General features: G+C 45.1%; 8 protein-coding genes across 11 annotated transcripts in view; 2 read left to right on the plus strand and 6 right to left on the minus strand.

Moving 5' to 3' along the window:
• The window catches only part of ddr2l (discoidin domain receptor family, member 2, like), a 14,545-nt gene extending 14,377 nt beyond the window's left edge, over nucleotides 1-168 (minus strand). For both annotated transcript variants that reach the window (XM_037483397.2, XM_037483396.2), the window contains exon 1: nucleotides 1-168. This exon is cut by the window's left edge and continues 93 nt beyond it. The gene's annotated coding sequence lies outside the window, so the exon portion shown is untranslated.
• Nucleotides 169-9,438: 9,270 nt separating this feature from the next.
• Nucleotides 9,439-10,708, minus strand: ier3 (immediate early response 3). The gene has a single exon (XM_037482964.2). It carries the CDS (start codon nucleotides 10,223-10,225, stop codon nucleotides 9,779-9,781), a length of 447 nt encoding a protein of 148 aa, XP_037338861.1. The 5' UTR covers nucleotides 10,226-10,708; the 3' UTR covers nucleotides 9,439-9,778.
• A 7,328-nt stretch (nucleotides 10,709-18,036) lies between these two features.
• On the plus strand, nucleotides 18,037-21,475 carry LOC119225156 (cilia- and flagella-associated protein 157-like). Its single transcript, XM_037482835.2, has 8 exons — nucleotides 18,037-18,392; nucleotides 18,779-19,050; nucleotides 19,619-19,781; nucleotides 19,870-20,110; nucleotides 20,449-20,549; nucleotides 20,635-20,785; nucleotides 20,891-21,018; nucleotides 21,256-21,475. The coding sequence occupies exons 1-8, from the start codon at nucleotides 18,307-18,309 to the stop codon at nucleotides 21,473-21,475; spliced, it is 1,362 nt and encodes a 453-aa protein (XP_037338732.2). The 5' UTR covers nucleotides 18,037-18,306.
• A 441-nt stretch (nucleotides 21,476-21,916) lies between these two features.
• LOC119224479 (RING finger protein 223) lies at nucleotides 21,917-26,018 on the minus strand. Of its 2 annotated transcripts, none has more exons than XM_037481453.2 (3): nucleotides 25,289-26,018; nucleotides 22,818-23,520; nucleotides 21,917-22,650 (listed from the first exon to the last, which is right to left on the minus strand). In XM_037481453.2, exons 2-3 carry the CDS (start codon nucleotides 23,450-23,452, stop codon nucleotides 22,401-22,403), a joined length of 885 nt encoding a protein of 294 aa, XP_037337350.2. In that variant the 5' UTR covers nucleotides 23,453-23,520; nucleotides 25,289-26,018; the 3' UTR covers nucleotides 21,917-22,400. The 2 variants fall into 2 exon arrangements, with proteins under 2 accessions (XP_037337350.2, XP_037337353.2); XM_037481456.2 differs by lacking the exon at nucleotides 25,289-26,018 and adding an exon at nucleotides 25,125-25,240.
• A 3,323-nt stretch (nucleotides 26,019-29,341) lies between these two features.
• On the plus strand, nucleotides 29,342-41,569 carry LOC119225159 (GTPase IMAP family member 8-like). Its single transcript, XM_062562204.1, has 8 exons — nucleotides 29,342-29,565; nucleotides 29,714-29,807; nucleotides 30,220-30,606; nucleotides 32,256-32,309; nucleotides 32,399-32,934; nucleotides 37,927-38,026; nucleotides 39,313-39,366; nucleotides 39,456-41,569. Exons 2-8 carry the CDS (start codon nucleotides 29,777-29,779, stop codon nucleotides 40,631-40,633), a joined length of 2,340 nt encoding a protein of 779 aa, XP_062418188.1. The 5' UTR covers nucleotides 29,342-29,565; nucleotides 29,714-29,776; the 3' UTR covers nucleotides 40,634-41,569.
• Nucleotides 41,570-42,611: 1,042 nt separating this feature from the next.
• Nucleotides 42,612-46,134, minus strand: LOC119224673 (actin, cytoplasmic 3-like). Its single transcript, XM_037481880.2, has 9 exons — nucleotides 45,977-46,134; nucleotides 44,800-44,924; nucleotides 44,590-44,718; nucleotides 44,393-44,503; nucleotides 44,191-44,275; nucleotides 43,879-44,040; nucleotides 43,585-43,776; nucleotides 43,178-43,359; nucleotides 42,612-43,094 (listed from the first exon to the last, which is right to left on the minus strand). Exons 2-9 carry the CDS (start codon nucleotides 44,920-44,922, stop codon nucleotides 42,951-42,953), a joined length of 1,128 nt encoding a protein of 375 aa, XP_037337777.1. The 5' UTR covers nucleotides 44,923-44,924; nucleotides 45,977-46,134; the 3' UTR covers nucleotides 42,612-42,950.
• A 3,117-nt stretch (nucleotides 46,135-49,251) lies between these two features.
• LOC119224674 (actin, cytoplasmic 3-like) lies at nucleotides 49,252-52,583 on the minus strand. The gene is made up of 9 exons (XM_037481882.2): nucleotides 52,512-52,583; nucleotides 51,437-51,561; nucleotides 51,228-51,356; nucleotides 51,033-51,143; nucleotides 50,831-50,915; nucleotides 50,519-50,680; nucleotides 50,225-50,416; nucleotides 49,822-50,003; nucleotides 49,252-49,741 (listed from the first exon to the last, which is right to left on the minus strand). Exons 2-9 carry the CDS (start codon nucleotides 51,557-51,559, stop codon nucleotides 49,598-49,600), a joined length of 1,128 nt encoding a protein of 375 aa, XP_037337779.1. The 5' UTR covers nucleotides 51,560-51,561; nucleotides 52,512-52,583; the 3' UTR covers nucleotides 49,252-49,597.
• Nucleotides 52,584-59,834: 7,251 nt separating this feature from the next.
• LOC119224670 (uncharacterized) overlaps nucleotides 59,835-69,115 on the minus strand; it is a 10,393-nt gene continuing 1,112 nt past the window's right edge. Inside the window, exons 2-8 of one of the 2 annotated variants that reach the window (XM_062562642.1) lie at nucleotides 68,459-68,534; nucleotides 68,097-68,144; nucleotides 65,433-65,486; nucleotides 64,756-65,343; nucleotides 64,607-64,669; nucleotides 62,683-63,843; nucleotides 59,835-62,569 (exon numbers count right to left, since the gene is read on the minus strand). In XM_062562642.1, the coding sequence (XP_062418626.1) occupies nucleotides 60,513-62,569; nucleotides 62,683-63,843; nucleotides 64,607-64,669; nucleotides 64,756-65,343; nucleotides 65,433-65,486; nucleotides 68,097-68,118 (3,945 nt within the window). In that variant the 5' untranslated portion in view covers nucleotides 68,119-68,144; nucleotides 68,459-68,534 and the 3' untranslated portion in view covers nucleotides 59,835-60,512. The remainder of the gene's footprint in view (nucleotides 62,570-62,682; nucleotides 63,844-64,606; nucleotides 64,670-64,755; nucleotides 65,344-65,432; nucleotides 65,487-68,096; nucleotides 68,145-68,458; nucleotides 68,535-69,115) is intronic. The other variant, XM_062562643.1, reaches the window with a different exon arrangement.

The following is a 69,115-nucleotide window of genomic DNA, read 5'->3' on the forward strand; positions in this document are numbered from 1 at the left end:
GAGCAGCTTACAGGATCATGGCGGAGGAAAGTAACGGCGGCTTCTCCTTCTCTCAACGCTCCTTCTCCCAGTTGGACTTCAGGAAGAAGAGGAGGAGGAGGAAGAGGAGCTCCAAAGACAGCGGAACGGACAGAAAAGAAAAAGTTTCTGTGTATTTACCTCACATCCCGTTTAGAGGAGGAGGAGGAGGAGGAGGAGGAGGAGGAGGAGGAGGAGGAAGGCAACATGAGCCCCCGGAGGGTCTGACATCTGAGAAGGAGCTCCGGAGAAAACACGGGACATTTCTTCCGTCAAGTTTAACTTCTACAACACATCTAACATACAAATACAAAACTATAATACATTTGAAAAAAAACATATATTTATGTATAAAAACATGTAATATTTCCAAATATATATTTAAAATATTATACATATATATTGTTTAGTTATATTTATATTTGATTTATTGTAGACATTAAACACATAACTTCATGTATCAATCCAGTTGAAAAGCCAATAAATAAAAGATAATATATTAAATAATAAAATATAACAAAGACTCGGTTAAAGAGATATTAATGTATTATTGTGTGTGGGGTGAATAAAAGCTGAGTGAACTAATTGTTGTTGCACTAAATTAAATGTTTATTCAATCATTTTAAAGCTTTTTAGCACTTAATTATAAAGTTAATATAAGACATTAATAGTCCCATTTAATTACTTTAATCATTAATACGTTTATTATCCTCTTAGAAAAAAAAATATTAGATACAAATTATTTTGATTATTGATTTAACTTTCAGAGACTAAACAAATAAATTTAGAAGTAAAAACAACTAATAATATAATTAATCAATATAATAATAACCTTAGTAATTACTATGTACTATGACTGTGTGTGTGTGTGTGTTTAAGACAGCAGGGGGCAGCAGAGTTTCAAAATAAAACAGGAAGTTTCAAAAACTGCAGAAAGTCAGTCTCTTCTTTCAAATTAGAGTCACTGAGGTGATGAAAGTCAGGTGATGGTGATGAGGTGATGAAAGTTAAGTGATGAAGATGAGGTGATGAAGGTGAGGTGATGACTGAGTGAAGTGAAGTAAAGGAAGTGGCGCCATGATGAGAACTGTTCTATTCTCTGATGCTAAGGAAAGGAGCCTCAATGCTTCCTTGCTTAGCTCCTTTAGGAACCACTGGACCTTCCTTTACCGAAGGAAAGGAGCTCATTCTGTCCCACAAGTGTACACTCTGTAACGACACTCTGTAACGACACTCTGTAACGACACTCTGTAACGACACTCTGTAACGACACTCTGTAACGACACTCTGTAACGACACTCTGTAACGACACTCTGTAACGACACTCTGTAACGACACTCTGTAACGACACTCTGTAACGACACATGAAGGCATCTCAGAGGCTTCTTTGTAGCCGCTGCCGACCGGCGTCACCAACATGCGTCTCCTCCATCACAACTAAGCAGTGGAAGTGTTGGTTCCCTAAACACTGCATTTCTCTCTTCCTAACTCCTCAGGAACTCTCCTAAGCATCTTTCCTAGACCCTGTGACGTTTTCCTCAGAGGTCAAGGAAAGGCGGTGAGGACGAGTGGTTAGGAGGCCATCAATTGACCATTCGAATCCAGCCCAAATCTTCCTGCAGAGAGCGCCGTTTCTCTCTCGGTGTCATTATGCCTCTGGTGACATCACTTCCTGCCTACGGCTCCTCGCATCCATCCAGCGGCGACCGGTTTGAGGCTCTTCCTCGTGACGCAAGAGGCCCCCTCTAGTGCCGAGGAACTGTGTACGCAACAACAGAGATGGTAATGAGAGGTGATTACACACACACAGACACGCAAACACATGACAGTGTAAAGGTGCTGCAAGAGAACAGTTTGAAATACGTCATTCAATACTAAGCATGTTAGCAATGTGACATTAGCATGTTAGCAATGTGACAATAGTATATCAGCAATGTGACGTTACATTACATTACATGTTATTTAGCAGACACTTTTATCCAAAGCGACTTAGATTGCATTATAACCCATGCGTTACGTTTTGCCTGGGGAGCAGTTAGGGGTCAGGTGTCTTGCTCAGGGACACGTTGACATGGGACGTGGAGCAGCTGGGATTCGAACCGCCAATCTTGCGGCAACAGCCTACCACGCTACTCCATGCGCCACCATCAGCATGTTAGCAATGTGACATCAGCATGTTAGCAATGTGACGTATTAGGATGTTAGCAATGTGATGAATTAGCATGTTTGTAATGTGATGAATTAGCATGTTTGTAATGTGACATTAGACCCTGTAACGTTTTCCTCAGAAAATGTCAACAATGTGACTTTAGCATGTTAACAATGTGACTTTAACATGTTAGCAATGTGACATCAGCATGTTAGCAATGTGACATCAGCATGTTAGCAATGTGACATTAGAATGTCAGCAATGTGACTTTAGCATGTTAGCAATGTGACATTAGAATGTCAGCAATGTGACTTTAGCATGTTAGCAATGTGACATTAGAATGTTAGCAATGTGACATTAGCATGTTAGCAATGTGACATTAGAATGTCTGGATTATGACTCTAATCCTGAGGGGAACACGAGTAAAGAACAATCCAACAGTTAATGTCCCACTTCAAAAGTCAACCTCATGGAGGTCTGTTGGGTTCATCCTCTTGGGAACATGAACGTAGCGTAATCAAATGTTTGTATTGTAGTAAAATTTTTATTCTACGTGAGCTTTTCAATTAATATTTATCAATTAAAAGAACGGAAGCTGTGCTCAGCCTCATGCAGAGGAAGTGATGTCACCGCTGGAGGTGATGTCACAACAAAAGCCCAGCGTTACTTAAAGCTGGTGTTTCATCACAGGAAAGTTCATCCTACTGACCGCATTGACTTAAGGAGCAGATTCACCCTCGTCACTGCATGATGAAGAGCATTTATTGAATTAAAGAGTAGATATCAATGTGAAACTTCACCACTTCATCACTATATTAAGAGGAGCGTTTATTGTGGTAGAAGCTCTCATAAAATAGTGTGTTTGAACATGCAAATGAGGGACCATGTAATTCGTTGTGGTGGATTTAGGAGCCACATTGTTTCTGAATCCGATGCTTTCATAATGAAAAGCTGATGATTTAACAGGTGAATCCTTTGGGTGAATCAGACGGAAAAGCACAGTGACGTGAACATATACACAGGATGGACGACACGAAATACTGAGTGGAGGGTCATCATCACATTTACAACAGGAAGTCCTTCCACTGGGCCTCTGCATTGCGTCACAGGGGAAGTTCTCCAGTGGGCGAGAGATGTGATGCTTCCTTCCTCATCGGGTTTTTTCTTGGAGAGGAGATAATGTCGTTCTGTAATTCCTTCCGTTTGACTTGATGAACCTTCATCGTGTGTTTAATTCTACACCATGAGTCAATAGAAACGTTTCCACTGGAGGTGGTGAGTTTACTTGTTATAAATAAAGTCCATTTCATGTTAAAATAGTCACATGTTAGGATTCTGATAATAAACTTTCTTTCTTCATCTACTCCTTTCTAAACGGTTGGATTTTTCCCATCGTCCTCCTCCTTCCTTCTTTTTGTACTTTTCCACGTGTCTCTGCAGGCGGAGGAATGAAGGCCTCCGTCTGAAGGGTGGAGACGATGAGCTCATCTGCTCGGCGTGTCTGGACGTCTCTCCGGCTCTCTGCTCACATTCCTGTTCCTCAGGAGCTCAACGAGGCAAAAGGAAGAGGAAGAGGAAGAGGGGAGAAAGTGGGAGAGGAGGAGGTCACCCAGCAGGAAGTGGCACCTCTAACAGGAAGTGGCTGGTCTCTAATACGTGACCTTTGACCTGGATCAACATGAAACAACAAATCCTACTGTTTCAGTAATGAATAGTACTGTGACAGGTCTGGGTTCTGGGGAGGGTTCCAGAATGATGAGGACTACAGTAATTTTTACTGGGTTTTTAATGAGCCTCCTCCTGGTACCGCCCCCCCGCCCCTCTGCAGCCGAGCCCAAAACCACAAGAATTAACAAATCTGTAAGTACGGCCAAATGAGTTTAGAATTTTCTATCCAACATATTAATATTAGCCAAATAGTATGAATATTCTTATAATAATCAATAAATGATACTAATATAGATGATAATAACATAGCTAGTATTATATTTATATCTGTATGTACTGTCAAGTCAGCTCAGAAATGTAATTTTTTAATTATATCACAACAAGCACTTGTACCCATGAATAAGAGTGAAGATAATAGTGTGAGGATGGATCTGTGTAGAAATGCTTCCTTTGAGTGAACAGAACTTGATCTGAAGGAAACAGAACCTTCACATTCATCTTTGTCTGGAAACGGTTTCATCACAGCAGAAACTTGTGTTGAGTCAGACTTCCTGTTTCACTCCTCTCATCACAGGGTGGGGGGGCCTTCTGAGGAATGGTGGCAGACTTTAACCTGCTGATCTGCTGTGTGAAGCTATTGTTGGAAGCATCCACCCACTGGGGCCTCGTGGCGTTGGCAGGACGAGCTGAAGGTGGTGACTACGTCACCCTTTGCCTCCACAGACAGTCTAAAGCGCTTCAGACTGCAGACAGAGTCTCGTGGTGGAAAATGTGTCCCTTCTGTGTCGCAGCGAGTGACATCACGGCGCACCTCCCTTTGTGCGATGTGTGCGCTGTGGCATGCGCGGCATGTGTGTGTGAGCGCTGGGAGCCGAGCTCCGCGAGGCCAGGTGGAGCCCGGCCAGGTGAAACTGCACCTGGCCGAGCCTCTGGGCGTTCCTCACCACGCAAATACTTAGAATTCTCCAAATAGCTTTCTAATCCGGGTTTAGTTCTCACTCATAACTCCTTACAGATGTGACTCATGTGACATGATGGCGGGTCCAGCTGCAAGTGCAACTCAGTCAGTGTTGCACGATGGATCCCGTCGTGCACTTCTGCTCTTCACCCCAGAGGGCACAGGAATGAGGGGGGGGGGGGGGTGTATTTTAAGCCTCAGTCACGCGGTGTGGAGCCACAGGAATGTGTGAAACTGCTCCGACAGGAAGGTCATGAGGTCAGAACACCTGAACAGGATGTCTGAGTGAATAAAAAGGTAAATAGGTCGTCGTCAGAGAGGAAGTGGCTCAAATTACTGGTAACCTTCACGTTGGGGAGTCACTAGGACACGCAAAACGACCACAAAGACGCACAATGTCTACTAACACACTAAATGTGAGTGAATATGTGTGACCGAGTCGTCTCCAAGAGCCTCATCGTGAGGATCTTCTCTCATTCAGAGCATCACAGACCACAAAGAGTTCTGATGGAGAATCTTCCTCTGATTCCTCTGAGAGGAGAAGGTTTCAGCCTCGGTCCTCCTCCCACTCCCCCCCCCCCCCCCCCCCCCACCTCCCGGGTGCTGCCAGCGATGAGTCAGATCCCTGGTATGTGGAGGGAGAAGGTGGAGGAGGTGTCTCTAAAACCTGCTCCTGTCAGGCCGGCTCTGCTCCTCTGATCCACACGAGAGTTATTGAACTTATTGAGAGTTTACTTTTCCCACCATTTATAAAAGTAAGTATTTATACACGATACTCTCTACTGTCGTCATTAGTGGTAGTAGTCATGAGTACTGTGACACCACTTCTACTTTTGTTAATATTGTTGATCTACTACATCAATACAGCTGTAAACAGTAGTATTATTAGTTTTTACATCATTATTATGCTGACTGCTACTTATATTGAAGAAGTTGGTGAGCTACACAGGAATGGAAGCAAAATTACTGTAAAGGGACTCACAAAGACTCAAAGACTCATAAAGACTCACAAAGACTCAAAGACTCATGAAGACTCACAAAGACTCATAAAGACTCACAAAGACTCATAAAGACTCACAAAAACTCACAAAGACTCATAAAGACTCACAAAGACTCAAAGACTCATGAAGACTCACAAAGACTCATAAAGACTCACAAAGACTCATAAAGACTCACAAAGACTCACGAAGACTCATAAAGACTCACAAAGACTCACAAAAACTCACAAAGACTCATAAAGACTCACAAAGACTCAAAGACTCATGAAGACTCACAAAGACTCATAAAGACTCACACAGACTCATAAAGACTCACAAAGACTCACAAAGACTCACAAAGACTCATAAAGACTCATAGACTCAAAGACTCACAAAGACACAACGCGCAAAATCCAATAATACTAGTGTGCAATACACTAATATATGTATACTAGTATTACACACTTTTATTTTAAAGTTATCAGAACAATATTAGAGGCACTCGGAGCAACAGTGAGTTGTGGTAAGTGATAAGTGGTACTTCAGGCTCGTAGTACTTCAGGCTTGCAGTACTTCAGGCTCACAGTACTTCAGGCTCGTAGTACTTCAGGCTCACAGTACTTCAGGCTCGTAGTACTTCAGGCTGACAGTACTCCAGTGATAAGATACTCACTGGTTACAAATAGCTTAGCTTTAGTCGTCTGGTAGTGATGGAAATGTCGTTTCAGGGCTCGGTTACTGTGCAGCACTGTGAAGCCCCTCCCACTGCAAAGACAGAAGAAGAAGTTAACGCATTACACGTCCTTGTTGGCGTTAACGCATCAGAAGTGTGTTAACGCCAACGAGGACGTGTAATGACCCTGTTTGTTTGGGATAGAAGGATGAGCAGCGCACAACGTTGTGTTTCTGCTGCACCTCCTCCATCTCAGCACGGAGCACCAGCTGTTCACTGTTTACAGGGACGGGTCTCTGTGTTTAAAGGACCGTCACGCTACCGGCAGAGACTTTCCACTGAGGTTTACAGTGGGTGCGCCTGTGTGTGCGTGTGTGTGTGCGTGTGTGTGTGCGTGTTTGTGTGCGGGTGGCTGACTACAACCACAACCTCTGGTTGTTATCAGCTGGTTGAGGTGACCTCCAGCATTATTAAAAGACTTCCTTTAATGCAAACACCCTCACAACCTGTGTGTGTGTGTGTGTGTGTGTGTGTGTGTGTGTTTGTGTTATCTCCCTGTGGTTGGACCTCACTGGATCAGAAGCAGCTGCTCTTCTCGTGCTCAGAGGACCTGATCTGCTGGGATGAAACTTGTTGGTGTTTTTTGTCATTTAAACAACAAAGCTGATTATTTCAGTCACTGTGTTTGTAGTAATATATTAATGATAATAATAATACTCATATGATAGACAAGCATGGGTAGAATTGGTTTCTGTCAGAGTGTACAGAAACCTACTGATTATTTTAACCACGCGCTCCACCTGGTTCTGATGTAACCTTTGACCCAATAACCATGGAGCCGGAATCTTCTCCATGCTTATCTGATGGATGTTCATCTGATAGTAGATGTTTACTGGATTCCGCCGTAGACACCTTCAAAGAACTGATTTCAGTTCAGTGTCCAGTCTCAAGACATCAGAGGACTGCTGTGAGAACCTCAGCCCGTCCCAGATCCACCATCTTGTCGATGCTCTTTGAGAGTGGAGCTGGACGCTATTGCTCCTCTGGAAAGAAGAATGGCAACAAGAAGGAAGTTCTCTCCTTGGTTTGACCCTCAAACCCAGAACACAGTAAACTGTGCGGAAGCTCGAACGTTTATGGCGTTCCACCCAATCAGAAGGATCTAGGCTAGTTTGGCAAGACAGCGTTAAAACATATAAGAAGGCTCTATGTAACACAAGAGCATCTTTTTACTCTTCATTAATCAAGAAAAATAAAAACAACGGAAGGGTTTCTCTTCCATCAACCTTGATCACCTGACTTCTACAATTTTGAAATCCAACTCTTCCACTTGTCTCCTGGATCCGATTCCAACTAAGCTGCTTAAGGAAGTTTTTCCGTTAATTAGCACCTTCTTTACTGGATATTATGAATCTGTCTTTGTTTACAGGACATGTACCACAGTCCTTCAAGGTAGCTGTAATTAAACCTCTTCTTAAGAAACCTACTCTAGCTCCAGAGGTGTTGGCTAACTACAGACCCATCTCTAATCTTCCCTTCCTCGCTAAGATCCTGGAGAAATCTGTCGCGAATCAATTATGTGACTTTCTACAAAACAATGCTTTGTTTGAGGATTTCCAGTCAGGATTTCGAATGCATCACAGCACAGAAACGTCACTGGTGAAAATTACAAATGATCTTCTACTTGCATCGGACCAAGGACTTGTATCTTTTCTTGTATTGCTGGACCTCAGTGCTGCATTTGACACCATCGACCACCGTATCCTGCTGCAGAGACTGGAACACTCGATTGGCATCAAAGGAACTGCACTCAGCTGTTTAAATCTTATTTATCGGATCGATCCCAGTTTGAGAACGGTGAATCATCAAGGACCACCAATGTTGGTACCTGATGGAGGTTCTACCTGATGGAGGTTCACCCAAACCTGAAATGAGTTTGACCCCCCTGGGCGAGGGACCGACTCTGGCGCACAGTGACCCCCGTCTGAGGTAAAGTGTCTGCTGCAGAGGGCTCCCATAGATATATGAGTGCTCCCCTTTTTAATGCCTGAATCCATGTTCCTCAAACGATGAGGTATGAGGAAGCAGGAGGGTGGAGTTGAGTTTCCACTGGTTAGGGAGGTGTTCACACTGATCTGGTATCTGTTTCAGTCTCAGATGAACATGGGAGAAGAAGAGGACTCATAATCATGTTGAAACATCAGAAGCTCCTCACATGAAGGGTTTCTGTCTGCATGTTGGATCCTTTGATCTCTTTGCAGTTTTTCCCTGGAGGACAACAAACATTCAAACATGAGGATTCACATGTTTAGTTCCAGATTATTAATGATGAACATCTTTAGTTTGATATTGTCCACATTATTGAAGACCGTTGTGTCATCAATAATCCTGCAAAATGAACCCTGGACATGAGGGCTGGAACCAAGTGAGGAAGGTGATGATGATGATGACGATATGTTGCTGCACTCTCATCATTCATCGGTATCTTTTGAAACTTACAAAGCATCCCAGAAACAAATTATTAATAATATATTAATAACATGTGAAGCTTCAGGTATGAAATCTGTATTAGTTATTCATTCACTTAACCACTTCATGTCATATATTCTTCCTTTAGCCCGTTACCATGGAGACGTGTCTCCACCATAGCGAGGACATTTTAAACTACTCAAAGGAAAGTGAGTCTTTATGTGAGTCTTATCATGTATGTGAGTATTCATCAACTTGCCCCCCCTTCATTGCTCTTTAGCTTGTTGTTCTCCTCGTGATCAGCTGATGCTGAAGTGCAGGAAGCTTCCTGCAGAGATGTACGAACCAACTGAAGACACATCAGCAGTAAAGTGTTCTACAACACTTGGAATATGACTATATTTATACTATATATTATTTTAACTGCAACCAAGGCTTGTTTTAAATATGTACGACATGGAGCAGAAACATCCATGAAACACCATGTTCAGAAGAATCAAACAGTGAAAAGGCGGCAAACGGAAACTGCTTTTAGACATTGTTTTATTATTAAAATTATGAATCAATAAATAGCAAATAGAATAAATAACTAAATAAGACATTAAGACAACAGATATTAACAGATATTAACATTGAGTGCAGTCAGGGTGCCGGTCCCAGTTCAAGTGTCCTTTAGTTCAAGTTTCAGTGTTCAAGTTCTTTGTTCGTTATTCTTTCAGGCTGGGTCCTCCCCGCGGGGGGGCAGAAGGAGCCCTCTGCCCGGCTTCCCCTGCAGTTGGATCGAGTCCCGCCCGGTGCACCGGGCACACGGGGCGTCCAGGCCCGCCCGGGATGACTCTCTCGTTCCCCTGGGGGAGCCGCCGTCCTCAGACCGCCGGCGCGGTGGAGAGGAGCCCGGGTCCGGGCCCCAGCTCCGCCCGCTGCTGCTCCTCCGCGGACTGGTGGGGGTACGCGTAGCTCTGGAAGTCGCTGACCGACACGGGGCCGTCGGCGCTGCCCGGTGCCAGCGCGTCGGCGCCGCAGGGCTCCTCGGTGTAGATCTGCCACAGCACCACCAGGCACAGCACCAGCAGCCAGCGCTTGGCGGCGCTCCTCTCCGGCGGCGGGAGGTGCATGCGCACTTTGGCCGGGTACATCACCCGCGTGCAGCGCTTCCTGGGCCGGATCGGCACGTAGGACAGCACCGCGGTGGCCTGAGTCGGAACCCGCTCGAAGGTGAAGACCTCGGGCTCCGTGCTGCGGGTGGAGCCGCCGGCGAAGCCGAAGCTCTGCCGCGGCACCGTCAGAGTCACGCTGTTGGATCGGGAGTACATGGTGCTGGTCTCTGGGTCTCGGGTGTTCCGTGGAGTCGGGTAAGTGTCTGGCGGCGCGCGGCTCCCGCTTTATATGCTCCTGCCCAGGTTTGTGTGCTTTAAGAGCCGCCCAGCAGCCAGCTGGCCCCTCCCTGGGCGACGACGTGTTGCTTAACGGGGAAAACACCGGAGCTGAATCACCGGGACCGTCCGGTGATCGGCGCTGGGAGGAGGAAGAGCATTTCATCATCACCTTCATACCAAGTTCCATCGAACTACTTTTTACTGGATCAATGTGTTTCTGCACACATGATACTTAAATAATCATAAGAATAATCAAATATATATATTTATTATCATTGTGTGATTTCTGTGTCCAAGTCACAGTGGGAGACACTTGTACTTGTACTTGTACTCTGTGTAGTATAGTGAGAAGTATACATAGTATTTATATTACATTACATGTCATCTAAGCAAATTACAATAAGTGCATTTCAACCAGCAGGATAAACACCTGTGTACTTTAATTAGTTCTTTGTAAAGCACTTGAATAGGTTCCATAGAAATGTGCTGCGGTGGAATGAAGAAGAGACCGTGAGGGGGGAGGAGAGGAGACGAGGAGCCTTACTAGGGAACGACTGTTGGCTCTCAGGTAACTTCTGTTTCCTCCTCCAGGTGAGCGCTCATGCCAGAGGGAACACAGAGTTTCACCTCAGGTAACGACATCGCATCCCATCATGCACTGCTTTCTTTCACTGACATCTGATTACACCCCCCCCCCCCCCCCGAGCTATCTATAGAACAGGGAGGTTTGTTTTCATTGTCTTCACATATAAATAGAAAGAGGAACGAGATCAGAGGACAAAGACGTCTGAAGACTCGATGAAGGAGGAAATGTTCTCTGCTTCATGGAAACATCTCAGTTTCATCTGTGATTGTATTTATTTACAGTCGCTCCGTCTCGTCCTGTTACCTTTAAATAACCTGTGACCCTGTGACCCTGTGACCCTGTGACCCCTGTGACTTCTGTGAACATGTGACCCAGTGACCCTGTGACCCCCTGGAGGTCCTGTGACCCTGTGACTCCTGTGACCCCTGGGAGTCCTGTGACCCTGTGACCCCTGTGACTTCTGTGAACATGTGACCCAGTGACCCCTGGGAGTCCTGTGACCGTGTTGACCATGTGACCCTGTGACCCGTGGGATTCGTGTGACCCAGTGACCCTGTGACCCCCTGGAGGTCCTGTGACCCCGTTGACCCTGTGACCCCTGTGACCCGTGGGATTCCTGTGACCCCTGTGACCATGTGACCCCTGGGAGTCCTGTGACCCTGTGACCCCTGTGACCATGTGACCTAGTGACCCCCTGGGAGTCCTGTGACCCAGTGACCCTGTGACCCTGTGACCCCCTGGGAGTCCTGTGGCCCCTGTGACCTAGTGACCCCCTGGGAGTCATGTGACCCTGTGAGCCTGTAACCCTGTCTGAGAGTCTCTGCTTCTGAACCTCCTCCACCTTTATGGTTCCGTGTTTGAATATCTGGAAGAATCTGAAGTGAACACACACACACACAGACACACAGACACACACACACAGACACACAGACACACACACACAGACACACACACACACACAGACACACACACACAGACACACAGACACACACACACAGACACACACACACACACACACAGACACACACACACAGACACACACACACACACACACACACACACACACACACACACACAGACACACACACACAGACACACAGACACACACACACACACACACACACACACAGACACAGACACACACACACACAGACACACACAGACACACACACACACAGACACAGACACACACACACACACACACACACACACACACACACACACACACACACACACAGACACACACAGACACACACACACACACACACACACACACACAGACACAGACACACACACACACACACACAGACACAGACACACACACACACAGACACACACACACAGACAGAAAGACAGACAGACAGACACACACACACACACACACATTTTTCATCCTTTGCTCCCTCACACAGCCGTTCAGACACGTGCGCGGCGCCTCCACGACAGGCTTGTGCACGTGTATCTCAGGGCAGTGTGTGTGTGTGTGTGTCTGTGTGTGTGTCTGTGTGTGTGGTTTCTCTCAGCTCAGTCGGACAATCGTCACGTGTTGCACAGACAGAGTTATGTAACAGTTTACAGAGTCCACCCAGCTGGAGGAATCAGGGGGGGGGGTCTGAGTGGGGGGGACTGAGGGACATGGTGGGGGGGGGGTGAATGGGGGACACACACTGCACACCAGTGTGATACCGCTGTGATTTTCCTTCATTGAATACTTTAACATTTGAGGCCACGACGTCCGTCCACAGGTTCATTTTTAACACACAGGTCACTAAAGGTCTCAGTGATGCTGCTTTTCATCACGAGGATGCTGAGGCAGCAGGAGGAGTGTCCTCACAGTGTCCTCACAGTGTCCTCACGGTGTCCTCACAGTGTCCTCACAGTGTCCTCACAGTGTCCTCACAGTGTCCTCACGGTGTCCTCACAGTGTCCTCACGGTGTCCTCACAGTGTCCTCACAGGGTCCTCATGTCCTCACAGTGTGGGGGGGCTTCTTTCCAGCAGCGTCTTTACTGGTGTTTCTTCAGTTGGATCCTGTTCACTTTCATTTGACCACAACGAGTCAGCCGGACTCGGGTCGTCATGGCGACCGTATGATGTGGGTCACCGGTGTGCGGTAATTGTGCGGCTGGTTGGTGGTCCGTCGCCACGGCAACAGGCCTACGTGCAGAACGGGGCAGCCTGTCTCTCCCTCACGGAGGCCCCTCCCACAACCAAGTCACATGTTCCCTTCCGCATGATGCGTCGCCGCGGTTGCATTGTTTGAGTTCATCCATCGTTTCATTCGCCTTGTTTGTGTTGTTGTTTTCCCATCCGACCTGATCCCAGGACAGAGGAACAGAGGGACAGAGGGACATTTGTGTTTTTGGTTCTTCGGCCTGTAGTCGAGAAGACAAAGACTTCAGAAGCCTCAGAGGTCACACGGAGGAAGACCACAAGGAGTGATTGACAGTTGTTCACAGTCTGATTCATACATCAATAAACACACAAAGGTCTTATTATTCCTTCATCACTACCGTGTTGCTAGGATACAATAAATGATTAGAAAGTCACTTTCACTACTTAATGTCCATCAAATGTAAATGTCCTCATCACTTTAGGCTTGTTTGTTTGTTTGAAAGCATTTGTTGCAGCTGTAGATTAAATAGCATTAAAGTCTTTGTTGTACAAATGTGATTCATAGAAATCCTCCTTTGAACACACGGAATGCAACAATATAATAAATGTATTATTATAAATCCTCCATTACCTCCCCACGTTCTACTGTAAATGGAAAGAAAGAAGCTTCTGGTTCATCATAAACATTCACTGTATTAACGTCACTTTTATGGAATATTAAAGGAAACTTTCTGCAACAAAATAAACTTCCCCTGAAACATCAAACAAATAAACAGCTGACTCTATTTGGACTCCTTTTGAATATTAACGATTGATTATTGGTTGGAACGGTGATGTCATGTTGACATGAAGGACAATGAAGTACATAAGACCCTAAATGCCTTTGTTTTATTTATTTTCAAACGGTACTTTATTTTGAAGGCGTGACTTCCTCCCACGGTCCATTAAGGGGTTAAATGTGGCTGCCAGATGGTTCTGGACCTTCTGCTCTGATCGTCATTTTCCACCTACACGTGATTGGTCCAGCGTGGTCTGGAGAGGGGGGGGGGGCTCCTGGCCAATCCCAGCTGTGCTTGGTTTGAGGAGTAAAACAAACAGCGCTTCCTGTCTCTGAGTAACCGGGTGACCACGGCTGGACGTCAGCAGGACGTCCTCGTCTCCGTCTTCCTGTAATATTCCTTTCTGGAGGCCTGTGGGCCCCGAGCGACTGCCCCCCCCCCCCCCCATGGACAATCAAACGCTCTGTCCCTGACTCATGAGCCGTGATGTCACAGCAGCGGGGAAAGTGGTGAAGGATTTGATTCATCTCTCCGTGTGTGATGACCTCCAGCATGTCCTCCTGTGAGACACCACACAACGTCTCTCTGTCCATTTCTACATTTCATTGGACACGTGAACAAAGAGTAAATATTTGTTACAAAATGTGACCATGAAAATGACACAACATTGATGGTGACAGTGAAAGGTGGTGATGGTGGAGGACATGCAGCTTGTCTCCGGGGGACGTCCCTCAGACATCACGTCTGGGTTCTTCCACCATTCACAAGCAGAATGAACTAAATGGATGCTGCAGAATGTGGGCATCGATCCCATAACCTCTGGTGCTGGTCCACCACCAGCTAGGTCCCCTCTGGGTCTTCACTTCAAAGGTGAACATCTGAAAGTGGTCCCACAGGCCGGTAGGTGGACCCTTCCAAACTCCCTGTGAGCAGGTGAGATGGAGCCTCACTGGTTCCTCACTGGTTCCTCACTGGTTCCTCGCTGTGACAAAGACACCTTCTGTGGTTCCGTCTCTTGGTCCTTCATTTAACCGTCGTACCCTCACAGCGCATTCTCCTTTGAAGTGACCTCGGCAGGGTTTAGAAAATCTCCATGGCAACCACGTCGCAGCACACACACACACACACACACACACACACACACACACACACGTACACACACACACGGCTCTGAGGTGACCTCACGTCTTCTTCTCACGGAGTTGAACCTTTAGTCACCTCAGGAGTCACTCACACAATCCTTTACACCTGCCCCCCCCCCCCCAGGTCCATTTATCAAGTTATTGATTTTATTTTTATTTTTTTCTGGTTTAATGTTAATTATCAGCCTGATGATCAATAAAGTCTGATCCTAAGTCTATAACACACACACACACACACACGCACACACACACACACACACACACCCTGAGGTGTGTTCACACACACCTTTGTTTTCTCACCAGGGATTACCTCCACTGTGAGTCACCCTCACATCAAAGCCCCCCCCCCCCTCACCCTGTCACACACACACACTTTGTGTTTCTAATGTTTCTGGTTCATGCTGAGCTCACAGTGCCCACTAGTGGTGAGAGGCGTGTTCACACCTTTACTCTCAAAGGGTTACAGCCAATCACTGAGTGATCGTTTGATCATTTGGACACAATTAGAAGATAAAACAATGTAATACAAATAAAAATCTATTTTGGGGATGAATATAGTTTTGACTGTTCTTTTTTTGTAATATATATATTTTTGTTATATGCGGTATTGTATTTTTTGGTTGCCAATGTTATATTTTTATCAAATCTATATTTAAGTTTCAGATCTTTTTTTCACTTTCAAATCATTTTAATTTAAACTTTCAGATCTGTTTTTCGAATGATCAAATCTTTCATCTTGGGTTTAGCTCCATAGTACTACATCAAATACGTATTATTACTGTATTACAGTACAAGTACAAGAGGTATAGTGCAATGTACTCAAAGTACTAGTGTTCAAAGTACAATATCTGCTGAATGTAAAATAAAGTCTGCAGGAGGAGGAGCAGAACATGGTTAATGTCTCCTGGTCTCCTTCACATCATCTTTAAGATGTGAAGGAGGTGTCATCAGCTCGCCTAAGCCCCGCCCACTTCTGACTTCTTTGTTGTTGTGGTTTGGAAATTAATTTTAGACACACGAAACCCTGACCCCCCCCCCTCTTCACCCTCCTCCCCCCACACCCAAGGAAACTCCTCCACCTTCTCCTCCTCCTCCTCTTGTCCCTGAGGGACCTTTCAATGAATCCAAAGCTCTAGCTCGTCTCTCCTTGTTTCCTCTCCTCACATTGTCTCTTCTTCTGTCTTTTCCTTAACTCCTTTCCTTCTTCTCCGCTCCTCTGATGCTCTTGTCACCTCTCTTTCTTCACCCTCCTTCCATCATCATCATCATCATCATCATCATCATCCCACTCAGAGCGCCGTGTGTTGTTTCTCATCGCCATGGTGACGGCCCTCACGTCGGGGCTTGAAGCTCTCGGTGATTAGCGGCTGACACCCACCTGGAGCCTCACTGTCTGTGAGAAGATCAGCGCCTGAGGGGCGTGGCTTCAACTCTCCAATTACCCTGATTCAGGAATTTAAACGGAGGAACGATAATAATTTCACCCAGAACATGCTGCACCCTCACACCCTGCTCTCCATCTCAGTGCTTCTCCACCTGGGCCAACAAACACCTGTGGTTGGAAGCTCTCACCATTGGGCCACAGACAGGAAGTCAGTGTCTCACACAACAAATTGGACGACACATTATCTTCCTGCATGAAGTCCTCTTCAGGAGAGGGACTCTGGACGTACTTTCCTTAACTCCTTTCCTTCTACTCCACTCCTCGGATGCTCTTGTCCCCTCTCGTCTGTTTTTATTTCCTGCACCCTCCCTTCCATCCTCTGTCCTTGTGTCCTCCCTTTACTCTCCTTGCCTCCTTTCCTTTCCTCTCCTGCTTTCCTAAGAGCAGCTTAATTAAACTATAGACACCGAACCTGCTTTATGAGTAACTCTTCTCTTCCTCTTTGTGGGAATATAGAATATCTTTGATGTTCAGGTTGATTATTCAGGATTTTTTTTCCATATTTGTTTTGGTTCATACATTTTGCTTTAATGCTGCTGTTCTTAAGAAGTATAAATGTCACCATGTTGTCAAAGTAAAATAACTGCAGATGTGACAGCTTTCCTCTCGTTGTTCTGGCAGCACGCTGAAGAAACATGGCGCCCCCCCCCCCCCCCCCCCCCCTCTCGTGCAAAGAGCACATTACTTAAGAGACAAAAGACATCAGCCTCCCCCGGGCCCTGTGGGAAAATAAGGGACTGTACCTGAAGGCATCTCCACTCAGGTGGATGGTGAGAAGAGAGCTGAGCTTCTGAGGACTTCATGCTAACAGGCTAATGTGAGATGGTGAACCTCTAAGATACTAGGATTCAAATACACTCCTTCATCTTGTTTCATACAAATGAGGCAAAACAAATCCAATACATATTCTTTGGTATTTGACTGTTTTTTGTGTGTGTGTGTGTGCGTATGTGTGTGTGTGTGTGTGTGTGTGTGTGTGTGTGTGTGTGTCACTGAGGTCATACAGTTATAGACGTAGGATCAGACTTTAATGATCATCAGGCTGATAATCAACGTTAAACCAGAAAAAAACCTCATTACAATAAAAATAAAATCAATAACTTGATGAATGGACCTGAAATAAACATTTCATTCAGTGACGTAAAGACGTGTCTATGGACAACAAAGCAGGGGGGGGGGGGGGGGGGACAGGCAGCACAATGTCATGCTGGATGTGTAATATTTTCGCCGAATGTTACGCACTGTTGCTCCACAATAACATCATCACTTCTGAAAGGGAATCTGGGGGGGGGGGGTTGTAAAGGATTGTGTGAGTGACTCCTGAGGTGACTAAAGGTTCAACTGCGTGAGAAGAAGACGTGAGGTCACCTCAGAGCCGTGTGTACGTGTGTGTGTGTGCGTGTGGGCGTGTGTGTGTGTGCATGCGTGTGGGTGTGTGTGTGTGGGGGGGGGGTGCGTGTGTGGGTGTGTGTGTGTGTTAAACGCAGTAATTACACACACTTTGGAGGGAACACCTCTATGAGGCTCGGCTCGGTATTAATAGAGCGCCGGGCTCCATGTCTTTAAGAAACTGGCTGCTCATATTAACACTGATATGTGTACATTATATTCATACTATATTATATTGTCTTATTATATTATAGAGAATATGAACAGTTAGATATTTTAGGGTCAACTTTCCAAGCATTCCCTCAACAACGAGTCTAATACGATATATCATGTTATATCATCTTATTTTATCTTATGTTACATTAAACTATATTTTTAAGGTCAGAATAGTTTTAAAGTGTTAACTTTCCCACCAGTCCCTGAAGGCAGCGTTCCCTAGCAGCAGATGCACTCTAGTCAGCTTCTAGGACATTTTTCTGTGAACCTTCTTTGAAAAATGCCCCAATAAATGAGTCGATATAAACAAAGATAAGCAAGAAATTTAGAGTTTAAGATAAATATACAATGATGGGAGATATAATCGGTTCAGACGACAAAGAGAAGTTGATATATTCGATGCAAATTAAATATCTGGATCAGCAGTTGGAGAGGTAAGACTGAGTTAGCTTAATGCTAATGTAACGTTACTACGCTCTGCTCTAGATTAAGATTGTGTTCTAACACATAAGTACACATAAAAATAGATAAACGTCACATTAAATGCTGTACGTTTGCTGTCTAACATTAGCACTGTAACGTTAGCTCTGTAACGTTGGCTTTGTAACGCTTGCTGTGTAACGTTAGCTGTGGAACAATAGCTCTAGATAAAGAATAAATAAAGAATAGTAAGAATGAAAAAATAAAGAATTTGTGGTTGTGGTGGATCAGCCAGAGACCCTTTTTTATAAAACAAAGTGTTAACTGGATGTATCGTGACCTCCTGGTTCCCATAACGCATATTAGTCCCTTAACCCCCCCTCCATTGACGTGTCTTCAGGCTTCAGCTCCGGTGTGACGAGCTGGAGCAGCACAACCAAGACCTGGCCTCCGGCTGCGTCGCCATGACGACAGACAAGGCGGACGTCGCCGGGTACTTGAAGATCGCAGCGGCCGAAGCTCAGGTGAAGCTGGCGGAGCTGGTGGAGCTGGTGGAGAGCCAATCGGCGGCCAGCGACCGAAACACAGAGGCCCTGAAGCTGCAGCACAGCCGGCGGGAGACGGAGCTCCAAGACCGGATCAACAAGCAGAACTCAGACAACACGAAGCTGGGTGAGAGAACACATCGCAGACAGCAACCCTAACCCTAATAGTAGAAGTGATAAACATACTGTAGCGGCTAAGCCAAAGTTAAAGCCACTGAGGGGCTGCGTAGACGGGTTAAAAGTAGTTTTTGACGCGCTGGCCACTGCACAACCACACTTTGTGTCCTGTGAAACAAAACCACTTACGCCTCTGCTTCTTCGTTTAAATGCATATTTTATTCCTCACAAGTCCATTCAACACACACAAAAACTGTGTGCTCCTCCGTCTAGCAACACCTCCACCTGGCTGAAAGATAAAATGTGCACCATGACGACACCTACTGGCCCAATGTGGTACCTTCCTCCCAATGATAATTACAACTGGCTCCTACACACACTCTGAAAACCCTACTAATAATTATAATAAATCCCTCATCTGAGCACTTTGACGCTTCCTCTCCTCCTCTCCTCTCATTGTTCCCTCGTCTCCTCTCGTTTACTCTTCTTACCTCGTCTCGTCTTTTCATCTCCTCTCCTCGTCCCTCAACTTGTTTCCTCTCCTCATCTTGTCTCCTCCTCTCTCCTTCTTCCCTCAGCGGCAGCGTTGGAGGACCAGCAGGTGCTGGAGGAGCAGCTGACGGAGCTGACGGAGCAGCAGTGTGACGTGGAGGCGGTGAAGGAGAAGCTGTTGTATCTGAGGGAGGAGCTTGAACTCACCGTCTTCACCTTGGAGGAGGACGCAGAGTCGGAGTGGCAGAAGTAAAGACTGTTTGACCTCGGTCTCCTCCTGTGATGTTTGACCTTACTTCTTTTGTCAAAGACATCTGTGCCCCCCCCCCCCCCCCAGGGAGCTGCAGGAGAGGCGCTCCATGGAGGAGGAGCAGATGGAGAAGAAGATCCAGAACACGGTCCAGGAGGAGAGGGCTCAGCACCAGGAGATCCGTCAGAAGGTGTGGCTGCTGGTGGAGGAGGAAAGCGCTCTGCTGGAGGAGATAATCCAGCTGCAGCAGAGCGCCGTGGAGTCGCAGGTGGAGGACTCGCAGAGAGAGGTGGAGGCGCTCAGGGGGAGGAGCCTGGCCTGCAGGAAGGTCAGAGGTCAAATGAACATCTACTACAGCAAATCGCTACGCAGCTGGGACATTTTATTATTTTATTATAAAGTTTTGTGGGGGCTTTTGAGTTCTTTCCTCGACACACTGATTTAAGAAATCAATATATATATATATATTGGATATTTATTATAGTTACATTATGGTAGTTATATTCATTGGTATACTGGCTCATAGTGGGATGCTCAGGCCCTTCCAAAGACAAATCCATCAGCCGCCACTCATATTTATATTAATTTAAAAGGAAAGACCCTCATGTTAGTGCTTCTCCTACAAGGTCGATCATCTTTTACCTTTAAAACAACTTGGTGCTTCAGGGCCTGGAGGAGATGAGGAAGACGAGTCACCAGCTGAAGGTGAAGCTGCAGGATGGTGGCACCACCAACGAGAGGCTGCAGCTGGAGGTAGAGGCTCTCAGGTACAAGTTTACTCTCTCTGAGATGTAGTACAGTTAAAAGTACTACATGTACCCGGTTACAGTTTAGTGTGCGTCGTGTCGTCAGACACCTCCTAACCCAAACCACCGAGAAGGAGCGCCAGAGGACATCGGAGGCCGAGGAGCTGAGGGCGGAGCTCCGGAGGGGGAGGAGCAGCAGGAGGAGCCTAGAGGCCGTCCTCCAGGAATCAGCCGTCGTCCTCAGCCACACGCTGAAGGTAAGAAACGGACCCTGGACCAGCAGCACCAGGACACACTGACCCTGGACCAGCAGCACCAGGACACTCAGATCTCCTCGCTCAGTGGCCTTCTAACCTCTGCAGGCCTCGGTGGGGACCTCCAGCTATCGGGGGGAGATGCTGAGGCTGCTGGAGATCCTGCAAAGCGCCGCCCCCCACGGACCAGGACCCACGCCCGAGGAGCTCGACAGAGGACAGAGACCTCAGACCAGGTAGCCCCAAACAGCAGGTACCGGGATGCCCCCCCCCCCACCCGGGAGGTTCAGGACTCTCAGCATGGTGAGCTGGATCAGAGTCCCACTAGAACCTGGTGCCACCCGGATTCTTGAGAAGTTTCTATGATGACTCCTTTGTGCAGCATCTCCATTTTGTTTCTCTAGGGGTCTCTTTGAGGGGGGGGCGGGGGGGGGGGCTGACCGGTCCGTAATCCGTCCCTGTGTGTCCCACAGAACTCAGACCCCTGATCCCTTGTTCCTGATGGCCTGCTACAGACCAGGTGACCTGGGCCTCGTGCCCCGCCCCTCATGGAAACAAGACCCCGCCCTCCCTGAGACTCCGCCCCCTCCCAGCAGACCTGTGAGGAAGGATTCCTCGTACATGAGACACGTGTCCTCTCAGAACTCTGCTCCCCGTCCCTCAGGGAGCTCTGAGGGTCCAGATCATGAATGAAAGGTTTTAACACTTCTGTGTTCATTGATCTGTAAACAAATGTTTAAAGGGATTGAAACAGAAAATCTACTTTCTGTATTTTATTTAGAAGACGAACCAGTTCAGTCACTTTTATAAACTAGTTTTATCCCCATGATATTCATTCATTCATCTCCTCTGATGGAGTTTATTAATAATCAAGATGCTCCCATCACCTTCTTCTATTGATCCTTTTATTTCTGCTTGAGTTTAATTTTGAGAACAAAAAACATTTGAGAAGCTGAAACAAAAAAAGTGAACAATTCAATATTTATTTATTTATTTATTTATTAAAGTTCAAACATGGCGACAGGCCAAGCTTTGCTAAAATGGTTATAAATATATAAAATAATTTACATTTTAGGTCAAATCCTAAAAACAAAGTACACATCAGATTTAAAACATTTATAATGAACTCTATTTAACACAAAGTCTCTGGTGCTTTTGGGGGAAAGTTCCTTTGTGATCAGATAAAAACACGTCCTGCTTCTGAAAAACGTCCAGGTGATTAAATGATCAGATTTCTGCCTCCACACGAACATTATGGAGGACGTTAAATACAAAGTGAGAAGAAACTGAGACGCGTCTTTAGGACGAGTTTCATGTGAGGAAATATTCAACCTTCTGGACGTCTGAAAGCGTTCAACGTTTCATCTGCGTCACGCAGTAAAGTGCAGATTAATAAAAGCAACATGGATGCTGCAGCACAGCTTCCCCCCCCCCACCAGAGACCGTCTTCTTTTACATCATCGTCAGTCGAGAAATTAAAACAATGTGAGATTAAAGTTGCCGTGGCAACCACCAGAAAAGCCCTCCGCACATCTGGATCCTCGCCACGGTGCAGACGTTTGACCTCCGCCACGGGAACATCACAAGAAAAGGAGCGCGGGACAGGAAGTGATGTCACTCACGCGCCTGGGAAGGCCAGCAGGAAGACGATGATGCCCGTCAGCAGCGCCATCATCATCACCACGGCGATGAGGAGGGAGGCGCGGCACGCCGGCCGGCCCGTCAGTCTGAACAGAGCCTCGCCCAGCCCGCCCTCGCGGCTCACCCCCCCCTCGGCGCGGGCCCCCGGCGGCGGGCTGGGGAGCCCCACGTCCAGAGAGTGGTTGGCCGACCTCAGAGACGTCAGCGACATCTGACCCCCGGATGACCTTCAAGAGGGAAAGAGTTTGTATTCAAAGTGAAACTTAATACGAATGTTACAAAGGATCACGTCTCTAAATCTGCCTCCAGTTTGCGATGGAATCCCACTTTGTGTTTTTATACATTAACAAACTACACCCTGAATGAAAGTAAAAGGTCCCTCAAAGGACGCCACCTTTTGACCTGCAGCCGGCCCTTGCTGCGCAGGAAGCGGACGCTGTAGACGCGCTGCATGGCGGCCGGCAGGTAGGACAGCAGGTCGCGGTTGGTGGCGAGTCTCGGCAGGCCGAGGGGGGGCAGCGCCGTCAGGCCGCGGCACAGCGGGCACTGGATGGCGTCCGGCTCGGCCGACTTGACGTTGATGCGCGCCAGGCACTCCAGGCAGAAGGTGTGGTGGCACTGCAGCATCTTGGGGCAGCGGAACACGTTGTTGAACTGGCTGAAGCAGATGGAGCACTCCAGGTCCGGGGAGCACTCCTCGGCGCACCGGCTCGGGGGGGGGGACGGGCGGAGGTCCGGGGACGGGACGATGACGGAGACCTGGCAGGAGAAGGGGGTGGCGGGGGGAGGGGGCGGCAGGGGGGGGGACGGGCCTGGAGCGAGGCTGGACCGGGGCGTGAGGACTAAGGCCGAGTCGGGAGGCGGGGCCAGCTGGTGACCATCGACCTGATGGACCGACACGGAGCTGTGACCCGTCTGGATGAGAGAGGGGGAGGGGAGGGAGGTGGCCGACAGAGGGGCATTGTGGGTAATGTCGTAAGGGTTAGAGGGCAAGGTCGGAGGTGGTCTGGTGTTTGAGTAAGGATTCATGACGAGACGGAAGAGATGAACACGTGCAGGATGACGAAGATGTGATGAAGATGCTGCTGGCGCCTCGTCTCCAAATGAAGAAAAAAACATGGATTAACTTCAGCCTCCAGGAGACAAACCTCTGATCTGATGATGTATTCTGTGTAGTGACCAGCAGGGGGCGACTCCTCTGCTCCCATAGACGTCTATGAGGAAATGACTCTACTTCTGTGTAGTGACCAGCAGGGGGCGACTCCTCTGCTCCCATAGACGTCTATGAGGAAATGACTCTACTTCTGTGTAGTGACCAGCAGGGTGCGACTCCTCTGCTCCCATAGACGTCTATGAGGAAATGACTCTACTTCTGTGTAGTGACCAGCAGGGGGCGACTCCTCTGCTCCCATAGACGTCTATGAGGAAATGACTCTACTTCTGTGTAGTGACCAGCAGGGGGCGACTCCTCTGCTCCCATAGACGTCTATGAGGAAATGACTCTACTTCTGTGTAGTGACCAGCAGGGGGCGACTCCTCTGCTCCCATAGACGTCTATGAGGAAATGACTCTACTTCTGTGTAGTGACCAGCAGGGGGCGACTCCTCTGCTCCCATAGACGTCTATGGGAAATGACTCTACTTCTGTGTAGTGTCCAGCAGGGGGCGACTCCTCTGCTCCCATAGACGTCTATGAGGAAATGACTCACTGAACTATTTCAACACAACGTTCTAAATATTAGGAGATCTTCAGGTACATTGGGGGGGGGGACAAACACGCGACTAACAGTCACTTTGTTGCACCTGAGCTTCTGCAGGAGGCCGCTGTGCAGACCATCCAGGTGAGCTCCTACCTGCCCTGGCTCCTGCACAGGTGTGCACGCATACGGTCTGATCAGGCTGAACAGAAGGGACCTGCAGTGGCTCCAGTCTAACTGGACACACTTTGCATTGTCCGCTCCACTTCAGAAGGGAAATGAGATGCAAATCCAGAGTGGTGATGAAGAGGAGCATCCAGCAGGGGTCACCTGAGAGATCCCCTCTGCACCACCCACTGAGCACCGTCACAAGGTGTAGTCAATAATATGTTACATCCTCACCTGCAAACTTGATCACTTATGGATTAAAGCGCATGGAGCTTTTCATAATGATCGATTCTGCTTTTAATGTTAGTGAATAACTAAAAGAACTAATTTCATCATAAAGCCTCCTTTGATTCTTCTTTTTCCTCCTGATGTTCGAGTGAACCCACAAATGGAAGGACTACTTCCTGTCACTCAAACAGGACGTCAGAGTGAAGAGGGTTTCATGAGAAACACATAAAGGCCCTTTGTGTGGTCCTCATGTAAATTACATGCAGCTGAACATCCCTGATGTCCTGCTTCTCCTTAAAGTACAACGGTGGACCATGAAACGGGGTTTAGTGACTCTATCGAGCCTAAAATCACAAATACAGTGCGGTTCCAAACATTTACATGTAAAATTACAATAGAAAAAACTTTCACAAGGGGGACTTAACTACGACCGTAAATCACTTATGACGTCATTAGTAAAATATAAAGAGCTCAAAGAGTGCGGAATAAATACTTAAATTCAGCTCATAAACCGCGTGCGTCTCCGCTCAACGCGCACACCTGTCAGATCTTTTCTGTGATCAAAGATCAAAAAACAACTGTTCAACGTATTAAACATGAGACACAAACCGATTCAGGTGTGAAGAAGCAACAGGAAGCGCAAAGTGCCGAATTCACCTTCCGGTCCTTTTAACGTGTGAAACACAAAATAACGAGACTTTACGGCACGTGTCTTCAGATCCGAATAGAAAGGTGAAGGCTGCCGTGAGGGGGCGGAGCCTGGAGCCGCTTACCTTCACGATCACCGGTGATGGACGGCCCGTGTCACCCCGCGCTGCAGCATCACCTGTCCGGGCTTCCCTCTCAGACCCCGCCGCTCAGGTGCAGCTGCCCGAGGTGCGTGCTCGTGTCTCGGCCTCGAAGTCTCTCGCGTCCTCGGCGCGTGTCCGAGTTTGACGCGTTTGAGAAGTCGAATGAAAAAACTAGGAAACGGATTATTCAAATCACCTGTCGGCCTGTGACGCGCGAGGACGAACACACCTGAGCAGAGGGCCGCGGGACTGTGACGTCACGAGGGTGAACACACCTGAGCAGAGTGATGCGGGCCTGTGACGTCACGAGGATGAACACACCTGTGAGTGCTGGTGATTGACAGCCCTTATGAGAGTCTTATGAGAGCTTTTCAATTCACTCGCTCACTCTTTCTTCTAATGATTGATCATAATCCAGAAACGTTGCATATTACCACTGGGCCACAGGTCAGGTGATGTCCTCCACATGAGTGGACGTATGTGAATGAGTGAACTCACACCTGTACACATCTGGACACATCAGCAGGACTCAAAGTCATTTACTAAAACTGATTTATAATTACTTTCAGCTGAAAGATTCACCTTCAGCTTGATGATTCTCTATAAAACACCTAAATGTAAAGTTTAGAATCACACAACTAAACTAAAGGAGTTTCTTTGTGTATTTATTGTGTGACGTTAGTGACTTAGAACGTGATGTTTCAGGTTCATAACGTGTCTGTCTGAGCTCACTTTGATCCATTTCTGATCATAATAAAGTATAAACCATAAAACCACAGCGTCGGCCTCTAAAACGTCAAAGTCTAGTCATTAAAGTGACTTTTCACTAATGACTGCAGGTGGATGCGTTATCACTAAGAGCAGTTTGTTCTAAAGTCTTAAAAACACGACATCAGTTACCAACATCACGTTAAGATGTGCTGTTATATATTCTATTATAACATTTCTATCTGTAGATATTTGAGTGAACTCTGTTTCTTAACGTCACATTTAAAAGTGAACTGTTGGATCACCTGCCTCATTAAATCCTCCTCGCCCCGCACTGCATGCTGGGACATGCTGGGCCGCTGTCATGAATCAGACCTCCGTGGTTCTCTCTGAAGGCCACCAGAGGGCACCCTCACCTGAGGGTTGACTTTCCAGGGACTGCATTTCCCATGGGGGGTGGCCCACTCAGTCCTTTAGACAACAATGCATGTTTTAGTCACATTTAAAAGCCACATTAAACTCCTTTCTTCCCTTCTCAGGCCCAGGGACCCTCTGTGTTGTGTCTTTACCTTCACAATAGTCTACTTACAGTATTAAGTTGTCCATAAGATGTCCCTCCTAGGACAGGTCTATAACAGGGGGGGGCGGGGGGGGGAACAAATGGTGTGTTTGTGTGAGCTGATTTAAATGACATGAAAGGATTTGGCTTCTAACAAGTAGCAAAGCATTACTTTGGTGAGCAGTCCAGGGACAGTTGATTACCTTTCAATATGTTTCCTCAAGTCACTCTTGACTCTCATCTGCTGTGGGCTTGGTTGAGAGAACCCTTGGATTTGTCCTCCTGTCCCGCTGAAGACCATATTTAGTCCATATTTATCTCTGAATAGAAGTTAAGTAAAAAGCTTAATGAGACCCTGACTCTAACCTCAGGTACTTGAATCCACCTGCAGTGGACAGTGTCTTCTTAGTTAAAGATAACTGAAGCAGTCGTGGACTCCTCACCCCGAGTTTTATTGTTTATTATAACCTGATTACAGTCTTTATGGGTCACCGGTGAAGGTTGGAGTTTCTAAATGATTCACTAACGTTTAAAAGTTCATATCTTCATTTGTTACAAATCGAGTTTCATTGCTTTCATTTTGGTTAAATCACTTTGTGGTCTTCTTCTCAGTGTCTGAGCTGAGGGTCTCAGAGGAGCTCAGTGGGGAACTTCATCCTGAAGAAGAACCAGACTGCTGTCTGAGAGCCTCAGGAGGATTCAAGGAGAAGCAGATAGTTCTGATCAACACTCCAGACCTGCTGCAGCCCAACATCTCTGAAGACAAGCTGACTCAACATGTAGAAGACTGAAGGAGTCTCTGTGGTCCTGGACCTCATGTGTTCCTGCTGGTTCTACAGATCGGGAGCTTGCTCCGCTTCGCGTGATCGTCAGCATGTTTATTTATTATTTCATCTGGGTTTTATTTCATTATTTGGTTCATCGATGTTGAGAGAAAGATGTTTGTTTGAGTGTGTTACGCTAGAAGGTCGCCTTGGTCTCCTTTAGGAAGAGCTGCTGTTACCATAGCGACTCACCCTGAGCTTTAGTTCCCTCCCTCCCAGAGTTCCCTCTTCTCAGGGTGAACACTGAACCTGCTTCTTCAGACGGACCCTGAAGGCCCCTGTTCCTCCTACGTGGTTCAACTAAGTCAACACACACAGGACCCCGCCCCCATGTCACTCACATGCCGCATTCACTGGACAGGCGCACAGTAGGAAACCAGAGCATCAGAACGTTGTCCCACACAGCAGCAGACCGCAGTGGATACGATATAAAACCCAGGGCCGCACCAACATTAAACTTTCAAATTAAGGTGGGGGCCACAAAATGTCGAGTTGGAGACCCCTGCTTTAAAGTGTCTTTGAGTACCATGTAAAGCGCTATATAAATAAAATGTATTTTTATTAATATTATTACTGAAGGATTTTGCTGACAAATCTTAATGTACAATATGGTAAATATATGAAATCCACACAATATGGTGTCTGGATTGTATTTAAGGTCATGTAAATAGTAGATACATGTGAATACATGTTTATTGTGGTGCTATGGAATGATTATATTATTTTATATTTTAAGATGTCAAGATGCACTCCAGAAACTTTTGCAGAGACCTCCTGCAGAAAGCTCAGCTGACCCCCAGGTTCACCTCTGAACCTTGTACATTTTTATTTATTATAGTTATTGGTGGTAGTAATAGTTTTAGTAGATGAAGTAGCAGTCTATTAATGCATATTAATAAAGCTATAATAATAATATACAGTAAACACTTGACCATATCTGGTAACTGGGGAAAGGAGAAGTATGATCCTCTGTCAGGACAGAGGCCCTAATGAGGCAGAATAGAGAAGTACAAAAATACATCTTGTAAAACGAACCAGTTCTGACCCGTTCTGAAGGTGTGAGGAACATGACGACATTCAGAGGCCTGACGCTAAGACGATGAAACCCTGGGAAGGGAGAAAAGGAGTTTCATTTGGTTATTAATTGTAACTAAAACTAGACTAAAATGTAATAAGTTTTCGTCGACTAAAACTAAGAAAGATTAAAATGACTAAAAGTGACTAAAACTAATATGCATTTTTGTTTAAAGACTAAATCAAAAATAGCTGCCACAGTTAATACTGTTCTGATAGCAGCCAGCCAATGACACAGCGTTCAAACAAGTATTTATCTGGAAATGACAATAAATCATCAATAATCAATAATCAGGGCTCAATATGAATGAGGAAATGAAAGCACGCCGTGTCATTGGCTGGCTGCTGTCAGGGGGAGGAGCCTGTGAAAGAACCAGGTGAGGTTCACAGGCTTAGTTACCATAGCAACTGACCCTGAGCTTTAGTTACCTCCCTCCCAGAGTTCCCTCCTCTCAAGGTGAACAGAGTTCACACTGAAGCTGCTTCTTCAAACGGACCCTGAAGGCCACAAATAACTTCATAACAGGCTGCACAGTGAAGGCCTCCACACATCCAGATCAGTTGTGACCTTTGTTAGCCAAACCTTTAGGACTGAGAAGTATGATTGTCCTGACATTAGCAGAGAAGATACCCAGCTACACACATGTAGGATTATAGAACATAAGCATTGATGCACAACATAACCACATGACTTCATTTGAATGTTGATTTATTTTACACACTGAGAAGAGGTGAGTGGATTTAATAGCTTCAGTAAACCGAACCATCCTCCCCCCCCCCCCTGGAAGACGCTGAAGAGTAGAAGGAAATGTTAAACATTAACTCTGTGAGGCGTGTCCATTTACCTGCAGACACCTACGTGGGGAACAAAAGTCCATCTGGAGCCTGCAGCAGAGAAGCAGCGAGTCGAAACAAACTCAAACCTGAACCAACAGATGTGTGTCGCTGTGAAGAAGACAAGAGAAAAGCAGATTGTAATCCTCGGATTGGGACATCCCTGATTTAATGATGATCCTTTCTGGTCATTACTTTAGTATTAATACGCAGGTCAAAGGTCGAGTCTTACTAAAAGTGGAGTGTGACGATCTCACCTGGTAAGTACAAACAAACTCTCCATTAAACAAACTCATGTGATTTTCATGAAGTCGTCAGATTGATGAGTGAACTGTTCATTATTGATCCTCATGTGTTTGCTGAATGATCAGGTTATTAACTGGAACCAAATCCCTGTTCGTTACCAAGGTAACCACCTAAACTGAGCCCAAAAGAAGTCCTGCTTTCTTGAAATTAACCTTTAAATCCACAATGGGAGACAAACCCCCGACAGCCACATCAGGTGAGTGATGACGCGTTTAATCACTCTGTTGCTCAACGTTACAGCAGCTAGACCATAAAAGTACACCTGCAGGTTGAACTCTGACCTTTCATAGAGTGAAGGTGGGTCAAAAACTCATTTAGTAACTGATTCATCAAATAAACAAAGGAGTGACTTGATCGCAGACAAAAGCTTATCTTTGACTCAGTGACCAATGATAGCAGCAATAGACTCCTCCCCTCACACATGAACCTGATTCAGTCAATCAATAGATAGAAACTGTTCATGATGATCATATTTTATAAAACAAAAACGCTGCTGAATAAATGAAAATATAACTTGGTTTGGTTTCTCTTAGGAAGTCTGCTGATAGCAATTCAAGTAATTTTCTGGATTATGTGAATGAAAATGTCCATTTTCTATATCCCTACAGGAAGTGGCGGTGGTGACGGGCGGAAGTGGCGGAACCCCGTGCCAGTCAGAGCTGCGATCGGGGCTGCGGTCGGGGCTGCGGTCGGGTCATTGACCGGACTGATAGCCGGCCTGGCGGCCGGAGCGGGGGCCGCTGGCGCGGCGGTTGGGGGGGCGACAGGAGCCGTGACGGGCGCGGCGGCCGGAGCGGCAGCCGGAGCGGCAGCGGGAACGGCAGCGGGGGCACTGGCAGGAGCGGCGGTCGGAGTGGCGGCAGGAGCGGCGGCTGGAGCTCTGGCGCTGGCGGTGGCGGCAGCGGCGGTGGCGGTTGCCGTGCCGGTGGTGGTGATTGGCGTGTCTTTGGCAGCTGGCAAACGCACCGCTTGTGACGGAAAAAGTAGCAGTAAAGGTAAATATACCGAACTGAGTAAAGAAATATTTTCGTCTAGATTCTTTTCAAATTTAATGAAATATTTTAGCAAATCCTAATATTTAACTTAATGCTGCAATGATTCGCCCTAATCTACTCAGTTACCCATGCTTTAAACATAAATCAGCATTTTAAACAAAAGTAAATAAAATCTCACTGACCATTGGAGTCTTTGGAGCGAACCGTAGAGTAACCTGTGTGTCTTCTCAGCTGTGCCTGTTTAAAAAGGGAATGAGGACCTCTACACAGGTGCTCCACAGTTACAGGGATTGCTGCTGGTGCACTCTGGGAAGTGTAGTCAAGATTCAGCTCAACACCTAATAATATATATATATTAGGGCTGTCAAAATAGCGCGTTAATGACGTTAATTAGTTGTTTGTTGTTAGTTACGTCAATTTTTTTAACACATTTCACGCATGCGCAGTGTGACAAATTATTCAGGTCAGTAAAGTGCCTCTTCCTCTAGGGAATGCACTTCATCCTATACAACACATTACTGCCACCTGCAGGCATATGTCAGGCCGTCAGGTTCAGCAAGTCGTTTGCGCCACTCCACGCTGAATATTGTGGACCGGGGGGGTGCGGGTCCTAGCGGTCAACGGGGGGGGGGGAGGGGGGGTGCTAGCGGTTTTCTTTGCAGTGCCAGTCGTTCTAATTGCCGCGCTGGACTTCAAGGTGTAACCTTTATTATTGTTCGGTCTGAAACGGCGCGCCCAGTGACGGGTGGTGCAGCAATATTGTTGTTCGGGTGGAAATCAGGAGAAATTCGGGAGAAAGGTCGGTCCGGGAGATTTTCGGGAGGGGCTTTGAAACATCGGGAGGGTTGACATGTCTGGTCATCGCGGCCCGCAGGAGCACAAACTCACAGCAGAGTGGGATAAACTGCAGAGGCTGGAGACCCTTCTAGAGCCATGCAGGGAAATCAGTCTGTAACTTATCAAATAACATTGATTTGATTATTTTCTGGAATGAATTAAAAAATCAAATATCAATAACGTGTATTTATGTAAAAAATAATAATGATGATAATAATAATGATAATTATGTATCTGTGTCCTGTTATTTATCTTTAGTATGCATTTCAGAAAGAAAAAATGGTTAGGATTCAGGTGTGATTAATCATGATTAATCCACTGAAAATTCTGATTAATTTGATTAAAATTTTTAATCATTTGACAGCCCTAGTATATATATATGTACATATACATATACTATTACCATTAACAAACAAAAACATATTTGTAGGTTGACTATGATGCTGCATTATTCTAAAATGGTTTTGGAAGCGCTGATCAAAGTGTTGTACAAAGGAAAAGTGGATCAGGTGGTTTGTGGTTTCCTGTTGAACCGGTTTGCTTCTTCTCCGTTTATTTTTAGGTATTTTACTGCTTCTACTTGTTGCAATATCAATTATCCATGTATTACATCGATCTGTTGGTTGATGTCATAAAATCCCCTCTTCATGTTTCAACCACATATTGACTGATTCATCTCAAATGAATAAAAGTGGAGTAAAAAAGCGACCCTCACTCTAACCTCAAAAAACCTTAAATAAGACGCTGTGTGATGAAAATACCTTTTAAATTAAAGTTTACCTGCAAGTAAATCCACGCTTTTCTAAAATCAGGTGATCTTCAGCCTGTGAAGCGGAGCCAGAGTTTTGATTTGCTTCCACCAAACCGTGAGTTTAACTTCTGCTTCCTATGATCTGAGTACAGTGATCACTTTAATCCACCTTCTAACACCTTTGACCTGTGGTCTTCTTCTCAGTGTCTGAGCTGAGGGTCGTTCTGCTGGGGAACAGCTGGTCTCAGAGGAGCTCAGTGGGGAACTTCATCCTGGCAGAGTGTCTTCACTTCAATCAGTTCAAGTCTGAGGAAGAACCAGAGTGTATAAAACAAAGAGGATGGTTGAAAGGGAAAGAAGTTGTCCTGATCAACACTCCAGACCTGCTGCTTTCCTGGAGGTCCCATCACAGCCTGTGTGAAGCATGTAGGAGTCTCTCTGATCCTGGACCTCATGTGTTCCTGCTGGTTCTGCAGCCTGAAGACTTCACTGAGGAACACAAAGAGAAGCTCTGCAGTTTCCTTGAACTCTACAGTGACCGATCGTTTGACCATGCACTGGTTCTGATGTCCACAGCCGAAGAGGAGAGTTCAGCTTTCATGGAAAGATGTTTGCAACACCCGCCCTTAAAAGAGATGATTGAGAAATGTAGATCCAGGTTTGTGTGGAGGGGAAACCTTGAACTTGCAGAGCTGTTAAAACGTCTGGAACAAGTTGTGAAGGAGAACAATGGAGAGCATGTTTGAGCAGAAATACACAACAACATGAAAATAGGTTTCTACAGCTGGTGTAGATCTTAACCAAAGACTCTGTGTGTTTGTTTTGTGAGCGTGAACCTCGTTGTGTGTCCACTAACATCTGGTCCCAACGTGGAGTCCACTCCTCATGCTGATGATTTTGCTGGGGCGCTCCTGACGATCTGACCGGCTGGCGGGGCGTTGGCGGCGCGGCTGTCCCCCGGCGGGCCGCACGCTCTCCGGCGGCGGGACGGATGTACGTAAGCTGGTCCGTGTCCACATATACGGACACATGCGCTACTAATAACGTGTTACTGACGTCCAGGGCCGGGTCTAGACAGGCATGTATGAGGGGGCAGCCACAAATCTTGAGGGGGCATTGTGCTCCAGCACCTTTTACCATGTCTAATTGACAATTTAGTTTGAGGGGGCACAACATTTATTTGAGGGGGCCAGGCCCCCTCTTGCCCCTGCCTAGACCCGGCCCTGCTGGCATCACTGCTGATCTGAGACCTGAGACCTGGGTGTTTCCTGCTGAGTGTTTTCTATGACGTCGTCGAGTCGATGCCCCGCGTACATCGAGTTGGACGAGTTGGACATTTAATGTTGTGACATTTTAACATTGTTTAGTGACATTTAGTGTTAAAGCCCTTTTCAATTCAATTCAATTCATTTTATTTTGTATAGCCCAAAATCGCAAATTACAAATTTGCCTCAGAGGGCTTTACAGTCTGTACACATGCAACATCCTCTGTCCCGAAACCCTCACATCGGCACAGGAAAAACTCCCCAAAATATGAAAAAACCCTTCAATGGGGAAAAAAGGGAAGAAACCTTAGGGAGAACGTCAGAGGAGGGATCCCTCTCCCGGGATGGACAGACTGCAATGGATGTCATGTGTACAGAATCAACAATGTAAAAGATGTACAATACATTCAATTTCTCTAACTGAAATGATACAAGTAATTGCAAGTAGCAGAACAAGTGTACGGCAGGACCACTGCAGGGACAACCTCCATCAGATCGAACCACCATCCACAGAGGCTTCTGTGGGGAGGGAGAGCAGAAAGATGTTGGTTTTTGATGACAGTAATATGAATCATATTTAAAGTAATGATGATGGCAGCAGCAGGTGTCAGCAGAGCCATGAGCCAGGAGTCAGAACCGGGGTCCGCACGAAACTATGATCCACGGAGACCTGCTAGGCGAGAAAGCACAAAAAACTCCCGGAAAGAAGCTTAATCAGTGATGTACATTAATAAAGCATGGATGATTGTGGGAGGAGAGAGTGAGAGTGAGAGAGGGGCTCGGTGTGTCCTAAGTCGTCCCCCAGCAGTCTAAGCCTAGAGCAGCTTAACTAAGGGCTGGTCCAGGCTAACCTGAGCCAGCCCTAACTATAAGCAATATCAAAGAGGAACGTTTTAAGCTTTATCTTAAATGAACTGACCGAGTCTGCCCCCCGGACTGAAAGTGGAAGCTGGTTCCACAAAAGAGGAGCTTGATAACTGAAGGCTCTGGCCCCCATCCTACTTTTTAAAACTCTAGGAACCACAAGTAGCCCAGCATCTATGGAGCGTAGATGCCTTGTAGGACAATACGGTGTAACAAGCTCTTTAAGATAAGACGGTGCCTCACCAGCAAGTGCCTTGTAGGTGAGGAGAAGTACCTTAAATTCTATTCTTGATTTAACAGGAAGCCAGTGCAGAGAAGTTAATACAGGAGTTATATGATCCCATTTCTTAGTTCTTGTTAATACACGTGCTGCAGCATTCTGAATCAGTTGGAGAGGTTTAAGCGATTTACAAGAGCAGCCTGATAACAAAGAATTACAGTAATCCAGTCTAGAAGTAACAAATGCATGAACTAGTTTTTCTGCATCACTTTGAGACAGGAAGTTCCTGATTTTTGATATATTCCGTAGATGAAAAAAGGCAGTCCTTGAAGTCTTCTTTATATGAGAGTTGAAGGACATATCCTGGTCGAAGAGAACTCCAAGATTTCTGACGGTGCTGTTGGATACCAGAGCAATTCCATCCATAGAGACTGTATCACGTGACAGCTGACTTCGAAGGTGCTCTGGGCCTATCATGATAACTTCCGTTTTTTCCGAGTTTAACATCAGGAAGTTGCAGGTCATCCAAGTTGTGATGTCTCCAAGACAGTCCTGAAGTCTAACAAGTTGGTTGGTGTCTTCTGGCTTGATCGATAGATACAGTTGAGTATCGTCTGCATAACAATGGAAGTTTATGCGGTGTTTTCTGATAACGTCGCCCAAAGGAAGCATGTACAGGGTAAATAGAATCGGTCCAAGCACAGAACCTTGTGGGACTCCGTGACCAACATTTGTGGTCCTCGATGATTCACCGTTCACAAACACAAACTGGGATCGATCCGATAAATAAGATTTAAACCAGCTGAGTGCAGTTCCTTTGATGCCAATCAAGTGTTCCAGTCTCTGCAGCAGGATACGGTGATCGATGGTGTCAAATGCAGCACTGAGGTCCAGCAATACAAGAAAAGATACAAGTCCTTGGTCCGATGCAAGTAGAAGATCATTTGTAATTTTCACCAGTGCCGTTTCTGTGCTGTGATGCATTCGAAATCCTGACTGGAAATCCTCAAACAAAGCATTGTTTTGTAGAAAGTCACATAATTGATTCGCGACAGATTTCTCCAGGATCTTAGCGAGGAAGGGAAGATTAGAGATGGGTCTGTAGTTAGCCAACACCTCTGGAGCTAGGGTAGGTTTCTTCAGAAGAGGTTTAATTACAGCTACCTCGAAGGACTGTGGTACATGTCCTGTCAACAAAGACAGATTCATAATATCCAGTAGGGATGTGCTAATTAACGGGAAAACTTCCTTAAGCAGCTTAGTTGGAATCGGATCCAGGAGACAAGTGGAAGAGTTGGATTTCAAAATTGTAGAAGTCAGTTGATCAAGGTTGATGGAAGAGAAACCATCCAAGTAGGTATCAGGGCCCACGGCTGCATCCAAGGATCCTACATCCGCGGACGGGTTGGCTCCGGTTGGGGGTAGTAGACCATCAATTTTCTCTTTGATAGTCAGAATCTTATTATTGAAGAAGTTCATAAAGTCGTTACTACTGAGGTCCACAGGAATACACGGCTCGACAGCGCTGTGACTCTCTGTCAGTCTGGCTACAGTGCTGAAGAGAAACCTGGAGTTGTTTTTATTTTTCTCGATTAATGATGAGTAATAAGATGCTCTTGCGTTACGGAGAGCCTTCTTATATGTTTTAACGCTGTCTTGCCAAGTTAGCCTAGATCCTTCTGATTTGGTGGAACGCCATAACCGCTCAAGTTTCCGCACAGTTTGCTTTAGGTTCCGGGTTTGAGAGTTATACCAAGGGGCGAACTTCCTTCTTGTTGCCATTCTTCTTTTGAGGGGAGCAATACCGTCCAGCGCCATTCTCAAAGAGCCTGTGGCAGTATCGACAAGATGGTCGATTTGTGACGGACTGAAGTTTTCACAGGAGTCTTCTGATATCTTGAGACAGGACACTGAACTTAGAGCAGAGGGAATGGTTTCTTTAAATGAGGCTACAGCGGTGTCCGATAAACATCGACTGTAGAAACCCTTTTCTGTATGTTCATAACTTTTCTACTTTTAATAACTGCACTGCTGTTGGGTTTTGTTCAGGTCCTGTTCAATTATACATTTGGTTTTGATCAGACGTGTTTAGTTTAGTTCATCAATGTGGTTAAAACTGGTAAACCAAGAAATGTACAACACTCTACGATGTAATCAGAGTCACAGACTTTATGGATGGTGAATAAATAGAAACTTGTTGAAGTTAAATTACTGCATTTTGAGCATTTTCTGACTATTGATGTTGAAATGTATCATTCTTTTCTTTTGGATCCTCAAATAGTTTATTTTAAGGCCTTCACCCCTCATAGTAAACCACAGACATGTCTAAATAGTTCATCATTCATAGATGCACGATTATGGAAATGCAGCCGTCCTCCTGAGGAAACCATTTTGGCGCCTGGTTCCTGTGGCCTAGTTCTTTCTTTTGTTTTGTTCAGGTCATGACGCCTCCTTCATGGCCACAGGTGAGGGTGTAGGAATGAAGACCAACCGGTAGGTCAAGAGCTTTGCATTCCGACTCAGCTCTCTTTTGGTTACAACTCGTCCTCGTGTTCCTCCTGATCCTGAATCCACTAGAGTACCACACGGCCATCTATAGAGTACCACTATGTATCAGGAAGAACATAAAGTGATCTGTTGAGTCACACGATGTTCAAACATGACTTATTAAATAAAACCAAAGGAGTTGTGATGATTTTCTTGTTGCTGATTGACGGTTACGGAAAAAGGTTCATTCCTGTCACATTTTATATTATCCAGTCACCTGTTATTGCAGCTGTAATACCATAATATAATATAATATAAAAATGACTACATTTCACATTCACCGAGCCCTGGGGGGCTAGGGTGTCACGGGGAAGGGGGTGTGTCAGAGTCACATGATGCACCAGGAAGGGAAACTGTTTCTACCGAAGCAGAGACAGCAGCAGCAGGAAGGTTTGTTCATGATCACAAGAAGAAAATCCACCCAAAGCTGGACGTCCCACTTCTTTCCCGAGTTACCGACTGGAATTCTGCATCAGGGAACGTTGGATGTAAGTTCTGTTTTGATGTTTGTTCTTCTTTATTCATTGATGGGTCGTCTTTGGTTTCGACACACTTTGTTGAACCGTTGACTGGTTCTACTGGTTCTACTGGTTCTACTGGAATGAAGCTCAGTCACACCTTAAATCTTTATCTCCTCTTACTTACTAACCCATAGCTTTAGCTTTAGCGTTCTAACCCATAGCATATATTTTATTATACTTTTATTTTATTTTTATCTTATTGCTGCACTATGTCGTCATTATTGTCTCGTCATGCACCAACCGCCAAGACATTTTCCATGTATGTCCAACATATTATGGCAATAAACGTTTCCTGACTCCTTCACTCCCCCACAGACCGGACCTTCAACACCAGGGACAGAAAACCTGATCCACTGGAGACAGACGATGGTTGCTGTTCAGCCTCTTCTTCTGGAAACCAAGCAACACGTTGAGAGTGAAGCAGTGTGACGTTAACAGCACCTTTAGAGGGTCACAACACACAAACCTGACATGTTGAGTCACATGTTTGTGACATGAGGAACTCACACATGTAAACTAATACGTAAGTTAACAAATAACACTAAAAATACACATGCATAAACACGATCCTTTATGAAAGACCCCTTCTCTTCTTCTTTAGATCCTAAAGTTAAGGTGACATCATGGCGACTGAAACACGCGGTGAGTCCATTACACGTGTTTCCTCGTTCTGTCCGTGTGATTCTCTGCTGGGTTCCTGCTGTCGTCTTTGGATCCCTCTTCTTAAGATCAGTTTTCCACTTAGCTATTTGTGTCACAAAACTGACGTTAAAATCCCTTCAGCTGTTTAAAAAAACAACGATCTCAAACCAGTGACAAGTCAGTCTGTGGCAGAACCTGTAGTTTATGCTTCAGCCCAAGCCAGGTTTCGCTCATGAATACTGTCTGCTAGATCCGAGGAGAACCAGGATCATCACGTCCCTGAACTCTGGATCTTATGAAAAGGACGTGTGTAGATCCAGGCTGATCAGCTCTATTCTTAAAATTTGGATGAGTGGGTGAATTTATTAACTCTGGGAGTTGAGTACTTTACACACTTGACCTGAAGAGGACGACTCAGTTATTGTCAGAGAAATCGTCATAATATATATATATATATATATATATATATTTGAGGTTAACTAAACCCAGGTTTAGATCTTTGGCAGTGACACAGTCCTCATGAACAGAATACTACTCATCAATGTAAACTCAAATATAGATGTAAAGTTCTTAAATCTTTACAGTGTTTTTATTGGTGACGATGAGTTAAGAAAAAAAAATATGTCTATATCATGAAAACAATAAAAGTCTAACAAATATAATATGGAGTAATATTACTCCCACTTAATTTAGTGAGAACAATGACAGCACAATTTGTATATTTTATCATTTTGTTATGACTTTTCACTGCTATCTTCTGTCTTTTTATTCTGTCTCACTTAAAGATTGATACTGTATAATCTGAAAAAAACATAAAATGCAAATGTCTTAGATTTTGTAATTATAAATCAATACTGCGCCCTGGCAGTGGTCGTTGAGGGGGGAAAGAACGGTAAGAGGGACGAGGGAACGTGATTAGAACAGAACACGGTCAACTGTCAGAAAAAAGAAAAATGACAAAACATAAAAGTTGGTTCTGGATCACTGATCTATGGGACAGTGTTTTCTTAATGAAAGGTTACTTGTGAATAAATCAAGTCTCTTTATTCTTCGTGTCAGGTGATCTTCAGCCTCTGAAGCGGAGCCAGAGTTATGATTTGCTTCCACCAAACCGTGAGTTTAACTTCTGCTTCCTATGATCTGAGTACAGTGATCACTTTAATCCACCTTCTAACACCTTTGACCTGTGGTCTTCTTCTCAGTGTCTGAGCTGAGGGTCGTTCTGCTGGGGAACAGCTGGTCTCAGAGGAGCTCAGTGGGGAACCTCATCCTGAGAGAGAAGCACTTCAACACTGAAGAAGAACCAGACTGCTGTCTGAGAGCCTCAGGAGGATTGAAGGAGAAGCAGATAGTTCTGATCAACACTCCAGACCTGCTGCAGCCCAACATCTCTGAAGACAAGCTGACTCAACATGTAGAACACTGTAGGAGTCTCTGTGGTCCTGGACCTCATGTGTTCCTGCTGGTTCTACAGCCTGAAGAATTCACTGAGGAACTCAAAGAGAAGCTCTGCAGGGTCCTGAAACTCTTCAGTGATCAATCATTGGATCATTCATTGATCCTGATATCGACACCTAGAGAGGAGACTTCAGGCTTCACGGACAAAGACCAGCCCTTAGAAGACATGATCCAGATGAGTCAATACAGATATTTGTGGCAGAAGAACCTCGGACGTCCAGAACTGTTCACACGTTTTACTCAAATTGTAAAAGAGAACAAAGGAGAGCTTGTGAGATGTGACAAGTTTGAGGATGAGGGTTTGAACATCACACCAAAGTCTGACCACAGGAAACCGTCTCTGAACCTGGTTCTGAGTGGGAGGACAGGAGCAGGGAAGACCTCAGCAGCCAAGGCCACTGGTCGGAAAGAGAAGGAAGAAGAGATGAAGAGAAGGGAGGAACATCTCCAGAGGAAACATGAAGATGATTTAAAATCCCTCAAAAACAAATTCAAAGAAGACGAGAGAAAACTGAAAGCAAAACAGCTAGAAGACCTCAACAAGGAGCGTGAGGAACGAAGGAAAGAACGAGAGGAGGAGAAAAGAAGATGGAAAAAACAAGAGGACGCTCAGAGACAGGATTGGAGAAGAAAACTAGAAGCTTCAGAGAAAATAGTTTGGTCAGAGAGAGAGCAAAAGGAGAATGCAATAAAGAAGATGGGGCAGCTGAGAAAGGAGACGAAGAGAGATCAAGAAGCCTGGAATAAAGACAAAAAAGACATCTGGGAACGAATCCATCAGGAGGACAAGCAGAGTCTGGAGGAGGCCAAGAAGATCATCATGGAGCTCCATAAAGAATCCCATAGGAGAAGGAAATGGACTTATGCTGTTGGTGGGCTGCTGTGTCTATTATTTGTGTTACATCTCATCTTTATGAGGTAGAAGTTCACAAAACAAAGAACACACATCTTTACAACTTGTTAGGCTGATTGAAGAAGTTCATGTTTCACAGATGGATGTGTCCTTCTTCACTTTGGTCTCATGTGATTCAGTGAACAATGAGTACAAATAGAATTGTTTTAATCCTGGAGCATATGGACGGATCTAAATTAGTTTTTTTCACCTGAACTTTAAAATGAGGGATCCTCTGATGTCATCAGTATCAGCTGATATTAATCGGGTTGTAATTTAGCAAAAAGCCACACTGATTAAACGAGATGAATAACCAGTGAGATGAATGGATCTCCAGCACCATGGACGCATCACTAGCTTGTCTTTGTGTCTGCGTTGGCCGACTCGCAGGGATCTGTGGGCCGTCTTGGCCACACTCTTAAAATGTACTTTTACTAGTACTTATTACCTATTATATGAGTCAATGAATACACATGTCTTTTCACATCGGATGGACAGAATATTTCTGAGTGTGGAACAAAGTCTGGTTTGTTAAAAAATTTAAATACTGTTTTTTATCTTCTCTGGACAAAATATGTCAGCTGTATTTTTGTAAAAATGTACATATTTTCTTTCTCTTCATTACGACGAAGTAGGAAAAAATGTAAATGTTTGCAGGGTTTTGGTATCATAGGTGTTTACATTCAAACAGGAAAATAACAAAAAAATGCAAATATTATTTTGTTAGCAGTATTTCCTCAGAGCAGGAAGGTCTTGGGTTCCAATCCCCCCCCCCCCAGCTTTGTATTGTTATTTGTATCAATGAATATTTAATTAAAGCAAAGTTTTGAATTTTATAGCGTTTCTCTAAACAATATTTGCAATCCTAACTTTCTGTTCTTGGTACGAAGAACTGAAAGAGATCAGCCTTTATCTTGTCAGGACTTGTAGGAGCCATATCGAGCTACTGTATATTCATGTTTCTTTCCTCCAAAGTAGTGTGGGTGTGTGTGGGTGTGTGCATGTGTGTGTGTGTGTAGGCAGGCCTTAAAGACAGGAAGATCGAGCAGTGGGTGTGGCTGAGAAAGGAAACAGTCTTTTGACCGTGTGGTGGAGTGACGTGAGGAGCCTTGACGTGACAAGCCGTCTCCCACCAAATAAGAGACTACATTAGATGAATTGTGTTTATTATTTTTACTTCATTTTTGGTTTGTAAATTCTTTCCACGGAAGAGCAATAAATGGTCATTGCACCAAACCGGATCAATTTCTACTCATCTTTAAAACTACACGCGTCAAGATATCCAGCTCAGCCACCGGAAGTAGCTGATCAGGGGTTAAAGGGACCAACTGAAAAGGCTTCTACAGGACTGATTGAATAAAGTCTCCCTTTGCTGGAACAAAGGCAGAATGTTTAAGAGGAAACAGAAATGCTTCAAATTTTTTTGCTCAGTAACTTTACTTATTGTTCATTGTTCAGCCATCAGAAAACATCTTTGTGGATATATTTCATACTTCCATAAGATACAAAAAACTATAAATGACAAAAAATGTATAATTCCAAGACATTTGTTTCAGTGAGGGCTCAAAGCCTCCAAACAAGTTCAAACTTAGAGGAACAAGACGTAACAGATTACTTTTTCTATTTGTGTGGTGAGCAGATTAACATTTAGAAATTCAGCAAAAAGCACAGCTGCTGCTGATAAAGTGGCGGAGCAGTGTTCAAATGATAGTTCTATCACTGCCTCCATCATTTATCACACTCCAAAACAAATGGATGGGTTTAACTTTTTGCATTAGATTACTGAAATAAGACTAAATGAGAAGCACCTGTATATGAAGTCATGTTGCATCATCACAGAGAGCAAGTGTGAGGTGAGAGTCAAGTGTTAAAATAATGCCATTGTCTGTACTTTGTGAAACGACATTTCGGTTGGGAAGTTTAGAAAAGCCGTTAGAGTTCCTTCTTTTGCCAGCTACGCTCAAACTTTAGACTACAGCTAAAACTCTGCAGGAAAAGACAATCCAGGTTGACAGCAAATGTTGGCATTTTATTGGTCAGTGAACATTCATACAAATCAACTCTGACAGGAAGGTTTGGGGAAAAGACAAATCATGAGGTACATTTACTGCATTCAATAGTTAGCTGGGGAAGATGTGCAGTGGTGACGCGTTCGGTTCTGACCATCAGTAGTTTATTACCAAAAGGAGTGAAAGCTGTGAGTTGGAACATTTGAGTCCCTGGATCCATCTTCTGTGTGGAAAGATGTAACGTTTAGTCTGTTCAGAACAAACCAGAGACTGGACAGAACCCTGCACGCCGCTTCCACATGCCCACTTCCTGCTGCGCCTCAGAGGCTGGAGCTTCTCTAGAAGCACTTGCGGTGCACGATGGAGGGGCCGGACTCGTCGTACTCCTGCTTGCTGATCCACATCTGCTGGAAGGTGGAGAGGGAGGCCAGGATGGAGCCGCCGATCCAGACGGAGTACTTCCTCTCTGGGGGAGCGATGATCTGGAGGAAAGTGAAGGAAGGATCAAACATCAAGTCGGCCTTCATTTAGTGGCACAAACGTTTTAGTTTAAAAGCTACTATACCTTGATCTTCATGGTGGGCGGGGCCAGGGCGGTGATCTCCTTCTGCATTCGGTCAGCGATGCCGGGGTACATGGTGGTGCCACCGGACAGCACGGTGTTGGCGTACAGGTCCTTACGGATGTCCACGTCACACTTCATGATGCTGTTGTAGGTCGTCTCGTGGATGCCAGCAGACTCCATTCCTGATCAAACCACCAGAGGTCACTGATGTTCTAAACACCAACTGGTCACCATTCAAACAAGAGTTGGGCATTCTTGGGACCCTGGAAACCTTCATGGCTCAATGAAAACTGCTAATTAAAGCTAGATCATTCCCTGGATGCACTAAGAGTTCAATAGATGAAGACCACACGATTCTTATTGTACATTTTAAACCAATGGTACGGTTCTCATTAGTCATCACCCACCAAGGAACGAGGGCTGGAACAGCGCCTCGGGGCAGCGGAACCTCTCGTTGCCGATGGTGATGACCTGTCCGTCAGGAAGCTCATAGCTCTTCTCCAGGGAGGAAGAGGAGGAGGCCGTCTGCATCTCCTGCTCAAAGTCCAGCGCCACGTAGCACAGCTTCTCCTTGATGTCTCGCACAATCTCACGCTCAGCTGGAATTAGACGAGTCAAATCAGAAAGTAGAAAAACCACCAGACGTTCAGCAGCTTCAAAATACCAGGTTCTAAATTGTGTGGCGATGATTAGACGTGTACCCGTGGTGGTGAAGCTGTAGCCTCTCTCTGTGAGGATCTTCATCAGATAGTCAGTCAGATCTCTGCCAGCCAGATCCAGACGGAGGATGGCGTGAGGAAGGGCGTAACCCTCGTAGATGGGCACAGTGTGGCTGACGCCGTCACCGGAGTCCATCACAATACCTGCAAGAACCCAAACAGTTCCAAAATGAAAGTAGTCCCACCTACTGATCATCTAACCAATGGGTGACATGCACGTCCATCTTCTAAGCAGGAAGTAGGTCTCAATTTTAGCTGTTCCAGTTTAGATAAAGGCTTCCAGTCATGAGTTACCTGTGGTGCGACCGGAGGCGTACAGGGACAGGACGGCCTGGATGGCCACGTACATGGCGGGACAGTTGAAGGTCTCAAACATGATCTGCAGCAAAGACAAATAAAATCACATCAAGACCAGACAAAACCCGCTGGAGCTCCTGCTCCACACTGGTCTCAGACCATGATCAGACTTCAGTGATTATGAGCGAAGCGAACGCACCTGTGTCATCTTCTCCCTGTTGGCTTTGGGGTTGAGTGGAGCTTCAGTCAGAAGGACAGGATGCTCCTCAGGTGCAACACGGAGCTCGTTGTAGAAGGTGTGATGCCAGATCTGCAGGACAGGACAGAATGTTGTGTTAAAGACAGAGGGGGGGGGGGGGGATCTTTACTGATGAAGGAACCATTTGAGGCCTTTACCTTCTCCATGTCGTCCCAGTTGGTGACGATGCCGTGCTCGATGGGGTACTTGAGGGTCAGGATGCCTCTCTTGCTCTGGGCTTCGTCCCCCACGTAGCTGTCCTTCTGTCCCATGCCCACCATCACACCCTGCACACAAACACACCTTCAGCACCACGCCTTCCCCTGGCGTTACCTGGTGGGTTTCCAATGGTCTTGATCATAGGGTACCTGATGTCTGGGGCGACCCACGATGGAGGGGAAGACGGCTCGGGGGGCGTCGTCTCCGGCAAAACCGGCTTTGCACATGCCGGAGCCATTGTCGACAACCAGGGCAGCAATATCGTCTTCCATTTCTGAAGGGACACGTTGAGATGAGAACACATGCTGGTCACTCTTCTACAGTCACACTAGAAGCACTTTGTGATATTTGATCTGTAAGTTTTTTTAAATACTGACACCACAAAAAAAGCCTCTAAAGATTTGGAGAACTAAGCAGAGAAGTTATATGTGAAAGCGGAACGCAAGATGACGTCATCATTTCCTGCCGCCTCACAGACTCTAAACGCATCCTGTTGCAAAACCAGAAATGCAACGACATGAGTGCAAACACTTTGAATATGTGGAGTGCCTCACGTAAAGCTGAAACTAGTCCTTCAAGAGTGGTTTAATTTAGTGGGTACTCAGATTAGCACCATTTATTGTCCATAACTATACTCCTTTAAGTCTATTTCATTCTAAGGAAGGATCATTCTTTGACCGCCAGGGCCGTGGTTATCGGGCGTGGCGCCTCGAGTCCTCCAACCTGATCAACTCGTCCTCTTCGTCCCATCGTGTTGAGACATTCCAGACAAGTAGAGACAGCACATGCCCCTCCTGTCCACCTCCACTACGACCTGCTCTACCGCCTTTATCTTCAAACTGCACCCTTGTGGTAGTTACTGTGTGACAATAACCAGGAATCCACACCAGATCATTCAGGAAGTGTTTTCACCCACTGGACATCCTCATGTGAAACCGTGCCACCAACATGACAAAGTGTCTAAAAAGGTGTTTAAACCCTGGAGCAGCTTCAGGAGATCTTTAATGTTCATTAATGTGAACACACACACACATGTTCATGTTACATTCTGAAGCCAGAGAAGCAGAGAGCTTCCTGCTCTCTAACATCTTCCACTTCATTCTGTCAAAGTTACATTAAAGTTACAATGCAATTAAACATTAAATCAGAATCACAGATTATTTCTCCCGATGTTTAAACAAAGTTACACTAAACGATGTTGGAAGGAAGTTCTGCACAACGAGTCAAAGTCCGACAAAGATGCGATCAGCTGTCACTCAAAAAGCTGCTGATGAGCCCGATCAATCAACATTAAACTTGTACCAAGTGAGCGGCGCCGGGTCTTACCTGAGCAGGTGAGTGTCGCGTGGGTCTGTCCGTGGAGAGCAGCTCGTGTCTCTTTTCAACCCTCGTGAATCATCCGGCCGGCAGCGCACCGGTGCGCGCGACCCATCGCGTTGTCCATAAAAGGTAAGGTTCTCTCAGCGAGCGCTCTGATTGGTCCAGGTGAGCCGCGCGGACTCGTGTTTTTGACTTTTTGCATTAGCAGTGTTTTAATGATGTGAGGAGGGGGAGGAGGAGGAGGAGGAGGAGCAGAGGTTAGCTCAGTGTGAAGACTGAATATGGTGACTGTAGTACCAGGCCCCTCCCCTTCATATACAGATGTGTATATATGTACAGTATGAACATGTGTGACTGCAAATATAGATATGGTTCTCTCAATGACTAAATAAAGGTCGGGTTGCATTTCAAAATAAGACAAAATAAAAAAAACGAAATTGTGCTTTCATAATATAATTCAAAATAATAAAATAAAGGGCAGAAAAGCTTAAATTGGACTGGACGGACGAGTCTATTCTGCATGAAATGCTCCATTCGTACAGTCTTTTTATTTATAATAATCTCTCTCATCTGTCTGCACCGGTAAGAATGCACAGACTCGATTGGTCGGGTGGTATTATGGGATGGCTTGAATCGAATGCCATTGGTCGGTGCTTTAAGCCACTACCCTGAAGACGACCAATAGAAGTGTCCCGTCAGGTTCTGAATCACGAGCTTCAGGTCCAGATCGGCCCACGAGTCAGTGACCTTTGGCGTTGACCCTTTAGTGAAGCAGAACCAGGTCCAGTTGGTTGTTCTGATTTAAAGCAGATATGTGAGCTGAAGGGAGATGCTGATCTCCACCTGGTGGACCTGTTTCTCTGGCTCCACCTTCTTTGTTATTTGGAGTATTTTCTCCACTGAATCTACAGCATCTGTAGTACGTTACTTCTGCAGCTCTCACCTGTCCACGCCTCGAGGAGGTGAAGCCACGCCCACTTTCATATGACAAAAGCCTCGAAGGCGATTAAACAAATACGACTTCTAGTCATGAAAACTGAATGTGATGAATTTACAGTTTCTCAGACCTCCAATGAAATAATAATTACAGAACTAATTCATGTTCTCAGACTAGCTTTAAGAAACTTATAAAACACATTTCTTCACTCTGATCATGAATCTGTCTTTTATTTGACTGCTCTACCTGTTTTAACTCGATGTGGAATCATTTATTGATTGTTAGAAATATGGCCGTGCATCGATATATTAGTTTTAGTATCAGCTGATGATTGACAGATGGTAACAGGATAACAATTGAAAACAAGACCGTGAATCATCCCTTGCAATATCTTTGTAGTATAACGTAGGTATGTATTGTGAGAGAAGATGCTTTTTAATCATAAAGCAAAGACGTGCAGACGGAAAAGGAAATGAATTATTACTTAAGGAAAATGGCTTCATCAATGACGTGTAACAAGACCACAATAGTTTCATTAATACTATAAGAAGTAATCCTTAAGCAGTAAGACTTAAAGCACATTATCTGTGAACAATAAACACAGATTGGTTATCAGGTATCTCATTCTAATGCTGACACATGATCCCTCAGAGATGGTCCACAGACTGAACTCATGGTCCTTCCTCTTCATTTGGTAATGGTCTAACTCCAGATGTCACATTCTCTCCAGCGAGTCCTTTCACTCCTTCTCTAGAATGTTTAATTCTGAACAGAATACACCTGAATCAGGAATCAGGAAACGTTTATTGCCATAATGTTGTGCATACATGGAAATTGTCTTGGCGGAAGGTGCCAAGAATTGAACATTAACAAGCAGTTGTTTGTTTTTACTGCTATAAGTTTATATTTGACAAAAAACATACTTTTTCAAGTATTTAAATCATAAAACAATTAACTCCAAAATGATTTTTTTATGTGAATTTTGAAAATAACTGCAAAACAAAAATATGTGTACATGTATGTCTGGATGTTGTAAAGTACGTTCCTCTTCATACCAACGTGGTAAAACCAAAGTGTGCCACTAGATGGACATCCAGCACTGAGTGTGCCTCCCTGAGATGTTCAACACCTCACAGAGGAGTCAAAGGCCGACCCCTGAAGACGACTAAATATATCAAGAAAATGTTTTTCCACAATGCCAGTATTAAAAAAACTCATGAATATTTGAATTCAGAGGTATTCGATTTTTACTCGAATGTTTGATAGGATTCGTTATTATTCAAAGAAATGTCTAAATATTTGGACAGAAATTTAGTCAAAGTATTTTGAGTAATCACTATTTTAAAGGATTTCGGTGGGTTTCGTTTGGGTTGTTAAAATCAGTCAAAGGTGGAGCCTCAGCTTCATTAATCCCAACGTGCTGCTGCAGTAAGAAGTTCCATTTGTAATAAACTACAAATCTGATTATAGTTTAGTATCTGTGATAATTAAGGTTCTGATTCCCACTCAGGTCACAAACTCATCACATTTCACACCTTTTGGTCACAAGACCAACACGGCTCGGACCGTAGACCATGTGACAGAACATCTGCTTCCCAACACTAGAGTCCAATACTCGAACTTCTACCGTCAGTCCGTATACCTACTGTACATTAATACAGCAAACCTCAACAAGGAGCTCCAGGAGAACTAGAGAAGGAAATGGACTCATTTCTTTCTGAAGTTCACACTACACAAAACCTTTAACTTGTTCGGCTGATTGAAGAAGTGAATATTTTACAAATGGCTGTATTCTTCAGTCTGACAATCATTTCCAGTCATGAAGGCAAACCGGGAGAAATCTACAGAAGCAAAGTAATGAACAAAAATAACCAAAGAATGACCCTGCTCCCAGAAGGTCAGGTTGGGTTTCCATACAAGACATTAACGTGGGTGTTGACACCAGACAAGAAGATTCCACTCTGATCCTGCAAAGAGTTGACTTTAGCTCGTTAACAAGGACTGAGCAACAGACCCTTTGAACGTGGATCTTCTCATTAAGTCTTTATAACCTTCACTAAAACAACTGCTGCAAAAGCACAACGTTTAGAATATTTTAGGGTTTACTTGCATCAGAATCCATTATTTTCTCATCATGACCAGCTGCTAGAGGAGAAGTATAAGATCATGTGGAGCAGCAACATAACCGGGATGTAAAAAGTCCCTTGACCCAACATGTACGATCCGTTCCTCGAGCCCTTGTTAAAAACCATGAGAACTCAATTGGATGTAAAGAGTCTTTGTGGATAAGAATTATAAATCTAAACTTTTAACTACAAAACATTAAAGATTTAAACCGCAAATGTTTGGTTGTCGGCTGCATTTTATTTCAGTGAACATTTATACAGCTCAACACTGACAGAAACTGTTTAGAAGACAAAAGCACAATTCATTGCATTGTAGAGGTAGAAAGAGACGTTCAGTGATAATACTGTTTGTATCACCAGAAGGTGAGAAGCTGAGAGCAGAGTTGGAGGCGCATGGTCAGAAATGGTTGGTGTGAGGTTCAGACACGTTAAACGTAAACCAGGAGGTCGAGTCATCATCATCCGTGTGGCATTTGGTAGCTTCAAGTCTGTTCACAAGAAGAACCAGAGACCGGAACCATGGTGAAGCAGGTCCAAGTCCCCCGCTGGGGAAGGGGAGCTTCTCTAGAAGCACTTGCGGTGCACGATGGAGGGGCCGGACTCGTCGTACTCCTGCTTGCTGATCCACATCTGCTGGAAGGTGGAGAGGGAGGCCAGGATGGAGCCGCCGATCCAGACGGAGTACTTCCTCTCTGGGGGAGCGACGATCTGGAGAAAAAAAAAAAAAAATCAAGACATCAAGTCGTCCATTGTGTGGCACAAACGTTTTAATTTAAAAGCTACTATACCTTGATCTTCATGGTGGGCGGGGCCAGGGCGGTGATCTCCTTCTGCATTCGGTCGGCGATGCCGGGGTACATGGTGGTGCCACCGGACAGCACGGTGTTGGCGTACAGGTCCTTACGGATGTCCACGTCACACTTCATGATGCTGTTGTAGGTCGTCTCGTGGATGCCAGCAGACTCCATTCCTGATCAAACCACCAGAGGTCACTGATGTTCTAAACACCAACTGGTCACCATTCAAACAAGAGTTGGGCATTCTTGGGACCCTGGAAACCGTCATGGCTCAATGAAAACTGCTAATTAAAGCTAGATCATCCCCTGGATGCACTAAGAGTTCAATAGATGACTACACGATTCTTATTGTACATTTTAAACCAATGGTACGTTCTCATTAGTCATCACCCACCAAGGAACGAGGGCTGGAACAGCGCCTCGGGGCAGCGGAACCTCTCGTTGCCGATGGTGATGACCTGTCCGTCAGGAAGCTCATAGCTCTTCTCCAGGGAGGAAGAGGAGGAGGCCGTCTGCATCTCCTGCTCAAAGTCCAGCGCCACGTAGCACAGCTTCTCCTTGATGTCTCGCACAATCTCACGCTCAGCTGGAATTAGACGAGTCAAATCAGAAAGTAGAAAAACCACCAGACGTTCAGCAGCTTCAAAATACCAGGTTCTAAATTGTGTGGCGATGATTAGACGTGTACCCGTGGTGGTGAAGCTGTAGCCTCTCTCTGTGAGGATCTTCATCAGATAGTCAGTCAGATCTCTGCCAGCCAGATCCAGACGGAGGATGGCGTGAGGAAGGGCGTAACCCTCGTAGATGGGCACAGTGTGGCTGACGCCGTCACCGGAGTCCATCACAATACCTGCAAGAACCCAAACAGTTCCAAAATTAAAGTAGTCCCACCTACTGATCATCTAACCAATGGGTGACATGCACGTCCATCTTCTAAGCAGGAAGTAGGTCTCAATTTTAGCTGTTCCAGTTTAGATAAAGGCTTCCAGTCATGAGTTACCTGTGGTGCGACCGGAGGCGTACAGGGACAGGACGGCCTGGATGGCCACGTACATGGCGGGACAGTTGAAGGTCTCAAACATGATCTGCAGCAAAGACAAATAAAATCACATCAAGACCAGACAAAACCCGCTGGAGCTCCTGCTCCACACTGGTCTCAGACCATGATCAGACTTCAGTGATTCTGAGCGAACCGAATGCACCTGTGTCATCTTCTCCCTGTTGGCTTTGGGGTTGAGTGGAGCTTCGGTCAGAAGGACAGGATGCTCCTCAGGTGCAACACGGAGCTCGTTGTAGAAGGTGTGATGCCAGATCTGCAGGACAGGACAGAATGTTGTGTTAAAGACAGAGGGGGGGGGGGGATCTTTACTGATGAAGGAACCATTTGAGGCCTTTACCTTCTCCATGTCGTCCCAGTTGGTGACGATGCCGTGCTCGATGGGGTACTTGAGGGTCAGGATGCCTCTCTTGCTCTGGGCTTCGTCCCCCACGTAGCTGTCCTTCTGTCCCATGCCCACCATCACACCCTGCACACAAACACACCTTCAGCACCACACCTTCCCCTGGCGTTACCTGGTGGGTTCCAATGGTCTTGATCAAAGGGTACCTGATGTCTGGGGCGACCCACGATGGAGGGGAAGACGGCTCGGGGGGCGTCGTCACCGGCAAAACCGGCTTTGCACATGCCGGAGCCATTGTCGACAACCAGGGCAGCAATATCGTCTTCCATTTCTGAAGGGACACGTTGGGATGAGAACACATGCTGGTCACTCTTCTACAGTCACACTAGAAGCACTTTGTGATATTTGTTGAGGATATTAAATACTGAAAGCACAAATAAGGCCTCTAAAGAATGAGAACTAGGAGACGTTTTAATACACGTCAGAAAATTAGAAGTAATCATTTCCTGCTGCTCACTACGGACTTTAAACACGATCCGGTTACAAAACCAGTGATGCAACAACACGAGTGCCTCAGGTAAAGCTGAAACTAGTCCCTCTAAACAAGTTCTTCCTGCAGGCGTCACTGGAGTGACTGTTTGTTGGGCGTGGTCATCCAACCTGATGTTCATGTGACCCACCCAACCAATCGAAGGGTTTAGGCTCTAAAACAAACGCCGACTCCACCCAGAAGCACGACCACATTGACTGGATGTGCGGAAGCCAATCGGAGTACCACATCATCTACAGAGGAGCCACACCTTCGTTTCCAGAAAACATGGTGGACCGTGACAAAACAGTTAAACCCTAAATTCAAATTATGAAGATAATGAGTTTATAAAACTACACATGTCTAAATATAACTTCCTCAGGAGTTATGAAACGCTTCTACAGGAGGATGATTGCATTCAGAGCAAAACAAATCAAGAGGGGTTCAGTTTACAGAGCATTATAAAGTTCTTTGATGTTCAGGAAGTGTTAATGCAGCTACATTTAAATTAGTAGTAAATAAGCTGCTGTGAAGACCTTGAGTTTCTCAAAGTTACATTTCTGCTTAAAGGACAAACATCTTGAACATATTCCCCTTGATTGAAACCAGCGGGTTTCCATCTTAAGAAGAGACACGTGGACTAAAGTCCGGTAAGGACGTGATCAGCTGTCACTCAAACAGCTGCTGATCAGCCTGATCGATCAACAGTTCTCACATTAAACGTCTAACACGTGAGAGGCGTCGGGTCTTACCTGAGCAGGTGAGTGTCGCGTGCGGAGCCGAGCAGGTGAATGTTGATGCGCTTCCTCGTGACGGAGCGCACCTGTTTTATACGCGCCGGCGGGACCGCTCGCGCTCTCCATATAAGGCAACGTTCCCTCAGCTCGCGCCCCCATTGGTCCAGGTGAGAAGGACTCCTCAGACTGTCTCAGCATGTGTCCTGATTGGACGGAGAAGGCATCCGTCAGGTGTGTGTGTGTGTGTGTGTGTGTGTGTGTGTGTGTGTGTGTGTGCGTGTGTGTGTGTGTGTGTGTGTGTGTGTTTTATTTGTGCAGAGCTTTTGATGTTGGTTCAGACTCATTTTTAAATTAATCAGAGTGTACATAAAACATTTACTGGTGGTTGTGTATTCGTCACTATTACTATTTTGAACTGGTTTAGATCTTGTTTCGTTCCACTTTGTCTTTTGTACGCTGCTGGGTTTCCTCTCTGCAGGACTAACACTGGATCATCTTATCTTACCTTACTTTGCTCTCTACCTGTTCAGGTATCAGAAGAAAAGTTTCCCAAGTACAGTACTTGAGTTCAGCTCAAATTAATTATCAGAAGAACAACATTTTTGTTTTTAAGTGAACTTTTCTCCATGTTTAATTTAGTATTTTCCACCATTTCAGAATGAAAATGTTATTTTTGAATGATTTTTAGTCTTTAAGTTTTTAGTTATAATTGTAGTTACATGTTCTCAGAGGTGAATAATTTAATTTTAGATGACACATTGAGGAGGAGATTCCACATTAGTTTATTTGTGTCTGATGAGGAAAATATGCAGTAATTCCTGCTTATCAGGGTCTTCTCGTTGAATGTCCCTCATCAATACCCGTCCTCCTCTGAAACATCTCAACCACAAGAAGAATTACTTCGGTTTTCTGTCAGTGTTTTTTTCTATTTTTATTAAAGGAAAAATGGTATGGAACAGAATGATGATTATTATTTTGTATTCGTCAAAGATTCTCTGATCACTTGTTTGACTTATTCTTCTTCACCTTCGCTCCTCTTTCTCATTTCTTCTGACTCTTCTCTTTCTTCTCCACAAGTTTCACATTACTCTTCTCTTTAGATTTATATCTTATCTTCCTCACATTTAACTCTTCTTGCTCTTTTCTTCTCTTGTGGTTCTTCCAGTCAATCTGTGGCAAAACATGTCACTGAACAAGTGACTACATAATCACAGTCGATTGTTTCCATTGAGGTCATTCTAGTTCTAATTTGCTGAGGTTTAGCATGTCTTTAGCACTTCTTTAGCATGTCTTTAGCATAGGTGGTCCAGGTATGGCGTCCTCACCCTGGACCTGCAGGGACTTGTTCAGTTTCCCTCTGATGCTTCTCTATGTCATTTCAATCAAAAGAGTTCATTTTATCGGACTTTTCACTCAGCCAAACACAACACAAGGTTTCAGAGTGTCACAGGTATCCGGAGGCGGGGCCAAATCAGGTGTGGCGACGCCCCCCTGCACACCATCCCCGAGCGTCTTCTCATTTTGTCCTTCTAAGGACTCAAATCCAGCTGAACATCCATCTAAAGACCAACCTGCTGCTGCAGAGGGGTGCGTTAGATTTACTCAACCTTCATTCATCCAAGTGCTCAAATCCAAATTATACAGGATTCACAATGAATGTTTCAACTTTTCCTGTAGCGTCTTACATGTAAATGTATGAAACACTTTCTTTCATGTATTTAACTGCAGGTGACATTTCAAATCTAAATTACAGCAGTTTGATACGTTAACGTCCTGAGGAGCCGGATTCGACTTCAGTGTCGACCACAGCAATAAAAACATTATTCATCAACCCAACAACGTAGAAACAGAAACCTTTCCCTTCAACAAACACGACTTTCCAGAAAGACCCCAAATTATATTGTTATATAAAAGTTGCTCTTTTCAAAAATATTTTCAGTAAAAAGTAAATTTTGTTGTTGTTCATTTCAAGTTGCTGACACTGAGTCGTCAGTGAGATCAGAGAATAAAACGTTTGTATTTGTATTTGTGTTTTAGTTCATTAATCTCTTGTTCATATTTCTTCATTTGTTTTGGTTCATTTATTTCTTCTTCATTTGTTCTGGTTCATTTATTTGGTCTCGGCTTGCTGATTCAGAGCCGACCTGAGAGTCCACATTACTTACATTCTCGGCTGGTCCAGACCTGCTCCAGGAGCTGTTCTGCTGAACCACACCGACTGACATGCAACAACACAACAGCGACCAAACAAGGCGCGAACACGGGGGCCACCTCCCTGGTGGGGGGGGGGCATGTTCCTGTGACGGCGTGCAGAGACTTGAAACCTGCAGGGAGATTCACCACAGCTCCCAGTCAGTCTTCCAGTGAGTGTTGTGGTACTGCAGAGAGATCATGAGGTACTGAGTTGATGTTAATGGTTGATGTGCATCAGGAGTGGATTTCTGTTGTTTAGGACCTGGTATTTTCCTCCATCTGCAGCACCAGTAAGACCACATGAGGTCCAGGAGGCAACAGGCTGACACACAAGCTCCTCTAGAACTTCATCATTCAGAGTCATTTCAAACAGGCCGGGGGTGTCGACTATGACGACTGTCCAACAAGCTCTATGGTAGCTTCCTTGCAAAACTTGGTCACTGACCTTTGTGTGACCTTCCATTGTGAAGCATCTGGATCCTTCTGTTACATTTATTTATATATATATATATGTATGTATATCCGTACATCAAGGTACGTGGTAGACCCCTAACCCACAGGTAGACCCCTAGCGTTGCTCAAGCACCTGCCCTTTTACCCTGGATGAGAAAAGTGTCCCTTCTGCTAGAGGCGATTTTTTTCTTCAATCATCAATATTTAAGAATAAAAATTACTCTCTCTGTCATCAATTCCCCCCAAATGTCTTTTGATTTCTGATCTTCGAACACCCTTGAATTGAAACATTGAACATATGCCGCCCAAAATGTCTGTGCACGACGTTCCTGCATACATGCATACATACACATATAGACATATATAATCTTATATACATATATACAGTATACTTGCATTTATATATATTTGTATATATATATATATATATATATATATATATATATATATATATATATATATATATATATATATACAGTATAGTGTATAGTATATACCATATTAGTATATTAGTATGTTTATTTTAAGTTTCTTACCTTAAGTTCTTTTAAGGTGGCCAATCATGTTATATGTTTAAGTTCATATTTGAAATAACTTTCAGATTCAACGGACAAGGATCAGCAGAATAAGAGGAGGGGGGCTGAAAAGGTGTTTGAGGGCAGGCACGTGAACAAAAATTTTAGGGGGCAGATGTTCAAACCAAAATAAAAGGGCACCTATTGCACAAATTATTTCTGAAAATAAAAATAATTACTGTAGAAAATTACTGTAAAATTATGAGGAATTCTCAACAGTAGCATATTGTTATTTGTCAATACAGTTGAATACTGTAAAATATCGCAAAGGTTGACGTCTTGCAAGAATTATTTTTTTACAGCACGCTACTATTTAAAGTTGCAGTATACTACTGTATTTATTCCTTTTTCGGTTGACTCTATCTCCCCCCACTACTCACATCATATTATCACATTGCATCGTCTCTAATTCTTATTTAGTACTTTCAATGTAAAGACTTATTATCTTATGTTATTTTATTCTTACATTGCATCAATTCACCAAATAGAACTCCTCTATATGTAACGTACTGTATAAATGGCATCTGATTCTGATCTGATCAAGACAGTGTAAAGAAATCTGTAGACATCATCGATCCATGATTATTTTCAGGTTGCGAAAGTTTGACGATTTTCATGACTGAACAAACCACCAAAGTGGACCGAGCCGGATAGCGGTAGACTCCGGCAGTCAGACTCGGTTTTGGCCTTAAGCACCACCTGCTTAAGCACCACCTGCTCCACCTCCACCATGTGCTGCACCACCTGCTCCACCTCCACCATGTGCTGCTCCACCTCGTTGTCAAACAGCGCAGCGGACCCCCGTAGTCCCTGCTGCCCCTGTGGCTCACTGAACAAGGTAACTATTATAATATCCTCACTGTCAGCTTTACCGTGTCATTTTGTGTTCAATTTACGTTGTATTGATTTTTGCAAATAATGTACCGTTACATTGTTGCTAACCGGACGTGTCCAGCATGCATGCCGCTTCCTGCTAACGTTACTCTCTGGAGTAACAACTTTAATATCTGTAACGTTATATTTATGTTGAATTGGTTACCAGCCAGTTATTTTACTTTCATTGACACCCAATTTTATTCATCAGCAATTGAATCAACAGCAAAGTTAAGTTAGCCAACGCAAGCTAGGTCATATTCATTTAACGCTGATGCTACCTTAGCTTTGGCTACAGCATTTGCTAACGTTATGTTCATTTAACTTTGTTAATTCAATGGTCCCACATAAGATATGATCCTTATTCATGTTGTGAAACTTAAGTAGGCTTATGTAAAAGTGCTGGACTCTGTTACACAGGGGCGAATGTTATTTCATATGAATTAAATATTTACACGTTATGTTAAATGAGAGTAAAATTCTCTCATTAGTAGGCACATAGGTCATTATAATGAAAAGTGGAAACAAGTATTTATTTTTATTTTATAAGGGTTCAGTAGTAAGTACAATACAACACCTAATATGCCTTCGCTTTTATCACTTTTTAGCGCTTCATTGGGCTGAACCCAGAAAGAGGGACAAAGGACAACCAGGGGACGGTGGTATCAACAACGACAGGGAAGCTGGTCCAGAAGAAGGCAGCAACTGTCCATCCCAAAGTTTCCACGCTGATAAAAAAAACCTCTTGGACTTTGAGTCGGACTTTATGTGGCCGTCTCCATATTTCCACACATGATGAGAATATGTTCAGTGTTCTGATTGTATTGAACAGTTATTTAAGTATTTGGAATGTTTTTTGTTGTTGAATATGTTTACATTTGTTGCAATAAATCCAATTTTATGTTTTATTTGTATTTTTTAAAACTGATTACTGTTAAGTGTGTTTGACACTGCTTTAACATTAATCAAAGTATGTTATTGAAAGGCTATGTCTTGTTTAAGTCTGTTTTATGTTAGCAATTCAAAAGGGTTTTATTTTGAAATGTAACACATTTAAATCACAATAAGTTATAACTGTCATACTGTAAATATACATCCTACAGTGCTGTAAAACATTTTACAGTAATTCATGGGCATCACGGTAGGAACAGTACGATAACAGTATAATGCTGTTCATATACAGCTCTGTACTGTTTACTTTCACAGTTGTATGCTGTTGTTGTAATTTACAGTAGGCATGCTGTAGAATTACAGTAGAGTACTGTAAATTAACAGGAAAAGTGCAATAAGCAATCGATATTTACTGTTTTCTGACAGAGTTGAAGCATATGCAGCATTACACTAATATTGCACCACAATATATCTCACCAGACTGTCATTTGTAGCTCAACTTAAGACTACCTTCCATTTCAATAATTGAATTGAAGAAAACTAGTGAACGTACAGTATGTGTGCAGTAAACAGTAACAGTAAAAATGTGTGCCTGTATCTCTCTCCCTCTTTCTCTTCATTAAACATGACAAACATCAGTTAACAGCTGGACAGAGCTTCGAAATCACGGATTTTCAAGGTTTTAGTTTGTTCATTTTTAGGAAACGTTGGACCTGTTGCGACATCATGTTTTCAGCCGCGCTAATGTGGTTCTTTTATCACCTAACAACGTTGGGTGATTTATTTTTGTCATCACCTGTTTGGCACTCAGCACGAGATGGCATTAATGAACACTAGAAGAGTCAAAGGCATGAAGCTTCTGTGGATGAATTGGAATCAGACCCCGTTAGATACACAGGATTGGGAGCCATACCTAAAACCCCTTTTCAGACATTTTTGAGCAATCCTGCATCTAAATTGGACAGAGAGACCTCCAGTGCAGCATTACAGAGCACCAACTCACCCAAGGAGCAATAGTTCTGAGGAGGCCGACTAGTCACAATAAGGCTCTGCTAAGTGTGAAATTGCAGATTTATTAGTGTTGCAACATAACCGATCCTCACTTCCCTCCAGACAAATGCCAGTATTTGATGGTGAATCTTTAAGTTTCCAATAATTTATATGTGCTTTTAAGCAAGGTATCGAAAGTAAATCAAGTAATGACGAGGATAGGCTTTACTACCTTGAACAGTACATTATTAAACTAGTAAGGAGCTGTTTCCACATGGAACCAGAGGCTATTGTGAAGCTCAGAGACTGATGAAGATGAAGATAGCAAATGCCTACATGGAGAAAGCTCTGAACTGGAGCATTATTAAATCGAATGACGGAAAGTCATTACATGCCTATGCCTTTTACTTGAGAGGATGTGGCAATGCTACGAAAGAGTTGAAAGGCATGGAAGAGATGGACCTTGGATCTATTTTAAGGATTATTCATTAGACTAAAAGAAAAGTAAAGAACAACAGCACATGAGCTTTTGGAACAAAACCAAGAGAGGGACAGATTTTCTGACCGTGTCACATTTATTGAGAAGCAAGCCAACATTCATGTGACATGAATTGGTCCATTGGTGACATGGAGGATTCTATGCTGAAAAGGGTCATCCCAAAAAATGGTTGAAAGAAAATAACGAGCTGCAGGATGTAGATGTGAGGTGTAGCTTTGAGTCAAAGCGTCTTTAAGCCCACAGTCGAATCATGTGTTTCTCTTCAAACCTTCGCCCCACCAGCAGATTGGCCCTCATCGCTCCACAAAACATCATCAGCAGTAAAAAGCCTGCCATTAATACGGGATTTTAGTTTAATTATTAAGAATGCTATCATTGACAGAACAAAGAGTTGTAAGTTGTAATAATCAGTTCAAGGGTTGTTGGTTACATCAAAGGTACATGTGATACAAGCTTTGATTCAGAGGCGTTGGAACAAAAAAAACAATATGTTTATTGAGTGATGAAAAATGCCTTTCTGTATTTTTTCCTGAGGTGTTCAGAGGTAAGATCTCACAGAACTAATTGGCCGTCACATGTCACATTTATGAACAAGATCACACATTTTTAGATATTAAGTCAAATTATGAATTAATTATGTTGCACAAACAGCAAAATTCTTTAAAATGATGTAAAAAAAACAATGAAGAAAAAATGTACTTTCTAAGTTAAGGAAGCCAAAAATGCTATACTGTCTTATAAATGCTAAAAATTCAACTTGATGAGTAAAGAAAGTGATCAGAGAGAGCAAAATGTGATTGTAAATCAAATTTCATACAGTTTTCATGATTGAGACACATTGAGAGTGTTTTGACAGAAGTCCTGATACTGAAGACAACGTCTGCCTTCATTGTCCAACTATGTCGGAAGCATGAATCCACTTTGGACAACACCTTCTGGATAAATGAACATGTATAAAAATACTGTAATAACTTCTTTAAAAAACAAATATTCTACATTACGCTTACATTGCATTTTTAAGCCATGGTCCACATTTAATGGAACCCGTCCCACACAGTGGCAGCAGTGGTCTGCCGTAAGGCTCACAGGGAGCAGTTGGGGGTTGGGTGTCTTGAGACTCTTCCATGTGGGACATGGAGCCACCAGCCCTGCTGTACACAGCGCACCGCCTCTACTCCACCCGCCATGAGGTCGCCCCTCATGACGGTGTTTATATTCTTAAGAAGCAAGCCAATAACAGTCCAACGTTATAACGAGCTGAATGTTCCCACTAAAGCAGAAGAGAGAAAACTGGCTTTTATGACATTTAAATTGCCCTCTGGGGATGAAGGTCCATCTATTAGTCTAATCTATCTATTGGGTTACTAGGAGATGTCAGCTTACAAACATCTGCATCATCTGACTGGAAAAAGGAATAGTTCAGTTGACTTTGAAAGGGTTCCAGGTGAGTGAAGGCGTTCAGGTAGCAACATGCTACCTGTGAGCTGGACCAATGAGCTGCTGTTTCCTGATGCTTTTACATCACATTCTGTAACCATCAAATCATGCAATGCTGCAGGACCAGTCCTCCTCTGGGCTCAAAAGCTTCTCTTTTAACTCGTTCATTTCTTTTTCATGCCTTTTTTGTAGTTCCTCTGTTTCATCATCATCCTCATCACCATCTTCGTCTTGGGTCTTAACTTGTCGTTTCAACTCCTCCACTTCCTGGTTGTGTTTCTTCTGCAGTTCCTCCATTTTCTCTTTCTCATTTCTTTTGTTTTTTTCCAATAGTTCATTTTTGAATTGATCCAATCTCTGTTGATGTATTTTATGTAATTCTGCCATTTCTTTCTTCTGATGTTGATGCTGTTTGGTGTGCAACTCCTGTTTCATCTGATTTATTTGTGATTCATGCTCAAGAGACAGTTTAGCTCTTCTATGTTCTTTTTGGGTTGAAGGCTGCTTGTTTAAGGCTGTCATTTCATTATTGTGTTTTTTCTTCAGTGAATCAATTTGTTCCTTCTCTCTAGTTTTGTGTTTGGCCAGAAGCTGCTTTTTTAGTTCATCTTCTTCTTTTTTCTGTGTTTCCTGCATTGACTTCAGTTTCCTCCGGTTTTCTTTCTTTTTGGTCAGCAGCATCAGAATCAAATCCGCCATTTCTGTTTTATGTTCGTTCTGCAGCTCATCCATACTTTGCTTTAGAGATGTTTCTTTGTACCTCGTGAGATTCTTTAAACTGTTGTATTCTTCTTGCTTCTCCTGCACTTCTGCAATGTGTTTGTCTACTAAAGCTGAAAAGTCTTTTTCCTTCTTCTCTCTGAATTCATCGAACTCTTCAGCTTTTTTTCGGGCCTCCTCTTCATACTTCTTCTGTAAGTTCTCCAGTTCTGTCTTGAACTTCTCCTCACACTCTCTTTGCTTTTTGGCCTCTTGCTCCGTTCTGATACGATCTTCTTCCTTTCTTTTCTCTTCATAATCTTCTCTTTCCTTTTCATATTGTTCTTGAAGCCTTTTCAGTTCGGTCTGCTGCTCCAGTTTTATCTGTTCATTTTCTTGATGTCGTCTTTCCCAATATTCATTTTGCATTTTCTCCTTGTTCTCCTGCTCTTTTCTCATCTCCTCCGTCTTCTTGTCAATGTTTTCCTTTGATTCAGAATCTTTTCTTATTTTTTGCTCCAAAGCTTCAACTTTTTGTTTCCAGCTTAGTTGTTGATCTTCTTCCTCTTGCTTTCGCTTCCTGTCTTCATCTTCTCTCCTCTCCTGTTCTCTTTCTCTCTGCTTACGCTGCTTGTGGATCTTTTCCTTCATTTCTTCAAGTTGATTTGTTCTCAGTTTTCTCTCCTTTTCAATTTCCTTTTTCTGTTGTTCCATTTTTCGATTCATTGATTCTATTTCCTCCTCATGTTTTTTTTTTAATTCCTCCCTTTCTTTCTGCATCTCTTCTTCCTTTTCCTTCAGAATTTTCTCTACATTCTTTTTTATAGCAGCCTCGGCCTCCTGGAACATCTCGTTTGTGTAGCAGCTGCCTCCATTTATTTTCAACATTTCCTCAATCTTGGTTTTCAGCTCGCTGACCTGCTTTTGGTTTCCTTCATCAATGTTATCAAACACATGGTACCTTCTGCCACATGTTTCAATCATTCTCTGGAATGGTTCCACACAATCTTCTCTAATGTACTCATCAATGGACTTCTGTTCACGCTTTAAATCATCTCCTCTGGTGAAAAGGATGATGATGAACTTTTCAGCATTTTTCCCAAAGCTTTCCTTGATGAGTTCTATGGTCTCCTTTTCCTCTTCTGTCAATCTACTAATTTGTAAAACCAGCAGGAAGACATGTGGTCCAGGAGCCAGAAGACCGATGCATTTCACCATCTCCTCATTAACCTCCTCGTTGGACAAAGTCGTGTCAAACAGACCAGGAGTGTCGACCACAGCGACACGACGTCCATCCACTTCACCTTCTGCTTTATGACAACGTCTGGTGACAGATTTCTGGCTTGATTTGGATACAAACTCCTTCCTTCCGAGGATGGTGTTTCCTGAGGAACTCTTTCCACTGCCAGTCTTTCCTATCAGCACGATCCTGAGACACTCCGCGCTCTGCTTGTCTCCAACATCTGTAGAGGAAGAAGAACTGGAGTTAACTCTAATGTGAGAACAGAATCCACTGCAAGGTAAAGTCCAGAACAATCATCATGATGTATTACTGCGATATATGTACAATACTTACAGGTCACCTCACTTGTTCTTCTCTTGTCCTCCAGCTCTGCTTGTAGTGAGCTGATCTTTTCTATTTGAGCCTGTGCAAATATTTCTGTCGTGTAGCTGTTTGGTCTGTCCATAAATGGCCTCATCTTTTCCACAGAGTCCAACAGCTCTGGGATCTGCTGCTGGTCCTTGATGTTGAGAACAAAAGATCTTCTTCCAGACCTCTGACAGAGCTCCTGGATCTCCTTTGTTTTGTTTATGAAGACAACAACAGCTGGATCTTTAGGATCTGACTCCACAGTGAACAGAATCATGGTGAAGTCATGGACTGGAGAGCTGAACGTGTTCTGGATGGTCTCTAACTCTTCCTTGTCTTCATCAGTGAGGGGACCCACAGGTAGGACATGAAGGAAGACGTGGACGCCCTCAGGACCACAGAGGGAGACACACCTGAGTGATTTCTCCATCACAGCCTTCTGGGGTCTTCCATACAAGGCCGGCAGCTCCACCACAGAGACCCGACGTCCACACACCTCTCCCTGATGTTTCACGCTCTCTGAGGAGTTGGAGACTGAATGAAGCTCCGTCTGACCTAAAATGGCCTTGGCTGCTGAGGTCTTCCCTGCTCCTGTCCTCCCACACAGAACCAGGTTCAGAGACGGTTTCATCTCTTCAGTGAAGGTGGGGAAGGTTCCTGTGTTTTCACTCACAATGTTCTCCATCTTCTCCATTAATGATTTATGGTCATCTTCAGACATGCTGTAGTGTCTTCCTCCACAATCCTGTAGGAGGTCATTAACAGAGACACTCATTTGACCCTCATCATGTGTCAAGACGACCATTGAGAGTTTGAAGGCATCTGGATGAAGAAAACTTAGGAAGAACTTCAGTGTCTCCCTGTTCTCCTCAGTGAAGTCAGAAGGCTTCACTAACAGCAGCAGAACGTTTGGTCCTGGTGAACAAAGAGTCACACAGTGCTTCACTTCTCTTTTTAGCATCTCCATGGACAAATCGAAGATGTTTGGGGTTTTCACTACTGTTACTGGTTTTTTGTTCCATTTGCCACATGTGGCCACACTTTGTTTGTTTTTGAGGTTTGGTAAAGGTTTCTTGATGATGAAGTGACCTAGTTTTGTCTTTTTATTTTCACTTTTGCCCAGCAGAACAATCCTGAATCCAGAAGCTGTAGCATGAAAGACAGAAAGATCCAGTAAAGTGAAGTAAAGTGTTAAATGTATTATAAAGAAATCAAAATCCATATTAAAATGTATATTTTAAGACCTCATGCTTCAAAAGCAAATCCCTCTTGGTATAATACCTAGACTTCAATGTAAATAGTGTTTTCCTCAGTCGACGGTTCATGCGATACAAGAAAAAACGAGACAAACATTGTGCTCGCCACCTGCAGCACGCCAGCATCACAGCGACAACACACTGCTCCTCTCTTCACTGGTTACCAGTGGCTGCCTCATCCAGTTCAAAGCCCTGGTGCTCACGTAGCATGCTGTGAATGGATGGGGTCCAGTCTCCATCCAAGACCTGGTGAAACCCTCCATCCCAACATCAAGCTGCTTGTTCCTCACTGAGAGCAAAACACTGGACTAGATCTCAGCTTTAAGGTACTTTTAGGTAAAAGTCACAGGCATAATCACAGCCACTTTACAATCCACTTCAGTCCTGTGTCTGAATTCCTCAGAAAGTGATGGCTGTAATGTTCTTTGGGTTCAGTTGCTTGAGATGTTTTGTATTCTCTTTTCTAGTTTCACTCCAATTCAACGTTGCCAATATGTCATATGCATAGCTGTGTGTATGAAAGAGTTTGAATGGCTTTATTTGAATTTATTTATGTTAACGCAAGTAAAAAACAAAGATAACAGAACTTATTCCGTTCTATTCCTTATTGGTTGAGGACGTCACATGATCAGCACTGGGATCACTTTACTTACTGGGCGTTTCTGATGTTTTCTCTGGGAGGGACGGTTTTGGACTGGTTTTAGCTCCACGCAGCCCTGGAAAAACAAAATGACATCATTCATGTTTTAATGTCACCAAGAAGGACTTCTGCCAAGTATTTAGTGTCTCTTTCTGAACTTACCAGCAGCATCTGTGTGAGAAGCTGGACATTGATCTGGTTGTTCAGTTGCATCCTCATAAACATCGTGGCTAACATGCTCTCCTTTGTTCTCTTTTACAATTTGAGTAAAACGTGTGAACAGTTCTGGACGTCTGAGGTTCTTCTGCCACAAATATCTGTATTGACTCATCTGGATCATGTCTTCTAAGGGCTGGTTGAAGCCTGAAGTCTCCTCTCTAGGTGATATCAGGATAAATGAATGATCCAATGATTGATCACTGAAGAGTTTCAGGACCCTGCAGAGCTTCTCTTTGAGTTCCTCAGTGAAGTCTTCAGGCTGTAGAACCAGCAGGAACACATGAGGTCCAGGACCACAGAGACTCCTACAGTGTTCTACATGTTGAGTCAGCTTGTCTTCAGAGATGTTGGGCTGCAGCAGGTCTGGAGTGTTGATCAGAACTATCTGCTTCTGCTTGAATCCTCCTGAGGCTCTCAGACAGCAGTCTGGTTCTTCTTCAGTGTTGAAGTGCTTCTCTCTCAGGATGAAGTTCCCCACTGAGCTCCTCTGAGACCAGCTGTTCCCCAGCAGAACGACCCTCAGCTCAGACACTGAGAAGAAGACCACAGGTCAAAGGTGTTAGAAGGTGGATTAAAGTGATCACTGTACTCAGATCATAGAAAGCAGAAGTTAAACTCACGGTTTGGTGGAAGCAATTCAAAACTCTGGCTCCGCTTCACAGGCTGAAGATCACCTGACACGAAGAATAAAGAGACTTGATTTATTCACAACCTTCAATGTAAGAGACACTGTTTCAGGAAGGATGAATTTCTCTTGAATACTTAATGTGTTTTTACATCACATTTTGGATTGTGAGCCAATTTCTACGTTGAATAAAAAGTTTTAGCACCAAAGATGAAATTGAAGTCACATTTGACATTAAAACACTAATTGGTGTCTCTCACTGTTAAATGTCAGTCAGGAGGTTATAATCAGGATCGGCTGATTATCACGTTCAATAGTGTCACTCTGTAAGTCCCGCCCTCTTCTAACCACCAATCACCGGGTTGAGAGCCGCATGGAGGCTCTGTCAGGATTCGGGTGCGAGGGCAAGGAGGGAGGACTCAAACGCAGAGTTGATGAAAAATAAAGGGGCTTTAATAGTCAAAGAACTCAAAATCAAAATCGCTCCAACCAAAAAAGGGGAGGAAGGAGGAGAAAACAAAACCGACAAAAACAAGGACCTGGACTTGAAAACACAGACTTACTTGACACATGGACGATCGACATGTAATGACGCCACACAAGACAAGAGACTCACAGGGCTTAAATACACAAGGGAGGTGCAGGTGATTGGACACAGGTGGAAACGATCAGGCACGGCAGACAATCACAAGGGAAGACAGGAAGTGAAGCCACCCAGGAACACAAGAGACATGAAAAACTACAAAATAAGACAGAGCAGACCCAAACCGTGACAGAACCCCCCCTCAAGGACCGAATTCCAGACGGTCCTAAAGGGGGGCAGAACCATGAAAATCAGACAAGGGCGGGAGGGTGGGGACCCGACAACTATGGTCCGGCGGCCTGCCGGGGCGGCGGCCGGGCGTGGGGTGCTCTGGGGGTCTGCCGGGTCGGCGGCCGGGCCTCAGGGTCTCGGGGGGTCTGCCGGGTCGGCGGCCGGGCCTCAGGGTCTCGGGGGGCGCCGAGCGGTGCGGCTGCGGCGTCGTCGTGGCGGGGGGCGCCGAGCTGTGCGGCGTCGTCGTGGCGGGGGGCGCCGAGCTGTGCGGCTGCGGCGTCGTCGTGGCGGGGGGCGCCGAGCTGTGCGGCTGCGGCGTCGTCGTGGCGGGGGGCGCCGGGCTGTGCAGCTCCGGCTGCATGGCGTGGGGCTCCGGCCCAACCCCTGACCCCACCCCCCCTTCAAGGACCGACCTCCAGGCGGTCCCAAGAGGGTGGGAGGGAGGGTTCATGGTCAGGCGCCGCGGGGCCGGGACCGGGGGCGTGGTTCTCGGGGCAGGAACGGGCACTGACAGGCGTCTGGGGGCCGGAACGGGCGCTGACGGGCGTCTGGGGGCCGGAACGGGCGCTGACGGGCGTCTGGGGGCCGGAACGGGCGCTGACGGGCGTCTGGGGGCCGGAACGGGCGCTGACGGGCGTCTGGGGGCCGGAACGGGCGCTGACGGGCGTCTGGGGGCCGGAGCGGGCGCTGACGGGCGTCTGGGGGCCGGAGCGGGCGCTGACGGGCGTCTGGGGGCCGGAGCGGGCGCAGGCGAGACTCTGGGGGCCGGAACGGGCGCAGGCGAGACTCTGGGGGCCGGAACGGGCGCAGGTGAGACTCTGGGGGCCGGAACGGGCGCAGGCGAGACTCTGGGGGCCAGAACGGGTGTGGGTCTTGGACCTGGGGCCTGGGGCGTGGGTCCTGGAGCTGGGGCCTGGGGCGTGGGTCCTGGAGCTGGGGCCTGGGTCCTGGAGCTGGGGCCTGGGGCGTGGGTCTTGGAGCTGGGGCTGGGGGCGTGGGTCCGGGTGATCCTGTTGCCTTGCTGTAAGCCGCGTGTAGCTGGGCAGCCAAGGTAAGCACCCGGTTGACATGAGGGTCGACCCCAGGGTTAGGGCCCGCCAGACTAAGGCGGGTCCCGGTGCCAAAAACTGCCCGCTGGTGACCTCCCCTGAGGTCAGCGTGGGGCGGCGGGGGCGGCGGCCGGAACGCCTTCCCGTGTCTCTGAGAAGGCCGGTGGCGCATGCCAACGAGGCAGCTGGGGTTCCCAGGCAAATGCCGGACCCGAGGTGGGCCGCCCGCTGCACGCTGCGGGGCCCTCCTCGAGCCAGACGGGTTCCCCAGAATGGGTTCTGGGGACCCCACTCCGCTGAGTCCTTCTTCGGTGGCGTCATTCTGTCAGGATTCGGGTGCGAGGGCAAGGAGGGAGGACTCAAACGCAGAGTTGATGAAAAATAAAGGGGCTTTAATAGTCAAAGAACTCGAAATCAAAATCGCTCCAACCAAAAAAGGGGAGGAAGGAGGAGAAAACAAAACCGACAAAAACAAGGACCTGGACTTGAAAACACAGACTTACTTGACACATGGACGATCGACATGTAATGACGCCACACAAGACAAGAGACTCACAGGGCTTAAATACACAAGGGAGGTGCAGGTGATTGGACACAGGTGGAAACGATCAGGCACGGCAGACAATCACAAGGAAAGACAGGACAAGGCAGGAAGTGAAGCCACCCAGGAACACAAGAGACATGAAAAACTACAAAATAAGACAGAGCAGACCCAAACCGTGACAGGCTCTTTATATGATGGTCTGGACAGAGGGGACCGTCTCCATGTGGACCGATGAGGCCCCACAGGACTCACCTGGTGAAGCAGACGCCATCATGTGCTCCGCTCAAACCGCTCAAACCGCTGAATGAAGAGAGGCGTGAAAGGGAGTTAAATGATGTCACACTTGATATGAAACATCTCCAGTAACTACACAGCACCCAATATGTTAACTTTCATTCCCTTTTTCATCAGTGGATCATTTCCACAGCTTTTTGATTATTAGCAAGGTGAAAACTTAATGATTGACACAATGGAATTATCAATGTCAATAAAATGGTTATAATAATAAGAAGCCATCTGTTGTGTTATTTAACAACTTAACCTTCATTTTCTTTTTTTAAATGAAGACTAAAAAAAAAGTAAACTCCTGACTACGTAAACTGGTAAAAACGCACCTTTCTTATTGATCATTACTCATCTTCATAAAGACGTCCTGAGCTGGACAGCTGTCATCATACGGTACGTTTGCAGCTATTGAGTTCAATCACAGAAAGTGGTTTTCATCTGACACCTGCTGCTGCTATCATCATCATCATCATCATTTTAAATATGAACTTTAGTTCTGTCATCATAAACCAACATTACTCTGTCATAAAGTCTTTGTGCTTTCGCTCCTCACAGAAGCTTCTGTGGATGGTGGTTCTACCTGATGGAGGTTCTACCTGATGGTGGTTCTATCTGATGGAGGATCTACCTGATGGAGGTTCTACCTGATGGAGGTTCTACCTGATGGTGGTTCTACCTGATGGTGGTTCTATCTGATGGAGGATCTACCTGATGGAGGTTCTACCTGATGGTGGTTCTATCTGATGGAGGATCTACCTGATGGAGGTTCTATCTGATGGAGGATCTACCTGATGGAGGTTCTACCTGATGGTGGTTCTATCTGATGGAGGATCTACCTGATGGAGGTTCTATCTGATGGTGGTTCTATCTGATGGAGGATCTACCTGATGGAGGTTCTACCTGATGGTGGTTCTATCTGATGGTGGTTCTATCTGATGGAGGATCTACCTGATGGAGGTTCTACCTGATGGAGGTTCTACCTGATG

Source organism: Pungitius pungitius, chromosome 5 (genome assembly GCF_949316345.1).
Source record: "Pungitius pungitius chromosome 5, fPunPun2.1, whole genome shotgun sequence".
Classification (NCBI taxonomy): Eukaryota; Metazoa; Chordata; class Actinopteri; order Perciformes; family Gasterosteidae; genus Pungitius; species Pungitius pungitius.

Bases quoted from the DNA above. Each gene is read 5' to 3' on its own strand.
- LOC119224479 (XM_037481453.2), bottom strand. From the start codon at position 23,452: ATGAATCCTTACTCAAACACCAGACCACCTCCGACCTTGCCCTCTAAC. The intron at 22,651-22,817 runs GTGGCGTCCTTT...TCCCTCTTGAAG, and splicing joins GGCCGGCTGCAGGTCAAAAG to GTCATCCGGGGGTCAGATGT.
- LOC119224673 (XM_037481880.2), bottom strand. From the start codon at position 44,922: ATGGAAGACGATATTGCTGCCCTGGTTGTCGACAATGGCTCCGGCATG. The intron at 44,276-44,392 runs GTGCGTTCGCTT...TCTTTGCTGCAG, and splicing joins ACAGGGAGAAGATGACACAG to ATCATGTTTGAGACCTTCAA. The intron at 44,041-44,190 runs GTAACTCATGAC...GGGTTCTTGCAG, and splicing joins CGCCTCCGGTCGCACCACAG to GTATTGTGATGGACTCCGGT.
- ier3 (XM_037482964.2), bottom strand. From the start codon at position 10,225: ATGTACTCCCGATCCAACAGCGTGACTCTGACGGTGCCGCGGCAGAGC.
- LOC119225159 (XM_062562204.1), top strand. From the start codon at position 29,777: ATGGGAGACAAACCCCCGACAGCCACATCAG. The intron at 30,607-32,255 runs GTAAATATACCG...TTCTAAAATCAG, and splicing joins CGGAAAAAGTAGCAGTAAAG to GTGATCTTCAGCCTGTGAAG. The intron at 39,367-39,455 runs GTGAGTTTAACT...TCTTCTTCTCAG, and splicing joins TGATTTGCTTCCACCAAACC to TGTCTGAGCTGAGGGTCGTT.
- LOC119225156 (XM_037482835.2), top strand. From the start codon at position 18,307: ATGATGGGAGATATAATCGGTTCAGACGACAAAGAGAAGTTGATATAT. The intron at 18,393-18,778 runs GTAAGACTGAGT...ACGTGTCTTCAG, and splicing joins CTGGATCAGCAGTTGGAGAG to GCTTCAGCTCCGGTGTGACG. The intron at 20,111-20,448 runs GTCAGAGGTCAA...TTGGTGCTTCAG, and splicing joins GGAGCCTGGCCTGCAGGAAG to GGCCTGGAGGAGATGAGGAA.
- LOC119224674 (XM_037481882.2), bottom strand. From the start codon at position 51,559: ATGGAAGACGATATTGCTGCCCTGGTTGTCGACAATGGCTCCGGCATG. The intron at 51,357-51,436 runs GTACCCTTTGAT...GTTTGTGTGCAG, and splicing joins TGGGTCGCCCCAGACATCAG to GGTGTGATGGTGGGCATGGG. The intron at 50,916-51,032 runs GTGCATTCGGTT...TCTTTGCTGCAG, and splicing joins ACAGGGAGAAGATGACACAG to ATCATGTTTGAGACCTTCAA.